We start from the raw sequence: 67,910 nt of genomic DNA on the forward strand, positions 1-67,910 counted from the left end.
ACGCCCGTGGACGGTTTTCTAGCCCAGCTCTAGAAGGGGAGTGGGGGCTAGTGGTTAGAGCAGGGGGGGCTGGGAGTCAGGACTCCTGGGTTCTATCTCCAGCTCTGGGAGGGAGTGCGGGGGCTAGTGGGTTAGAGCAGGGGATAGGTTAGAGCAGTGAGGGCTGGGAATCAGGACACCTGGGTTCTAGCCCTGGCTCAGGAGGGAAGTGGGAGCTAGCAGTTAGAGCAAAGAACTGCATATTAGGATACCAGAGTGCTGATTGTGCGTTAATACTTTGCATTTACACAGGGGAGGGCCCCTTCCCAGGAGGGGGTACAGGAGCAGCCCAACTTACAGGGTTTTGGCGTACTCTCCACAGGGGTCAGGCCCTGAGGTGGTTGGGAAGGGCACCCCCTGTGGCCCTGCCTGCTCCCACCCTGGGCCCGAGTGCTCCTGCAGACTTTGCTGGCTGCTGCCAGGCACCGCCCCGTGGTGGGACAGGAGCTCTGGTAGCAGCAGCCATGGCAGAGGAGAGGTTGTTCCCTGGCCGGGGGCTCCCAGGCGCAGAGCGGGGCCTTGGAAGGGCCCTTTGCTCCTGGGGGCTGAGCACGGGGATTGGTGGGCAGCCTGAGCCCCTCGTTCATGGCCTGCCCGATGCAGTTCATAGGGCAGGCGAGGCCTTGGTGGAGGCTGCCCCTTGGCTGTGTTCCCCATTAGTTTCCTGGCTGCACTCCTAGGCCTGACGTGGGGAAAGTCTCTTACCCTTGTCCCCCCTCCCCTGGGGACTTGGGGCCACTGCTCGGTGGCTGCTGCCCCAGCCCTTCCCAGGAAGCAGCTGCAGACAAGGCATCACTCTGCCCTGCTCTGGACTTGGTACTGTGCCGGGCTGGAAGGCTGAGTGGGGGGCTCCTGTGGGGCGAGGAAGCAGCTGCCCCCACCCTGGCTGTTCTGCCAGAGCGGTGAACAGACTGTGGGCTGGGGGTACTGAACACAGAGCCTCCTAAGGCTGGGTGCTGTTCAGCGCCCCAAAACCTGGTACCCTGGCCCCCCAACCCTCCCAGGGCAGACGTCTGCTGGGACCTTTGGGACCTTTTGCTGCTATGGGGCTGAGGCAGCCTCTCATGGGCGGAGACACGGGTGCATCTGGGAAGCATGCAGCAGTCTCTGACTTGCCAATGCCTGCCTGTCACCCAGGGTGGTTATATTCCTGAGCTGGCCCATTCCACTGTCTGGCCAGTTGAAGTGGTGCTAACGGCCTTGTCAGGACCTGAGCTGCGCTGGCTAAAACACTGGTGTGGGGCCCATAGCCAGAGCTTCTAGCTTTCCAGCCAGATGTGCTTCTCCCTGCTCTCAGCCTCCTTGGGGCTCACAGCACCCTGCCCTCAGGGGATCCCTGCTCCCACCAGTCCCATCTTCCCCCAAGGCCTATGAGAGCAGGGTGGGGGCAGCAGTGGCTCCGCCACAGACAGCGGCGGTCTCCAGGAAGAGGGAGTGTGAACGCAAGCCACGCAGAGACACTGCAGGGAGGCAACCTGGTTTGGCACCAGGGACTGAGCGACGGGGCCAGAGCTCAGGCAGGGCCAGAGCTCAGCACCAGTCCCATGGCAAAGCCAGTGCGATGGGGAACCACAGGACCATGGTCTCTACCTGTGCTGCTGAGATGCTCTAGCAAGAACGTCCCTGGCCAGTGCACAGGTCCCTTCCGGAGCCCTGCTCTGGGGCAGATTGGACCCGGGTATGGAATGATCCAGACCTAGAGCTGGGCTCCTGAGGCAGCAGATCCACTGGTCCACGCGCAGCAAAGCTGGGTGCTTTCTGTCATGCCCCACGGCAGCCCTTGTGCCACCCTGCAATGCCCGTCCTGGTGGGATGAGCGCACATGCTAGGCAGAGGGATCACTGGTGAATGGACGCTGCCAGTCTCTGGGCTGAGAACTCGGGGAGACAGGCCCAGCAGTCACTGAAGTGACAGCTGGAATCCAGCATGTGTCCACTGGATCTTAGTTATGCAGTGAGAGGCAATGTGCCTGAATGGGAGCAGTGTAGGCTGGGAATGCCAGGAAAGGCAGCTCGGCAGGGCATGGGACCATGTGGAATTTATCCTGTAACACATGCAGCTGGGCCCATGTTTCTCAGCAGCAATAACATAGCAAAGCAAATCCAGCTGCTCCTAACCCTGTTAGCCAGCCAGCCCAGAGGGCAGAACGAATCGGTGCATGAGAGAGGAATGTGGCTAGACGGAAAGGGGCCAGAGAGAAAGAGCAGCAGGTGTTGAGCCCCAACAGTTGGACAGACACCCGGACAGAACGGGTCTCTGCGAGGTGTGGGAGGAGCTGATGGGCGGGCGATGGAGGCTGGGGATGTTGGTGGGGTGGAGGCAGGTTGACGCTCCCATACACTGCTGGGGAGGTGATGAGCCATGTCAGAGGCAGAGGTGAATGGGGCGTGCAGGGCTCAAAAGGGGCAGAGCAGCGAGCTGAGAAGGTGACCGAGCTGCCTCCTCTGCATGGAGCCCAGGGGAGCGAGGTGCCAGAGCTGGCCAGGAGGAGGCAGCAGCACCAAGGAGTGAGATACTGAGCGTGGCAGAGGGTGGAGAGGAAACAGCAGGTTTTGGACGTGGCCTGAATACTGGGTCCAGTGGGCAGGTGGAGTCAGAGTCTGAATGATGGTGGGGGGGAGGTAGTAGCCAGGAGGGCAGAGAATGAGGAGGTGCTGATCTCTGACCCACACCATGCACAGGTTCCACTGCTCCCAAACTGTGAGCAGCTGCTGGCACTCAGCGCTATGTGACACTGGCAGGCACTGCTGGGGCTGTTCTCCCCTGTGGTCCGCGATCCCTCTGAACTCACCTGTGCCATCCTGTGCCCCGGGTGCTCTGCACTGCAGGTCACTCACTGCTCATCCCAGAGCTCGCACTAAACATGGTCCTGGCTGGATCTCAGGGCTGGGGACCAAGGGGGATTCAGGGCTTGAATCTATGCCCCTCAGCAGCCCTGCACACTGCCCACCTGCTCCTGCCAGCTCCTCCCTGCCCACAGTCAGGGCTGCAGACTAGCCGCTGTGGCTCCTCCCAGCTTGCTCCTCCCCAAGCTCTCTGGCTCTCTCCCTGCTCAGGAAAGTGGCCCCAGGGTCCCTTTGCCCTTCTTTTCCCCAGGTGCCTCCATGGTCACCCAGGGGTGACCCTCTGCCTGTGATCTGCTGCCGATGATCCATGTGGTAGTGGCACAGACCCACTCCCATTGCAGCTGCCACCTGTCTGGGCACAGCATCTGCCCTCTGCTCAGGTTCTGCATGGCCCCTTGCTGCAGCGTCAGGGCACCCACCGCTGCCAGGGGGCTGGGGAGGCACTGCAGTGTGGCTGGGCAGGCTGACCTCAGGGCCTCGCTCTCCTCCCGGAACCCAGCCCCGGCACAGCACAGGTGGGAACGCCACTGAGTGGCCTCCTGCATCCCAGTGCCCATGAAGTGCCAGTCACACCCCACGGGATGAGCGAAATATGCCACGTCCCCATCCCCATAGACCCCACCCACAGAGCCAGCCATGCCCCCTAACACTCGGACCCCACCCACAGAGCCAGCCACGCCCCCCTAACACTTCCGAACCTGCCCACCCCCCAGCACTGCCTGAGACCCCCTCCACATGGATCCCAGCCAATAGCCATACCCCTGCACCCTGACATTGTCTCCTGTGTCCTGCTGCCACACACTGCCCTTGGGAAGTGTCCCCTGGGCTTGTGACTCATTGCACCTTCTGCGCTGCCCCCTACAGCCTCTCCTGCCTGCCCACCCCAGGCAGCTTCCCAGGCAGAGCTGCTGCCAGACCCCACTGACGTGGGGAAGGGTGAGGGCGGGGTGTCAACCCCACTGTGCTCTCACTGGGCCCAGGTGACAGCACAGCTGGCTGGGGCCCACCTGCCCAGCCCCAGCGCCTGCCCTCAGCTGGGGACGAGAACCAGGCTCTGTGCTAACAGTGTTAGTGCCTGCTCCCCTCGGGGCTGCAGCCCTGGATGGCAGCTGAATGGAGCCATGTGCTCACGAGGGTCTGAGGCTGGCGCCAGGGCGTTCCCAGCCCTGTGACTGTAACACCCACACCAATGTGACCCCCACCATGCAGGGCGCTGAGCAGGGCAGACAGCCCAGCCACGGTGCCCCTTTGCTACCTGTCCTCCCCTCCTGGAGTTCTGCGGGCCTCTGCCCATGCCTGGGGGACACCAGCCTGTGCCACAGGCTCAGCTTTCCACACCAGGGCAGTGACAGCTGGGTGATGCCTGGCTGTCCAGACCCACCAGCAGCACCATCCTCTCCCACTCCTGCACTGCCCCCTGGCAGATTGTGAGCAGCAACTGCTGTCTCTCTCAGCTGCACAGTTAGTAATAAGCAGAATCCTAGTTTTCTGTGATAAAAAACAAAATTCTCTGATAAACAACCATAAAAATCCACATTTTTTCCATGATTAAAATGAAACACTGACCTTTAGTTTCCCTAGTCGCAACATATACAGGTCTCAGGTGAACACAATATTTTATTGATATACAGCAGAGCCCCGTTTATCCGAGCCTCCATTGCACAGCTCTCCGTGTTAACTGAACCACCAGCCACCTGGTGCTGACAGTGGTGGGGTCTGGGGCGCTCAGCCCCCCACCACCTGAGCCCCAGCCCCCTGAGCCCTAACCACTGTCAGCCCCAGGTTGCTGGTGGTTTGGTTAACACGGGGCTCTGGTTAACGGAGGCTCCGATAAATGGTTCTATTGTATGCCAATTCAAAGCACATTCAAAAATCAACCCCAAGAGGGGGAGGTTGTGCGCACTGAACAAGTGACACTGGTGCTGTCAGTGAAGTTTAGTTCATAGTTAATGGATGTTTTTATTTTTTCACAAAATGTAAAAACTAAAGATTCGCTGTAAAAATGCACATTCTGCATTTTTTCCGTGGCAAACAGATTTCTAGGCTCCCAGGTAATAAGTTCCACTGGGCCCTGGCATGGCTGCCTGCAGACTCAAGGGGTGAAGTCCAGTAGCTCTCCACTGGAGATCTGCAGCCCCTCTCATGTGAGCTAGCAGACCTCCCTCCCCAGGCACCTTCCCCTCACCAGCCCCCCGCCCCCCCCGGGAATCCCCCCTACATCCTGCCTGGCCAAATGCCCTCCCCAGCTGCACAGGGAATTGGGCCTTTCCCCTTTCCCTACTTCCTGCCCCCTCGCTGCACTGACTGGCACATGGGAGATCCCAGACATCACAGGGGGATGTTTCAAGTACAGAGGCAGGAGAATTTTTATTACTCCTGCAAGAGGTGAGTCAGGATTTGACCTGCTGCCGATTCCCATGTCAAAGAGGAGCCCTTCCCTACGCCTCTGCGGCTGCCCAGCTGGCCCTGGGAGGAAGTGCCTAATGGTCACAGTGAGATTTGAGATGCACAGCTCAGTGAGCTTTTCCCACTTCTGCCAGAATTTAGCCAGGAAATGAACCTGTGATCATTTGTAGACAAAGGCAGTACCTTGCCGCTGACCCACACAGGCCACCACATGGTTAACCAATTGGCCATATGGCATGAGTGTGTAAATAATTAATGGGTCATGTAAAATTATAGGTGATAGAACTTCCACCATGCCTGCAAGAGCTTCAAAGCTAAGATCACACAAGCAGCTAGTTAGGCCTCCATGACACTGCAGAGTTTTGTCAGCAAAAGTTTTGTCAACGATCAAAAAGTGCTGAAAGAAAATTGTTGTTTCATGTTCACACTGTCTTCCTCTGTTGGCAGAGCACATCCACACTTGGGCAGTAGCACTGACAGTGAGAACAGTGCACAGTGGGTAGCTATCCCACACTTCTGCCCCTAGGTCTTCTAGGAAGGTGGAGTGGATTGCAGCGCATCATGGGTCTGGGCTCAATGTCCCATGATGCTTTCCACCCCAGCATTCCATGAGCTTCCATCTTCGGTTTGTGGCATTTTTCAACAGCCCTTGTTTGCTGTTCACCTCGCCATCTCTGTGTGAAAGGATGGGTCCCACACTGCTTTCCACTGCTCTGCTAGCTGTCAGCACATCGCGAATGGCAGTGCAGTTAATCGTGAAGTTCCGAACTCAACAGGATTCACACTTGCCTGACATCGATAGGGGCAGTGTTCCCCCCAGGAATTTAAATTAGGGCGGGGGGGTTCAAAAATACAAGGTGGGGGGTGAGGACCGATGAGGGGTGAGACCGTTAAGGTGAAGGTGGGCTGTATGGCACCATAGTAAAAACTGAAAAATGTTTCACAACCATTTTATTAGCTTTAACTCATGTTTTTAAATCATCACACAAAGTAAAGTTGACTACAAAGCCTACTATGAAGCACTATATCTACATCCTTCTTGGTTTCTTGTAATTTTGCACAACTCTGTTAATGAACTTCTCGAATGCAGTGTGTTCATTTTTGGTGGCTTTTCATTTCCAGTACTTCCAGTCCTTCATGATATGCTCATGATCATGCAGAAGGTGACTTCTTTCAGAACACAAAATTCTATTCAATGAGGAAAAAGAATGCTCAACTGTAGCTATTGTGACTCGGAGTAGAAAGAGATGAATTCCTATTTTTTTTCATCCCATGAAACATAGCACAAAGATTGGGTCAAACCACTAGTGATGATAAAGAAGTTGAAGTCAAATCTTCATTCGTTCATCATATGATATTTACTGTGTTCAAATTCTCTATTCTGTCCTGATCACATGGCAGCCCCATTGCAGGTAGTGCCTCACTCCACTCAACTGTCAGTGTTTTATAAGACAGGCATCTGTAAAAGCTACGTAGAGGTTGTTCTAAAGCCCTGCTCGGAGCTGGGCTTGGGGAGGCAACTACCTGCAAAGCTAGAACAGCCTGATGCTGGCTTGTCCCTGGCCTTGGCATGGCTGATCAGAGCGTGTGCTGGGCCTGTGTTTCTACACTGCTCAGGCTGCAAGTGAGAGGCAGCCCCAGAGCCAGCCGCTACCTGTTCTTTCGGTGCTGCTCTCTTCTTTCCCCTCGGGGATGTTTTTGGCTTGATTTGTCTCCTATAAAAATATGGGTTAGACTTTATCCCCATCTCATCCCAGGTCACTGCTCCCTGTTCCCCAAAGCCCAGGTATGACCATCTGCGAGCTGGCCAGACAGTGGCTCTCCTAGGAAACACTCTCCAGCTAAAGGGCCCGGGAACAAGGGACTGTGTCATAGCAAAAGCCTGACTCAGCACTTTGCATGTCATAGAATATCAGAGTTGGAAGGGACCTCAGGAGGTCATCTAGTCCAACCCCCTGCTCAAAGCAGGACCAATCCCCAACTAAATCCCCAAATCTCTCCCTCAAGGATTGAACTCATAACCCTGGGTTTCAAAGGCTTTAGCTGTTTTTCTGACTCTGTAGTGCAAGTTCTACAGGTTGTGAATGGTGCATGTTGCCGTGGACCTGAGCAGGCTGAGATTGTGGTACGTCAGGCTCCAGATGGTGTGCATCAGTTGTTCAGTGTAAATGTGCTGCAGGGAGAGGTGCATGGAACTCTAGGCCCATTGACCCCAGCAACACTAGCCCAGTGGTTAGTCCCGGCCACGCACACATGGCCCCCAGGAGAGTCGGCGCCTGAATGACAATGATGCAGGGACAAAGCCCCTTGGAGATAGTTTAGGGACCTCACAGCCATACGGACATTTGCCCGCTGGGGATTAATGACAAAAACAGCCCTATATAGACACTGCCCCCCTGCGAGGTATTATCACAGTGCTGCAGGGACACTGCCTCCCTGTGTGGGTATCGCAGTGCTGCAGCAACATTTCCCCCCGTGGAGTATTATTGCAGTGCTGCAGAGACACTGCCTCCCTTTGGTGGGATGGAGGTCTAACCGATGTGCAGATACACGACCCACCGTGGGTATTACCGCAGTGTGGCAGAGACACTGCCCCCCTGTGGGGGTATCGCAGTGCTGCAGCAACACTGCCCCCTTGCGGTGGATTCTTGTCTCTACATTCCTGGGCTGTCTCTGACTTTGCTCTGGCGCAGACTGGCTGCTGACCTGGCTTGGTGCATGTTCACATTCACCCTGTGGGGCCGTGTGCGTCTCTTCCCTCTGGGCTCTGCTGCAGCCTTGGCTCACCCAGGGTGGCCAGAGGCTCTGCTAGCACTGCCCTGCTGCCCCCACCCCGCCTGCGGTGCCCGGCTCCTGGAGCTGTGAAAGGGCCCAGGGTCGGCTGCATGGGGCGTGGCTCCACCATGACAGGGCAGCTCTAGGAGTCATGTCAGTTATTGCAAAGGGAGGAGGGGATTATTGGCCGAGTCCTGCCGGAGATGGGCATAGAGCAGTTTCACAACCTGCCTCCTCTGGGTCGATATGGCCATGCAGGGGGTGACTGTTTATTGAAGCCCAGGAATTTTTGGTGGCAGGGAGCTGAAACCCCCATGAGCTGGGTGTGTGTTGGGGGCGAGGGCTGCTCCCCTGTGCCTTGCCTGGGATCCCTTGAATGGTGACGTTCACCCTCCCCAGAGCTGCATTATTGGCTTGTGGTCCAGAGGCAAATATTTGCCCAGTGGAGGGGATGGGGGATGGGGGCTCAGGGCACAGCCCTGCTTGGCCAGTCCAACCTCTGCCAGAGCGTTTCTGTACAGGCTCTGCGACAGTCCCTGAGGCTGACAGCACAGCAGGATGATGCAGGCCAGAGCAGTGCTGCTGCTTGCCCTGGCTTGTGCCCTCAGCACAGGTAGGAGTGCCTGCCTGGGGCAGCCAGGACCTGCTGTGAGCCTGCCCTCTCAGTGGAGCAGGGACTAGGGCAGAGGGGCCCCTCTCGGGCTGGCACAGGGCCCAACACTCGCCTCTCCCTCCTGCAGCTCAGTGCTGCTGGCAGCTGCCCTGCTGAGGAGGTCTGGGGGCAGGCAGCCGAGAGTAGGGCCCAGGGGAGACCCTGGGAAAAGCCCCATCAGGCAGGGCAGGAACAGCCGCTCTCCCCTTAGTGCTCAAGCCCCACAGAGCAAAGGACTCTGACCAGCATAGCTGGGTCATGGCCCCAGCCGAGAGGGAGGTGGACAGCAGCGAGCAGCGGTGCCCCTGAGTGGGGCCAGGCCATGGGCTCTGTGGGGCAGGGATGCTGGCAGAGCCAGTAGGGCAGTGGCCCAGCCACTGGCTGCAGTCTCAGATGTGCTCTGTCCTGGCTTGGCTGGCTGGGGCTCTGGCGCGGTTTTCCCTGTCTTTGGGCAAAGACGTGCTGAGACATCTGAGACAGCTTCTGGGGCAGGGTGTGGAGTGCGGGGGTCTGGAATCAGGGCCCCCTGGTGCTGAGGAGCTCCCATTGGCACCCCAAGCTTGGACCTGGCCTGGCACTTAACAGGCCAGTCAGACTATGGCTGGGAATTTTAGATGATACAAAACATAGCTTGAAACAGCCCCTTGCTGCAGCCATAGATGTGCCCCAGTCGCACTGCCAGCCCCACTGCTGGCCACTCTGCCGGCCCGCCAGACCCTCTGCCTGCCCATGGGCCCCACTGTTGGCCCCTCTGCTGACACTACTGCCGGCCCACCAGCCCCGCTGCCGGCCCACTGGCCCCTCTTCTGGACTGCTGGCCCCTCTGCCAGCCCACCAGCCCCACTGACGGCCCTGCTGCCTGTCCATAGCTCTGCTGCCTGCCCAGGCACCTCTGCCTCCCTGGCCCCACTGCTTCGCTGGACCCCTCTTGCTTCCATGCTCAGGGCAGGGAGAGAGGCCAAAGCTGGGCACCCCCAGCCACGTGGTTGCCAGGAGTGTGTCTCTCGCTGTGTCCCCCAGGGCAGTGGCGCTCCCCTCTGAATGACTTCCAGAGGCTCAAAGCTACCCAGCTGCTCTCCCTGAGCCAGCGAGGCCCTGGCCCAGAGCAGGAGGAGCCTGCAGACACCGAGGAGTGTGCCAGGCGCTGCACTGTGCTGCTGGACTGCAGGTGAGCGGGGGAGGGGCCCAGCTAGGGGTGCACACGAGTGTGTGTGGCTATATGTGTGTGAGCTCCCCATGTGATGCATGAGCGGGGCAACACTGCCTGCCTCAAGAGAGCCGCAGTCAGGAGTCGGATCCCAAAGTGCTAGCTCAGGAGCGCAGGCTGCCTCACATTTTGCACAGGCTGGCGATTATTGCCCCCCCTCCCGTGTGTGGGTGACAATCAGCATCACCCACTCTCCCAGATCTACTGGGGGAGGGGATTCTGTCCCTCCACTTCTGCCTGTCCCCAACCTCTAAATCAGTCCTTCCCCCCAACTCCCATCTGCTCCTCCTAGGGTTTCTCACCCCCCCTCTCCCAGGCCAAGGGCTCCAGAAGGACCCTTCTCCCCCTTCCCATGTGGTGGTGGGGAGTCCAGGGGCTGCTCACCCCCCCACCGCTGCCCAGGTGGGAGCAGGGTGGCAGAGTCACTGTCAATATTCCCTCTAATTTTTCCCACACATGTGCGGGATGAATTTTGTTATGTGCACCAACAGAGGGCACATAGGTCACTGTCCCATCCCCATTTCTCCTGGGGGGCCGTGAGCTGTTGGGCACACACACACACACACACACACACACACACACACACACACACACACACACACCCCTACCTTTGTGTTGCTGGGGTGAGGGAGAAGAACTCTGCCTGTAGCAGCTCTGATTGGCTGTTTGGGGCCAGGAGGCTAGTTTTTGTCTGTGTTTTGTTGTACTATGCCTAGCTGTGCTGCCACTTGCTTGTGTAAAGCAGCTATGGTCTCTACTAGGGTTTGTACCCATTCATCCGTTACCACCTTCCCAACCACCAACTTTCAGGCATGCTCATTTGCCTTCCAGTCATAACTTCAAAGGGAGTGTACCCATGTATCGCCTTAGAGCCGCTTAGAGTCATTAAAATGATTGGTAGCTTTTCATCCCAATCCCTCCCTGAGCTCTTTACTTGTTTTCTTAAAGCTTCCTTTAGCGCGCGATTAGTTCGTTCAACTTGTCCAGAGGACTCAGGGTGTCCAGCTATGTGGAAACGTTGCTTAATACCTAAAGCCTTACATAGCTCTCGCATAACATCTCCCACAAAATGGGATTCCAAATCTGAATCAATTACTCTGGGAATTCCCATTCTTGAGAAAACCATGTTAAAGAGCTTCTTAGCAGTGACCGAGGCAGTGTTGGTTTTAGTAGGGATGGCTTCCACCCATTTAGAGACGGGATCTACTATTACCAGGCAGTATTTATTCCCTCTACTGGTGGTGGGTAAAGGGCCTATGTAATCTGTCTGAATCCAGGACCAGGAACCCTATATTTTTTGGTGCCCCAGTGCATTTTTTTGAACCTGGTGATCAGCATTAACCATGGTGCACTGCAGACAATTATCACACCACTGATTTATATCCGCTTTCATGCCTCGCCACCACCCTGTATCTTTAACCCTATTTAAAGTATCCTGTTTTCCTCTATGCCCTTGCTCATGTACAAACAGAATCAGGTCCCCCTGTACCTGGCTTGGGACTATCCAGTGACTTTGACCATCTGCATCCACTGCCTACCAGACATCTCCAACCTGCTCAATCCTGTCTTGGCTAAGGACCGGATTTCTGTATTCCCCATCTTGAAGGGTACTTAAGCCCAAGGTATCTATTCCTTTCTCTGTTCAACCAAAGGGGGAGCCACACAGTGATTGCTCTGGCTGTCCAGTCAGAGTCAGTGTAAATAGTAACAGAAGTGTCCCGGGATTCATAAGCTAGGACAGCTCTAACTGCCTACACCTTGGCTGCTTGGGCAGAATGGAGGCAAGCTCGTCCTTGGCGCATCTCTCTCTCATTTACCCAGCTGGCTCCATACCCTGTTTGGGGATGACCCAAAGGTAGAAACTTGAGCCATCTGTAAACCACATTTCAAACCCCTTCTGTTTAGCGTCTGCAAGCCTAATGCCTCCCTTGACTGGCCACTCAAAAGTGTTTTACAAGGGGGCGGGAGCAGGTATGCTCCTCTCCTTCTAAAATTAGCCCATACGGGGCTGGTGAAACTGCATGTTCTTTTTTAAACTTGACTCCTCGGTTTACTAGGGTGAGGGTCCATTGAGAAATGCGGGGGTTAGAGACCTGGCTGTCCTGTAGTTTCCCTGATATAATGTACTTGAGTGGGGAATGTACACAGTCTGAACAATGACCTTTGACCTGCCAATAATAAATTCCCAATGCATGAGGCTCCAGACCAACGCAAGACACTCTTTTTCACAGGGGGTAAAGCCTGGCTCTATTTGATCCAGGAGCCTGGAGGCATATGCAATGACTCTGAGCTTGTCACATTGCCTTTCGTTGAGAGTAGCTCTGAGACTTGTCTCTGAGGAGGCCAACTGAATCACAAAGGACAGGGCAAGGGCAGGTTAAGCCAGGGCAGAAGCACTAGCTAAACCTTGTTTCAAGGTGACCAGGGCAGTCTGTTGGTCTGGTCCCCAAATCCAAATCCTGTTTTTCTTTAATAATTGGTACAGAGGCTTGGCTTTGTCAGAGAACATTTCAATGAACTCTCTGCAGAAATTAAAAGTTCCCAAGAGAGCTCATAGGGAGTGCATGTCGGTAGGATCAGGTTCCTTTCCTATCATTTCTACCCTTTGTTGATCGGGAGTCAAGCCATCCTCCCCAAGACACATACCCAGGTACAGTATTTCACTTGTTGCTGTACTAACTGAGCCTAGGGTGCTAAAGGAGTTGGCGGATGTGATTACAGAGCCATTGGCCATTATCTTTGAAAACTCACGTGATTTGGGGGAGGTCCCGGATGACTGGAAAAAGGCTAATGTAGTCCCCATCTTTAAAAAAGGGAAGAAGGAGGATCCGGGAACTACAGGCCAGTCAGCCTCACCTCAGTTCTTGGAAAAATCATGGAGCAGGAACTCAAGGAATCGATTCTGAAGCACTTGGAGGAGAGGAAAGTGATCAGGAACAGTCAGCCTGACTAACCTAATTGCCTTCTATGATGAGATAACTGGCTCTGTGGATGAGGGGAAAGCAGTGGATGTGTTATTCCTTGACTTTAGCAAAGCTTTTGATACGGTCTCCCACAATATTCTTGCTGGCAAGTTAAAGAAGTATGGGCTGGATAAATGGACTATAAGGTGGATAGAAAGCTAGCTAGATCGTCGAGCTCAATGGGTAGTGATCAATGGCTCCATGTCTAGGCAGCCGGTATCAAGCGGAGTGCCCCAAGGGTCGGTCCTGGGGCCGGTTTTGTTCACTATCTTCATTAATGATCTGGAAGATGGAGGATTGCACTCTCATCAAGTTTGCAGATGACACTAAAGTGGGAGGAGTGGTAGATACGCTGGCAGGTAGGGATAGGATACAGAGGGACCTAGACAAATTGGAGGATTGGGCCAAAAGAAATCCAATGAAGTCCCTTCCAACCCTGATATTCTATGATTCTATGAGCCTTTTCTCTATTTACCTTAAATCCGGTTTCCTGCACTATAATGAACACCTCCCTGATGATTTCCCTGTTCATTTCCAAAGTGGGTGTGTGTATTAAAATGTCATCCACATATGAAATTACATGTGAGTGGTGGTCAGGGCGCAAATGGTTCCACGTTTTAGTGACGTGGGCATGACAAATACTAGGGGAAGAATGGAAACCTTGGGGAGTCCGGCTGAAGGTATTTCCCCTTCTTCATTACCCATCTCTCTAACCTGTTGGTTTTCTCCTGTCTCAAGTGAGCAGCCAAGGTGTTTTTTTTTTTTTTGCCATCCCTATTTCCTTTATCTCACTAATGAGCCCTACCAAAAGCCTTTTCCTGCAGTCACAGTATTGCTCTAAAATCTTTACTTTTAAGGCAGAACTCTTAACTCCTTATTGCACGGTCCTACGGTTATTCTAAGCACGATTCTTAACTTAAAAGTTACAGGACATTATCAAATATTCTATGAGAGAGGGACCTTGCTAAAGGAGCTTAGTCTGAAAAAGGAAGTGACAGTTTGCTCAGGTCTGTGCCTCATTTTCCCCACTCCTCAGCAACTACTCAACAATTTCAAGTCTAAACTTCCTAATGTCCAGTTTATATCCATTTGTTCTTGTGTCCACATTGGTACTGAACTTAAATAATTCCTCTCCCTCCCTAGTATTTATCCCCCTGATATATTTATAGAGAACAATCATATCTACCCTAAGCCTTCTTTTGGTTAAGCTAAACAAGCCAAGCTCTTTGAGTCTCCTTTCATAAGACAGGTTATCCATTCCTCGGATCATCCTAGTAGCCCCTCCGCCGTCCTTTGTCATCTTTCCCGGGCAAAACACCTGGTGTCTCTCTTCAGCCCTTTGTTCCCACTGGCCAAAGCCAGCTGGCTCCCGAGTTTGGGTGGGCCTTCCAGAGACAGATTAAAGTTTCTTGGGGCCCTGGGCCAGAGAAAGTGTGTGGGAGCCCTCGTAAATTCCCTCTAAGCTCTGCGGCCATGCAACAGCATATTAATCGCTGCACAGGCGCTCAGGGCTGCGGTGGGGAGAGTCGCCTATTCCGCGGCCCCAACCCAGCCCAGCCCCAGACCTGCGGAGGCCAGGGGGAGGGATGCCCCTCCCCCGGCCCCAACCCAGCCAGGCCTGGACCTGCTGTGGCTGGGGGAGAGGTGCCTATCCTGTGACCAGAGCCCTGGAGCTGCCACGGTGGGGAGAGGTGCCTCTCCCCGCCCCCAAGTGCTGCTGCGGGGAGACAGAGCTGGGGGGAGGCCTCTCTCCCCGATGTAGCCCCGGGGAAGCCTGCACCACAAACCCCTCATCCCCGGCCCCACCCCAGAGCCCACACCCCCAGCCAGAGCCCTCACCCCCCCCCGCACCCCAACCCTCTGCCCTAGCCCTGAACCCCCTCCCATACTCCAAAACCCTCAGACTTACCCCCACCACATGAATTTTGTTATGTGCACCAATATGGAGGTGATGTGTCACACATCACCTCCATATTGGTGCACAGGGACTCATAGAATCATAGAATATCAGGGTTGGAAGGGACTTCAGGAGGTCATCTAGTCCAACCCCCCCCTGCTCAACTAAATCAGCCCAGCCAGGGCTTTGTAAAGCCTGGCCTTAAAAACCTCTAAGGAAGGAAATTCCACCACCTCCCTAGATAACCCATTCCTGTGCTTTACCACACTCCTAGTGAATAAAGTTTTTCCTAATATCCAAACTAAACCTCCCCCACTGCAACATGAGACCCTTACTCCTTGTTCTGCCATCTGGTACCACTGAGAACAGTCTAGATCCATCCTCTTTGGAACCCCCTTTCAGGTAGTTGAAAGAAGCTATCAAATACCCCCTCATTCTTCTCTTTGGCAGACTAAATAATCCCAGTTCCCGCAGCCTCTCCTCATAAATCTTGTGCTCCCAGCCTCCTAATCATTTTTGTTGCCCTCCACTGGACTCTTTCAATTTTTTCTACATCCTTCTTGTAGTGTGGGGCCCAAAACTGGACATAGTACTCCAGATGATCTGGATGTCCCTCTATCTGCTGGCAATGCTCCTACTTATACAGCCCAAAATCCTGTTAGCCTTTTTGGCAAGAAGGGCACACTGTTGACTCATATCCAGCTTCTCATCCACTGTAACCCCTAGGTCCTTTTCTGCAGAACTGCTGCCTAGCCACTCGGTCCCTAGTCTATAGCAAAGCATGGGATTCTTCCATCCTAAGTGCAGGACTCTGCACTTCTCCTTGTTGAACCTCATCAGATTTCTTTGGCCCAATCCTCTAATTTGTCTAGGTCCCTCTGTATCCTGTCCCTACTCTCCAGCGTATCTACAACTCCTTCCAGTTTAGTGTCATCTGCAAACTTGCTGAGGGTGCAATCCACACCATCCTCCAGATCATTAATGAAGATATTGAACAAAACCATCCCCAGGACCGACCCTTGGGGCACTCCGCTTGATACCAGCTGCCAACTAGACATGGAGCCATTTATCACTACCCATTGAGCCCGATGATCTAGCCAGCTTTCTATCCACCTTATAGTGCATTCATCCAGCCCATACTTCGTTAACTTGCTGGCAAGAATACTGTGGGAGACCGTATCAAATGCTTTGCTAAAGTCAAGGAATAACATGCCCACTGCTTTCCCCTCACCCACAGACCCAGTTATCTCCTCATAGAAGGCCATTAGGTTAGTCAGGCATGACTTGTCCTTGGTGAATCCATGCTGACTGTTCCTGATCACTTTCCTCTCCTCTAAGTGCTTCAAAATTGATTCCTTGAGGACCTGCTCCATGATTTTTCCAGGGACTGAGGTGAGGCTGACTGGCCGTAGTTTCCCCGAACCTCCTTCCCCTTTTAAAGATGGGCACTACATTAGCCTTTTTCCAGTCATCTGGGACCTCCCCCGATCGCCACGAGTTTTCAAAGATAATGGCCAATGCCTCTGCAATCACATCTGCCAACTCCTTTAGCACCCTCGGATGCAGTGCATCCGGCCCCATGGATTTGTGCTCGTCCAGCTTTTCTAAATAATCCCGAACCACTTCTCTCTCCACAGAGGGATGGTCGCCTCCTCCCCATACTGTGCTGTCCAGTGCAGTAGTCTGGGAACTGACGTTGTTCGTGAAGACAGAGGCAAAGAAAGCATTGAGTACATTAGCTTTTTCCATATCCTCTGTCACTAGGTTGCCTCCCCCATTCAGTAAGGGGCCCACACTTTCCCTGACCTTGTTGCTAACATACCTGTAGAAACCCTTCTTTTTATGCTTAAAATCCCTTGCTATCTGTAACTCCAGGTGTGATTTGTCCTTCTTGATTTCCTTCTTGCATGCCTGAGCAATATTTGTATACTCCTCCCTGGTCATCTGTCCAATCTTCCACTTCTTATTAGCTTCTTTTTTGTTTTTAAGATCAGCAAGGATTTCACTGTTAAGCCAAGCTGGTCACCTGCCATATTTACTATTCTTTCTGCACATCGGGATGGTTTGTTCCTGCAACCTCAGTAACGATACTTTAAAATACAGCCAGCTCTCCTTGACTCCTTTCCCCCTCATGTTATTCTCCCAGGGGATCATGAGGGAGTCAAAGTCTGCTTTTCTGATGTCCAGGGTCTGTATTCTGCTGCTCTCTTTTCTGCCTTTTGTCAGGATCCTGAACTCGACCATCTCATGGTCACTGACTCCCATGTTCCCATCGACTTTTGCTTCCACATAACAAAATTCATTCCGCACATGCGTGGGAAATAGAGGGAACACTGGGCCCGTCCCCACCCTTTCCGCCTGTAGTCCCGCCCCCATTCTGCCCCTTCCCCCCTTGGCCACACCCTATTCCACACAGTCTGCCCCATTCCAGCCCCGCCCCCACTGCAGCCCCAGGAGCTGGGGAATGGAGCCGGGGTGCTGGAGGAGCCGGGATCCGGTGCCGGGGATGGGGAGGAGCCAGAAGCCAGAGTTGGGGCGGGGGCGGAGCTGGGGTGGGGGAGAGCTGAGGGCTGGAGCCGGGGTGCAGGAGGACTCTGTCACCTTGCTCTGAACTCCCCCAGGTTCGCTAGCTGTAGCCAGGCATGGGTGGTGACTCCTACTCTGGGGATGGAAGGTGCTGGAGAGGGCACATGAGCTGAGGCACTGGCTCTGTCCCAGCCCCTGAGGATGAGGTGGGGGGGTCTGTCGGGGAATTGGGGACTTGTGGTCCAGTCCGAGCTTGGATGAGACTCTTGGGTTTGATCTTCAGGGCCTTTCACTACAACCACCAGCGCCATAGCTGCCAGCTGCTACCATGGACCCAGCACTCAGCACACACCCACATTCAGAGGAACGTCCACTATGACCTCTACCAGAAGAAAGGCAGGTGGGGGCAGGGGTGAGGGTGAGGGGTGGGGCAGGGATGAAGGCCAGGGAGTGGGAACGAGGGCAGGGATGAAGAGCAGGGGTGAGGGGCGGGGGTGGAGTGTAGGGCAGGGAGGTGGAGGAGGGCAGAGACGAGGGCAGGGGGTGAGAAGCGGGAGAGATGGGGCAGAGGTGTAGGGCAGGGGGTGGGGATGAGGGCAGGGGTATAGGGCAGGGGACGAGGGGTGGGGGACATCAACAGACGTGGAGATCAGGGCAGGAGGTGGAGACGTGGTCGGGGGCAGGGGTATATAGCAGGTGTTGGGGATGAGGGCAAGGAGGCTTGGGGCAGGGGTGTAGGGCAGAGGATGGGGACTATGGCAGGGTGTGGGGACAAGGGCAGGGGACAAGGTTAGTGGGGCCCAGGGGCAGGGGTGTAGGGCGAGGGTGGGGATGAGGGCAAGGGGTCCAGAGACAGAGGTGTAGGGTGGGGATGAGGGCAGGGGGTGAGAGCCAGAGGGGCAAGGGTGTAGGGCGGGGAGTGGGATGGGGGTGGCAGGGGCAGAGGTGGGGGGGGGTGGGGATGAGGGCAGGGGATGAGGCAGGACGGGAAGGTGTGTAGGGTGGGGGGTGGGGATGAGGGCAGGGGGTGAGGGCAGGCGGGAAAAGTGTGTAAGGCAGGGGGTGGGGACAAGTGTAGGGGGAGGCAGGGTGGCTGAGGCCAAGGGACAGGGCTGTAGGGGGGGTGGGGACAAGGGCAAGGGGTGAAGGGCAGGGGCAGCAGAGAGCAAGGGCAGGGGCAGCAATGTTTTCGCCCAGTTTGACCTCGGGCTGATCAAATCGAACTCCAGGATCCCGCTGCTGGCTCTGGCCAACCAGGTGCTTTCTACCATGAGCCAACCCTGGGCTGGCTTTGCCCTGGAGGCTGACACACCAGTGCCCGTCTGTTGCCTGTGTGTCCGGCTGCAGAGTAAGCCCAGCTGAGGGCAGCTCCCAGCCCAGCAGAGGGTTTGCAGTGAGCGAAGGGGAGCCTCAGGTGAGAGGGCAGAGTGAGGGCAGCAGCGTTTCCAGAGCAGGCACTCGGCGGCTCGCACGGCCTGGGAGAGGGCATGGCCGTCTGTGCTGTATGACAACACGCCCGGCCATGCTCACAGCTGCCAGGCTGCTGGGCTCCAACCTTATAGCCATTGACTCCTGCCACCCTGCCTACCCCATGCCAGCCTCTCCTAGGGCAGTGACCTCCTGGAGCCCCAAACTGGCCATCTCTGCACTCCACAGGAGCCAGCTTTCTCAAGCCACCAGTGCTCCGGTGTCTGGCTCTGTGCTCAGAGCGCCCCGGCCTGGGCTCCCAACTGCAGGGAAGCTGCCCAGTTCTGCCCCAGCTCTCTAGCTCCCCAGCACGCTTGCTACGGGGGTGATGGCTGCCTGCTCCGCACTGCTGGCTGGAGCTGCTGTAGAGCTGCAGGAGCCACTCATGCTGAGCGCTGGCTGCTCTCCCCACAAACATTCTCCACAAGGCAGCCATCCCTGGGCTCACAGGGGCACCCTTTTCACCCACAGATTACATGCAGAATTGCATTAGGGCAGATGGGAGGAGCTACCGGGGCATACGGTCCACGACGGAGAAGGGAAAGAACTGCCAGCAGTGGAGGCTGAAGTTTCCCCATGATCACAGGTGCTGTGAGGGTGATGCCCACCCCATGCTGGTGGGGCTCTCCCATGATGGATGGGGCTGTGCCACCTGGGGGCCCACTGGCATGGGCAATGAGTATGGAAGGCCAGGGGAGGCTAAGTCTCCCCTAACCAAGGCTGTGGCCTCGCCCATGCTTCCCCCTCTTCCCTGAAGCTGACGGAGACTCAGCTCCAGTCAGCGGCTTGGAGCTTGGGGCTCGGGCTGGTGACCAGGGGCTGGAGTATCCAAGGGCAGCTCAGGCCGGCCAGCAGCCGAGGGTGGCTGGGGTCAGCCCAGGGGTCGGGCCAGTCAGCCAGGCTGGGAAGCAGGGCCTCTGGTAGCAGGGGCTAACTTCCCCGCAGCCCTGCCCCCAGCATGCTCCTCTTCTCATTGGGCTGGTATTGCAGGAGCTAACAGCTCTGGGAGTCTAGAGTAAATGGCGCCTCTGTCTATGTGCCTCAGTGGGTCACAGCTGAGTATGTCAAATTCAGGACAGACTGTGGAGAAATAGGGCAGACTCACTCCAGATTGGTGGTTGTTTTCTCATTAGATATACCAAACCAGTAATCAAAGTAACTTCTGTCTCACCACACTGATAAACAGGAAGTGAAAGATGCAGTCTTCTTAGGCATCACTGCACTTGGCTCACCACCCAGGCACTGGACTCTATGATGAGTGGTTACTGAAAACCAATTTCATCGAACAAAGGGTCCTTTTAATCCCAAGCGATCAACCACACAGCCAGGTCAACATATAACCCAGATTTTACCCAGCAATCATGCTGGTGCCAATCCTGTAGTAACTCAAATCTAAAGGTTTAATTATAAAAGAAAAGAAGAGAATTAATAATGTTTAACAGATCATATACATAGAAGTGATTGCAAAGTCCTTTTATCAGGTTTCTAGCAGTGATGGAACAGACTGATGGCTTGTAAAGTCTCTCTGGTAACTTCCAAAAGATTGGAAGGTCCTCAGTCCATAATTCAAAATGCTCCTTTGAATTGTAAATCCACAGTCCAGAGAATCAGGGCAGGAAATGGAGGGCCAAATGGAGATATCGCAGGGATCTTTTATCTCCTCTGCCATGTGCCTAGAAATCTACTGTCTCAAACAAAGCTCACAGCCCAGGTGCATGGAAAGTTACTGGCCCAAGATGGAGTCCAGGGTCACATGAGCATATCCCATGTCCTTAGATGCTGGATGACCCACAGGGGCAGCCATTGCCCATGTTCTGGCTGAAGCCTCCCTCTGCAGGAAGCGCTATCAGGGCGGAAGAAGTTTCTTCTATGGCCCATTGTGAGAGCTAAGTGTCCTTGATGGGACATCAGCACAAAGAGGCCTGATCTCAGTTTAAATTTTATCTGGTGGCTGTTACCCGGACAACACACATGCATGAATAGCCAATATTCATAACTTCAGATACACAAATTGTGCATGCATACCCACAGGACAATCATACTTAGCAAATCATAACTTTTCCACTGACACCTTACGTGACATACGTTGTACAATATTTGTTGTAATTGTCTAACAGTGGCAATATCAATTATATAAATGGTCATAGTCAATCGCACAGCATCACAGCCTCTCACAGAGATAGGAATGCCTGCCATTAGTGCTACACAAAGGGCACTGGGGCCTCTCAAATGTGCTGGGGCCCTCCCAAAATGGGTGGAAGGTTCAGAGATTCCCAGGTCAGAAGGGACCATTGTGATCATCTAGTCTGACCCCCCGGTAGGACACAGGCCAGAGAATGTCCCCAAAACACTTTCTGGAGCAGAGCTTTTAGAAAAGCAGCCTATCTTGAGTTAAAAATCGTCACTGATGGAGAATCCACCATGATGAAATTTAATGTTGATAAATGCAAAGTAATGCATATTGGAAAGCATAATCCCAACTATACATATAAAATGATGGGGGTCTAAATTAGCTGTTACCACTCAAGAAAGAGATCTTGGAATCATTGTGGACAGTTCGCTGAAAACATCCACTCAATGTGCAGCGGCAGTCAAAAAAGCAAACAGAATGCTGAAATAATTAAGAAAGGGATAGCTAGATCCATGGTATGCCCACATCTTGAATACTGTGTGCAGATGTGGTTGCCACATCTCAAAAAAAAGATGTATTGGAATTGGAAAAGGTTCAGAAAAGGGCAACAAAAATGATTAGCGGTATGGAACGGTTTCCATATGAGGAGAGATTAATAAGACTGGGACTTTTCAGCTTGGAAAAGAGACGACTAATGGGAGATATGATAGAGGTCTATAAAATCATGACTGGTGTAGAGAAAGTAGATAAGGAAGTGTTGTTTACTACTACTCATAGAAGAAACAGGGGTCACCAAATGAAATTGATAGGCAGCAGGTTTAAATCAACTAAAAGAAAGTATTTCTTCACACAACGCACAGTCAATCTGTGGAACTCCTTGCCAGTGGATGTTGTGAAGGCCAAGACCATAACAGGGTTGAAAAAAGAACTAGATAAATTCATGGAGGCTAGGTCCATCAATGGCCATTAGCCAGAATGGACAGGAATGGTGTCCCTAGCCTCTGTTTGCCAGCCGCTGGGAATGAGTGACAGGGCATGGCTCACGTGATGATTACCTGTTCTGGTCATTCCCTCTGGGGCACCTGGCACTGGCCACTGTCGGAAGACAGGATACTGGGCTAGATGGACCTTTGGTCTGATCCAATAGGGCCATTCCTATGTTGTTACATGGTTCCAATGGCTAATTAGTCTCACCATTATAAATGTACACCTGATTTCCAGTCTGAATTAATCTAGCTTCCACTCCAGGCATTGGCCGTGTTGGACCTTTCTCTGCTAGACTGAAGAGCCCTATGTTACCAAATGTTTGTTCCCCCACTGGTGCTTATAGATTGTTAAACTAAAGAGATTGAGCTCTGTGACTCAGTTACTAATCTTTGAATCACTCTCATGGCAGGGGGCTGCATAAGCTCTGCGGGTGCAGCTTTCTGAAGCTCGGTTCCCAGTTGGGTTACTGTGCTGCACAGAGACCCCGCAGCTGTGCCAGAGCACCTGGGGAGGCAGCAGGGGCTCTCAGAAGTCCCTTGCTGTGACCGGAATTCCAGGGAAGCCAGCGGAAGTCACTCAATTAGGGTGAACTGCAAAGAATGGGGCAGGCAATCCCCAGAGCTGGTGGATATTCCAATACTTAGATTTACCAAGCCATCACAAAACAGCTTCTGTTATACCACACAGGTTACTCAGAAGTCAACAACACAATTCCCTTAAAGTAACCCAGCCTCAGGCCTCCCCCTGTCATCCAAGTCAAATATGATGAGAATTAATGAAAATCTTATTCATCATTATGAAGAAGATGGCTGCCAGGCATAGCAGGGGTTAAAGAAAACCTGTGGGTTCAGCAAGCCCCTCCTCGTTATACCTGCAGCCAATGCCAGGCCTGGAGGAGGGAGAAAAGAAGGGAGCCCCGCTCAGCCAGTGGCTGACTGGCGAAGAGGCAGGATCTCTCTGTGTGTCTGCCTGAAGGCACAGACACAACTTGCCTGCCAACGCAGCCACTGGAAGCAAGTAAGTCTTCCCCTGCCAAGGGGAACTAACCGCCAAGCCCCAACTGTGGTGAAACTGGACTAGCAAGGCCACGCCCCAAACTAAAGAACTTACATAGGGAGCAGCTCAGACAACAGGTTCTGAGCCCTCTCCCACCCCCACAGCTGGGAGCAAGTTCCATCTCCCCTGTCTAGGGGTGTGAGTGTCCCAGGACTCTCTGAGCCAAAACCTGAGGGAAAGGATGGCAGGTTTCCCCCCTCCAGCCCTTAACCAACAGTCTAGCCACTAGGCTGCCCGTCACTGAAGGCGCTATCACACATGGAGAATGCGGGCCTAATCCTAACCCTAGTCCCTGCTGAAGGGAGTTAAAATAAAACAAACAAAAAAGAGGTTGTCATGGAGTTTGGGGGAGACAAGGCCCTGCACCCCCAGCTTCCTGCGATTCACCATGACTATCAGCCAGACAGCAGAACAGAAGGTTTATTAGACGACAGGAACACAGTCCAAACCAGAGCTTGTAGGCATAAACAGGACCCCTTAGTCATGTCCTTCTGGGGGGTAGGGCATTTAGACCCCCCAACCTTGGAGTTCCCGCCGATTCCCCAGCCAGCCCGTCTGAAGAACCCCCTCCAGCAGTCACTCCCCCTCCCCCCGACTCCTCCTCCAGCCTATGTCCAGTTTCCCGGGCAAAGGTGTCACCTGGCCCAACCCCCCTCCCGGCTTGGGTTACAGGCTCAGGTATCTCCCCTCAAGAAAAGTCATCCCCTGCTATCCCATCCCCAATGCAGACAGTCTAGTAAAACTAGACATCATTACCAGGTCAGTCTGCCCCGCTCCTTACTGCGCCACAGAGAGAAAGGGAGAAAAAGCCCCGGGCCAAGCTCTTGAATGGAGATGGACCAGCTGTTGAAATGGATGGCTGTGAAAAGCACCCATCATCAAGAGCAACTCCTGCAGCAGATGGCCATGCAGCAGCTAATTCGTGAGTTGGCAGCCCAGCAGCAGCAGCAGCAGCAAGAACAGGTGGCCTCCATTTTGCCATCACTGCCCACCAGAGCTGCCTAACCCCGCCTCTAGCCGGCTTGCCACAATGGGACCTGATAATGATCCTGAGACTTTCTTAGAGACTTTTGAGTGGGCGGCCATGGTAGCCCGGTGGCCCCAAGACCAATGGGCTGCAGTGCTGGCCCTGTACTTAACCAGAGTAGCACAGACCGCATACCGTGCTTTAGACCTCACCGCTGCCCAGGACTATGCCCAGATCAAGGCAGTGATCCTCGACGGCCTAGATATCTCAGAGAAAATGTTCCGGCAATGCTTCCAAGAGGAGTGGTACCCGCCGGGAGCCCAACCCCACCTGGTCACCCAGAAGCTGCGTGACTCATGCTGGAGATGGCTCAAACCAGAAGCAAAGATGGGGGTGCAGGTCACTGAACGGGTCCTACTAGAACAGTTTGTCCAGATCCTGCCCCCTGGGGGAAGAGAGTGGGTGTTGCAGCATCACCCTAATGCCATGATGGAGGCCATTCAGCTCATGGAGAACTACCTAGGTGCCAAGTCCCCTGGGATGACAATCCCTTCGGGGTTGGCTGGAACCAAGAGTCCCGTGCCCCTGAAGGATTAAACCATCCAGGGACCCCTGGATCATGAGGAACATCTGGATATAGGTCCCACAATGTCCACAGATACTCTGGCAAAGTATATAATGGGTAAAGGCTGCAGTGGTACCTTGCTAGACCCCTTAAGTCACAGCTCCTGCAGTAATTTTTCTGAGTCATACTTAAACGGCCAAAAGAAGTTCCGCTTCTACCTGTCACATGTTCTTTCGAGCCCTAAATGACCTCCAAATGGCCCATCATGAGCTAATTGAAGCAGCTCTCCCCATACTTCTCTGGAACAACTATTTGCTGATACAGGTCTCTGGATAACCTCTTCCCTGCGGGGGCTTCCCTAAACAATATTCCATCTCTTACCAAAAAACTTCCCCTTCCTTCTTCAGTTGGGCCATTACTCTGAGCACTGGCCCTGGCCTGTTCTAATGAAACATCACTCTGCTGGGCCGCAATAAATTCCTTCTGAGTTTCACTTAAATTCAGAACCATCTCTGGCACATCAGGAAGATTTTCACCTGATCCCCCTGCATGGAGGCTGCTAGAGGCTATAGTCAGAGGGCTGGAGGCATTTTCCTCCCTTTCACAGCTCTTTTCATTGTCATCAGGCAAGCTAGAGGCGTCAGCATCATACGTCCCTTGAGACCTTGTTATGACATTAACCATATTAAACTTAGTCATAATGTCATTCCCTGTCAGAATGTCTGCCGGAAGTTTATCTTGAATGCCTACTGTCAGTTCACCACTAAAATCCCCCACTTCAGGTGGATCTTAGCTAAAGGAACAGTTACAGGAAACTCAGCTAGACCCAGAGCAGTTATGTTCTTGCCTGTCAGTTTGTCCTCCTCTCAGACATAACACTCCTTAACAATCCACACTATTCACCTTTGCGCTCCTAGTAAATTTATCACTACTGCTCCAAGACTCATTTCTGACATAATTCACAAGACGCTGTCCTTCCCCTACATTCTTCTTGGGGCTAGGGAGACAATGTTAACATTTACAGGGTTAGCATCTGCACTCACAGTTAAGGCATTGGCACTCACAGGAGTATCAGGTCATGGGGTGGTTTGGAATTTTGGACAATTTGGCTTTATGTACCCAGGCATTTCACATTGGTGTCAGATAACTGGCTTTCCTTTAGGGTAAGAGGTTTTGAACTCTTGGTTCCCATGAGCTCTTTTATCCATTTGGGGTTAGGTTTACTCTGAAACCCTCCCTTTATTTTAAACTGGGGTGAATAGTGATTATTATTTCCCAGGGGCTTATTTCTTTCATGACTTCGATTCTGCAGAAATTCATCTGCAATTTCAGCAGCATGCAAACAGATCTGGGCTTTTTATCACATATAGCAGCCCAGACCTCATCTGGCACCAAATTTAACATTTGTTCAAGTGTAATTAATTGCATTAATTGTTCAAAATTACTGTAACGGGGTGCCCATAGAGCCCCTCTGGATTCAGCCCCTTGGCCCCTCTCCTCCGTGAATCAGGGACACTTCAGTCTGCAGCAACACCCATGGTCTTTATTCGTGATCAGTTTCCCACCACCAGTTTCCAACTATATACAGGCTTTACAACTGCTTGGCCTACTGCAGGCCTGGTCAGCAACAGAATAGGAGGAGCCTACTTCCTCTGAGCCTGACCTCCTGCTCGTAGTCTCCACCCCCATTTCCCTCACTTCCTTCCAGCCTTATAGCGCCTGCTAATGAGGTGTGGTCAGTTACCAGGCAAACATAGGGCGGTTCACCCAGCCTCAATCCATTCTTCCTGATTGGGGAGGGAGTAGCAGGAGCTGCTTAAGGGCTTCTCCAGCAGTGCCCTACCACAATTACTTCATGCTTTCTCACTAGTAAGCCACTTCCTGACTAAATTTAACAGTTTATGAGCACATTCCACATAAGAAATACCATTAGACATTTTAAAATTTCTAAATTTCAACCTGCAAGTTTCAGAGGTAACCTTAAAACGTTTAACACACTGTCTTTATAGTTTACATAATTCAAAGCTTCATCCGTATCCATTTCATTGAACAGTTCCCTGGCTTTCCCAGTCAATCTGGTTAGCAGGACAGTCATGCACAATACCTCTGGGCTATTGTGAATTTCACACAAATGCTCAAAGGTAGATAGAAATTTCTCTATGTCCTCAGTATCTTTGTAAATGGGACAAATTCTTTCCCAGTTTTTATTGTCATAAGGGGATGGATCTCCAGGTTGTGGTAGCCTTTTCTGCTCTTCCAAGACTTGGAGCTGAAGTCTGGCACATTCCTGTTGCATCTGGTGAGGCTTCTCCTCAGCAGCCAGCAATTCCATAAGCTTTAAATGGGCTTCTTTTTCCATATCAGCTATCTTTTGCAATTGAAGATCTATTAGCTTTTGTTCATGTTCCAGCTGCTGCTGGTGTCTTATTGCAGGCATTTTTGCTGGGTCTGCTTCCTTATCACTGGCCATTAACAGATTTTTCAGATCCTGCTCTGGAGCCTTTGTTTTAAACAACCCCCTCTGTAAGCACAATTTTTCAAGGGTTTTTCTGTCAAGATCTTCATATGAGCGTGGGTCACTCATTGTAACTGATTTTTAATCCTTAAACTCTCCAATATCAAATTACTTTTTGACAAGCATGTGGTTCTGATCAAAAAACCCAATTAACCTGTGGTAATGTATATACGAGCATAAGTATGCCACTGTGACCGGAATCCCAGGGGAGCCGCCTGAGGTAACTCAATTAGGGTGAACTACAAAGAATGGGGCTGGCACTCCCCAAAGCTGGTGAATAGTCCAATTTACCAAGCCACCACAAAACAGCTTCTGTTATACCTCTCTGGTTACTCAGACGTCAACTACACAGATCCCTTAAAGTATTCCAGCCTCAGGCCTCCACCTAGTCACCCAAGTCAAATATGATGAAGATTACTGAAAATCTTATACATCATATAAAATAAAAGATTCTACCAGTCCCAAAGGATCGGACGCATTACCGCCCAGGTTAATGAATATTCCAGCTCTTACCCAAATACACGCTTACAGCCAATTCTTATTAATTAGACTAAAATTTATTAAAGAAAAGGGAGAGCGAATTGGTTAAAAGATCCGTGTACAAGATGGTGAGCTTTGTAGATGCAAATAGTTCTTTTAGAAATAGGTTATAGTTATAGTCCAATGTTATAGGTTATAGTCGAATGTTTGTATTCAGAGCGGTCCAGTCAGAGCTGGGATCTCAGTTCTTGAGGCTTAGGCTTCTCCTGCATGAAGCCGCAAGCAGATCTGAGATGACAGGATCAGGACCCAATCCATTTTTTTATACAGTATCAGGCCTTCTTTGACAGCTCGGAGTACCTCAGTGAACAATAGACCCTCATTTCCTAAGTGTCAGGGGTAATTATCCACATGGATCAACATCAGGCAATTGCCTGCTTTTCCACCATTCACAGATGATTTGCTATACATTTCAAAGAAAGATGAATACAGCGATATCCTAGGTTTACAGTTCATTTATGTCCCTTTGATCTCTGAATTAATAGAATATGGCATAGACAGCGACTGTTTGATCACATTGTTGATCACCATCAATATATATGTAAATACACAAAAACACAAACATTATCTTCCCATATGTCTTTAAGGGTTGAATTTGTGTGAATGACATCCTACAGGATGCTTAATCATTTCCCATCATGCGTCACACTTGGCATGTGGGTTTACTGGCTCTATGGTTGCACTACAATGTGGTTGACACAAGTTACATCAGCGTACAGCTGCCAATGGTTGTATATCACGCAGGCACATTCATGCTCGGCAGTGTGCATCAGCACTGCACATGCTCACCAGGAGGGCTGTGCCAGTGCCGCACAGGTAGGCATCCCAGCGCAATGCCTTCTGGGAAATTTTTGCAATGTGTTTTGGGATATAAATCACCAGGAATCTCTGGAATCTAGGGGTCACATTCCCAGCATGCAACTTTCTCCCGCCCATAATGTCATCCATATCCCATAATTTTCCTACTATTTTAAAAAATCCCACAAACCCACATGGCACTTCCCAGTCTTTGCCATATCTGACAGAAGCATGGAGCCCACAGAAGTATGCACTGATCTCATGAATGTGGCAAATACAGGATGCACCATGCTCCAGGATTTGCAGGGCTACAGGAAGAACGGCAACAACGGGGGACGTGACCATTTCTCCGAAGACAGTTTGCTAAGGGACATAGCAAAAAGCACCTTAGGGTTATTGGTGGCATCCACGGAGCAGCAACAGATGGTGGAGCGCTGATTCGGGGCCTGAGAATGAGCACTGATTGCTGGGATTGCACCGTCATGCAGGTTTGGAAAGATGAGCAGTAGCTGCAAAACGTTTGGATGCCCAAGGCCACATTCCTGGTTCTGTCTGCTGAGCTCACCCCAGCTCTTCCGCACAGGGACACCAGAATGAAAGCTTCACTGACCATGTAGCAATGAGTGGCAATTGCACTCTGGAAGTTTGCAATGCTGGATTGCTACCAATCATTGAAAAATCATTTTGAATCTGAAAATGCACAGTGGGGCCGTTGTCATGCAAGTGTGTAGGGCTATTAATCACCTCCTGCTCTGTAGGACTGTGACTGGATGGATTTGCAGGTGTCTGTTCCTTATCTGCAGTGAGGCAACAGAAAGGGCTGCTTTTCTATGGTTATGCAAATATTGGTGGCTCACCACAACACCTCACCGATATCAGTGTGTGCTGGTCGAGGAAGGTGCCTGACACTTGCATCCTTAAGAACTCAGGACTGTTCAGAAAGCTGCAAGCAGGGACATTTTTTTCCTGACCTGGATATTACCATTATTGTCACTATTAAAATGCCAATAGTGATTCGGGGGAACCAGCCTACTGCCCTGGTTCATGAAGCCGTACACTGGCCACCAAGACAGCACCAAGGAAAGAGTCAACCACCAGCTCTACAGGTGCAGAACAACAGTGGAATGTACTCTTGGTAGACTGAAATGGTGTTTACTCACCAGATTGGCTCTCAGTAAGAAAATGATCCCCATGGTTATAGCTGAGTAGTATCTTGAGGCAAAGGGGGAAAAGCTGACACTCAGGTGGAGGGCAGAGGTGGAGTCTGCTGACTTTGAACAGTCAGACATAAGAGCCATGGAACTGTGCAGTTGACTGTTCTCTGGGCCTTGTGCTGCTGAGAACTGTGCAGTGCTTGCTGCACATTTATAAATATGATTGGGTGTGTTGACGCTATTGTGACGGTGCTGCCCGTGGGAGCCAGCTGAGGTCAGTCAATTAGAGTGAACTGCAAACAAAACGGGGCAGACAAACCCCAAACGCTGGTGGATATTCCAATACTTAGATTTACCAAGCCAGCACAGAACAGCTAGTACCTCACTGGTTAGTACCTCACTGGTTAGTTAGAAATTCAAACAACACAGTTCCCTTAAAGTACCCAGCCTCCGTCCAGACACACATGTCAGATATGATGATTACAGAAAATCTTATCTCATCATATAACAGAAAAGGTTCTTCCAACCCCAAAGGATCAGCCACATACCCAGGTCTAATTATAACTTAATTCTTACCCAAAATCCACGCTTATAATCAATTCTTATTAACTAAAATAAAATTTATTAAAAAAGAAAAGAGAGTGTTGGTTAAAAGATCAATATACATACAGACTTGAATTCAATTCTTGAGGTTCAGATACATAGCAGAGATGAGCTCGTATTTGCCAAAAGTCCTTTTAGAAATAATTCATAGATTATAGTCCAATATCCATATTCAGGGTGACGCCAGTCAGTGACTGGGGATCTCAATCCCTTGTGGTTTAAGGTTTCCTCCTCTTGAAACCCAAAGCAGATCTGAGATGCAGAAGGATCGTGTCCCAGGGTTCTTATACATTTCCAGCAGCCTTTTGGCCTGAGAAAACAATAGGCTTAACGCTCCTTCTTCCAAACATCCTGGCAATTAGCACAGGGTAATTTATCCATTAAAAAGTTCAGATACAGATTACCACAACCTTCAAAGAGACATATAGACACTAATACTATTTCACTCAAGTATCTTCCTAAATGTTAATATTCCCTTTTTGATCTTTGAATCAAAGCTATAGCAATAGACAAGACTTCTTTGCTTACGTCACAAGACCTGAGCAAACACCTACCCGTCTACCTCTAACAATGCAGACTTGCATTTCAAGGCTCTATTCATTTACATATCTTCCTAACCAGTTTCTAAAATTCGGATATGGGTGAGGTCAGTCTGTGAGTTAACTAACTCTTTCTGGTCCTGTCACCTTCCCGTGAAATATTATATTACACTCATAACGTCACAGCTATGAATTCTATGCTGTTTGCTGTACATTTCCAAGCACTGTGTGCTTTGAGTGCTGCTCTGCACGCTGCACTATGTGCCGTGAAGTATTCTCCAAAAATAGAACTTTATGAGAGGGGAAAACAATGGGTTAGGGTTAGTCCAGAGCCTTCCCCGTACATCCCTCTGTCCCACAGGCTACAAACTGGCTTCCTCTCTGCAGACAGCCTCTCCTTAACTCTCCCGTGCCTCTTCTTCATGTGTGTGATGGCAAAGTAGACTCACTGGATGAGCCAGTGACTACCATGCACTGGACACCAGAATTACTTTAATTCCAGAATTAAAGTATTTCACCTTTCCAAATATTCTTCAAGAAGTGCAATATTGCTTTTTTCATAGGGCCCCATTCTCTAGACACTCTCACTAGGTGCTGCAGCAAAAAATGTGATACTTTAAGGCCTCTATGTTTTTCATATAAATATCTTCTTTCATGTCCCACTCTGCACTTCCAAAGCTTTATACAGAGTAAAACGGATTAATTTGGGGTTTGGATCCTGTTGAAAGCTGGGTGTCTGGGAGCTGGTGTCAGGTAACCAGCAGAGCTGTTTTCACTTAAACCATGCAGCTTTGGGGGCATGGCCAGGACCCTGGGTCTGTGTTGCAGCAGGCTAGTGTGTCTGGTTCAACAAGGCAGGGTTCTGGAAGTCCCAAGCTGGCAGGAAAAACAGGCTCCAAGGTAATTTCAGCGTATCAGATGACAATCCCAAGGGGATCTCTGTGACCGAACCCGTCACAACCAGTTTCTGGCAAAAAGAGGCTCGGGATTTTGAAGCACTTCAAGGAGATGAAGATGATCAGGAACAGTCAACATGGATTCACCAAGGGCAAGTTATGCCTGACCAATCTGGTTGCCTTCTATGATGAGCTAACTGGTTAGGTGGACAAGGGGAAAGCAGTAGACCTGATATAGCTTGACTTTAGCATCGCTTTTGATATGGTCTCCCATAGCAGGTTAAAAAAGTATGGATTGGATGAATGGACTATAAGGTGCTAGAAAGCTGGCTAGATTGTCGGAGTCAATGGGTAGTGATCAACAGTTCGATGTCTAGTTGGCAGCCGGTATCAAGCGGTGTACCACAGGGTTTGGTCCTGGGGCCGATTTTCTTCAACAGCTTTATTAATGATCCGGATGATGGTATGGATTGCACCCTCAGCAAGTTTGGAGATGACACTAAGCTGCGGGGAGCGGTAGATATGCTGGAGGGTATGGACAGGATCCAGAGTGATCTAGACAAATTGGAGGATTGGGCCAAAAGAAATCTGATGGGGTTCAGGTTGGAAGAATCCACACCACTCTGGTGTAAGTTAGTCGACGTAGTTAGGAGTCGACGTAACTTAGGTGAATTTACTGTGGTGTCTACACTGCACTGGGTTGATGGGAGACACTCTCCCCTTGACTTACCTTACTCTTTTCGTTCGGGCTTGAATATGGGGGTCGACCAGAGAGCGATCTGCGGTCGATTTGGTGGGTCTTCACTAGACCTGCTAAATCGACCCCGGTGCATTGATCGTCAGAGCGTCAATCTGGCTGTAGTGTAGACATATCCTAAGTCTCTGCCAGGCCACTTGCATTGACCTACTTTGTCATGTAGCCCTGGCCTGAGGGCTGAGAGCCCCCCCTTTGGGCTGTGCCCCCTGGGCCCCAGTCACTGAAACCATCCCAGCCCCCTGCGCGCTCTGTGTCCCAGCAGGTTTTCTCCCTCTCTGCGGAACGGCCTTGAGGAGAACTACTGCCGGAACCCAGACAGAGATGAGCGGGGTCCCTGGTGCTACACCATGGACCCAGCCGTCCGGCACCAGAGCTGTGGTATCAAGAAGTGTGAAGATGGTGAGTAAACCGCCTTCCCCCAAGCACAGGTGCCGACTTTTCCTTTTCCCAGGAGGTGCTCAACCCCCACTTCACCTGAGGCCCCAACCCCGCTCAGCCACTTCCCCCAAGGCCCCGTCTTTGCTCCGTCTCTTCCCGCCTCCACTCTGCCCCCCTCCCCGAGGCTCCCACACACCCACCACTCTCCACCCTCCCCAAGTCCCCCCAACCGCCAAACAGCTGTTTGACAGTGGCACCACCCCCATCAGCTGTTGGGCAGTGGTGTTCCCCCATCACCTGATGAGCAGGGGCGGGGAACAGCTGTGGCCGGTCGGTGCTGAGCACCCACTATTTTTTTTTCCATTCATGCTCCAACTCCAGAGCACCCATGGACTCGGCATCTATGGAGTAGCTATCTCCCACGTGCAACGGCCGGACATCTCACCCGCTCCGTGTGATGGCTGGATGCCCCCTCCCTCCCCACATGACAGCTGTTGCCTGTGCACCAGCATTCAGGCAACACATGCCCTATCACCCCTGCGCACCGCCATGCACAGATGTGGTGGATCCAGGGTTCTACCCACAAATCCTTGCCTGGCACTAGTCTGCTGGGTGATGGTCTGTGATGTGGGGGGCTCTCCTGGGGGCAGAGCTGGGAGGATTGGGGATGCAATGGATTCTCTGGGTTCAGTGCCAGCGATGTCCATCTGCATAGCTGGCAAAGGCCCTCAGAGCTGCCAGCCTGCGCATGTCCTGCCTCGCTCCATGCCTGAAGCATGATTCTCTCTTGCAGACGTGTGCGTGTTGTGCAACGGGGAAGATTACCGGGGCCTGGTGGACCACACGGAGTCAGGGCGGGAGTGCCAGCGCTGGGACCTGCAGCACCCCCACAAGCACCCATACCATCCCCACAAGTACCAGCCCTCCCTGCTTGGGGCAGGGATTACTCATCCCCCGCGGGATGGTCTCAGCGTGGGATGGGAACAGTCTGGCCTTCGCGGGGCGGGCTCAGGAGGGAGCAGGTCTGGGTGGTGGCGGGGCATCTCAGCACTCTGTCCAGAGCAGAGAGTTCCCCGGGGTCACATGTTACGGCCCATGGATTCCTAGGGGCTGGGAAGCCTGAGCCCCCAGCGCTACGGAGGCACTGCAGTGAATGCAGACCAGCCGGGGGACATGGCACTCTGGGATGGGCATTAGCAGAGACCCTCTCAGCTGCCAGTGCTGAGCCCCCAGGCTGGCAGTGCAACCTGCAGAGGAGCATTCTTGGCACTGCCCAGACCCACCACCATGTACAGGCAAGGCCCAGCACCGAGATTCTGTGGGTAACATGGATCCTGGCCATGTTCCCCCAAACAGGGCTGGTCACTGCCGAGGGTCAGGCTGGGGCTGCGCTGCAAACCCACTTCCTGGGGGTCCGAGCAGGGGAAGAGCACATCCCAGAGGCTCTTGGACCAGGAAAGGATCAGAATGTGGCTTTGTAAATATCAAGGTTTCCCTCACCTCTCTCCCCCCGCCTTCTCCCTATCCCATCCAGATACCCTGAGAAGGATCTGGATGACAATTACTGCCGCAACCCTGACAACTCCATGGGCCCCTGGTGCTACACCACAGATCCTGCCCGGGAGCGGGAGTACTGCCACCTCCGCAAATGCAGTAAGTGCTGTGCTGTGGGTGCCAATGGGCGTGACTGGGATGTGTTGCCCACACTGCTATGTCCGTATCATTGTTAACCTCACTGACGTGCCCAATCCAGCTCTGGCCCCTGATGGTGTGAGGTCTAGCCACCTAGCAGGGCCAACCAGTGCTGCAGTGGTCGGTTTGCTGCTCCCATGCCTCAGCGGAGTCAAGACATGTAGCCATGACAGACCTTTCCCTGCCAACACCCCCCTACTGCCACTGCCCAGCACTGCTCTCTGCTCTGCTCCAGTGCAGGGGATGAGTAGTACCCCAACCCCTCGCACAGCGCCCACCCACTGGCACTCAGGAACATGCTCCATGCCCTTAGGGGTATTTCATAGAGCCCATGAGGTCCAACCTCTGGCTCACAGTCCTGAGTGCATGGCAGGGCCCTGCCAGCGAAGAGTCTGCAGCGTGACCAGTCCCCTGGTCAGCGGGCTGGTGCTAGGGTGGAAGGTGTCCCAGCTCCCACAACATACACCACTCCTCCCTGCTCCCTGGTGCTCCCAAGCCAGCCCCCAGTGACGCTTGGCCTTTCCTGCTGCCCACATCCACGGAAGCAGAGAAACACCCACGCCTCGCAGACACCACCACCAGCTGCTTCAAGCACAAAGGCGAAGGCTACCAGGGCAAGGTGAACGTCACCACATCAGGAATCCCCTGCCAGCGCTGGGACGCCCAGACCCCCCACCGGCACCATTTCCGGCCCGAGGCATACGAGTGCAAGTAGGCGATGGAACACTTGGGTGGGGGAGGGAGGAGCTCCTAGAGGTCTATATGCTGGAAGTTCAGGGCGGGGGGCGTCCTTGTGCACCGGAAGAATTCAGTGCGCATCTGTGTAGAGATTGCTGGATGGTCCCTGGGGGCTAGCTGGGGGATGGGTAGCTGGGGGACAGGTAACTGGGGTCCTGGGGGAACTATCTGGAGGAGGGGGTTGCTGGGGGTCCCTGGGGGAAGCTAGTTGGGCAGGGTCGCTGGGGTAACTGGAGGGGGGAGCTAGCTGGGGGAGGGGTCCCTGGGATCCCTATGAGGGGGGAGCTAGCTGGAGAAGGGGTCTCTGGGGGGGCCTAGCTGGGGGGGAAGGGTTGCCAGGGGGTTCCTGGAGAGGTACCTGGGGGGGGTTACCTGTTCCCCCCAAGATGAGGCCCGGCACCAGTGCACACTGCGCTAGCTGCCTGAATAAACACCCAGGGTCCTGGACCGCATGAATATCTGTGCTGCTCGCTTGAGATGGCTGGGTCCAGACTTCCTGGCTCAGGTCCTGGGTGCTGCAGGCTCCTTCTGTGGCCATGTAGCCATCGGTCTGGCGGCTGCAGCATTGCCCCAGCCAGAGCTGGGCAGGAGGGGCTGGCTCTGCAGCTGGGCATCACAGAGTGGGAGCCAGCCTGAGGACCCAGCCAGTGCTGGGAGTGTGGTATGAGGCCAAGGCGGGATCGCTGGTTCTCGGGCTGCAGGGCCTGAGACTCCAGCACAGGTGTGGCCCTGGCCCAGATGGGGTGGCGCCAAACTTGCAGGGGGCCTGCCAGCGAATGCCCATACCTGATGCCACAGCTCGGGTGGAGGTGCTCCTGGCGTGTCTGTGGGGGGCGATCTGGGCATCCAGATCCTTGGAAATTCCAGCCCACTACCCACAGGAACACCTCCACGGCTGGGCGTGGCTCCCATGTTGGGGGCTGGCAGCTGCTGGACGCTGTATCATTGGCTGGGACATTCCCAAGCTGAGCTGGTGTGTCTGCCAGGGACCTGCGGGAGAATTACTGCCGGAACCCTGATGGCTCAGAGGCCCCCTGGTGCTTCACCAGTCTGCCCAGCATGCGCGTCGCCTTCTGCTTCCAGATCAAACGCTGCACTGACGAGGTGGAGGTGGAGGGTGAGGACTGCCCTGGCGGGGAGGAGACACTGGGCTGCCCTGCGACTCTTCAATAACAAACCAATTCTCACAGCGCAGTGCCCCAGAGCAACCCTACAATAACTAGTGCCCACAGCCCAGTGCCCAGGAGCGACCCTACAATAAGAAATCATCTAGTTATCTTAGGTGCCTGAATGCAAAAAGCCTGGGGAACAAGCAGGAAGAATTGGAAGTCCTGGCACAGTCAGGGAACTATCATAGAAACATAGATTAGGCTTGGAAGAGACCTCAGGAGGTCATCTAGTCCAACCCCTGCTCAAAGCAGGACCAACACCAACTAAATCATCCCAGCCAGGGCTTTGTCAAGCCGGGCCTTAAAAACCTCTAAGGATAGACATTCCACCACCTTCCTAGGTAATCCAATCCAGTGCTTCACCACCTTCCTAGTGAAACAGTCTTTCCTAATATCCAACCTAGACCTCCCCCACTGCAACTTGAGACCATTGCTCCTTGTTCTGTCATCTTCCACCACTGAGGACAACCGAGCTCCATCCTCTTTGGAACCCCTCTTCAGTTGAAGGCTCCGATCAAATCCCCCCTCACTCTTCTCTTCTACAGACTAAATAAGCCCAGTTCCCTCAGCCTCTCCTCGTAAGTCATGTGCCGCAGCCCCCTAATCATTTTTGTTGCTCTCTGCTGGACTCTCTCCAATTTATCCACAGCTTTTCTGTAGTGAGGGGCCCAAAACTGGATGCAATACTCTAGATGTGGCCTCACCAGTGCAGAATAGAGGAGAATAATCACTTTCCTCCATCTGCTGGCAATGCACCTACTAATGCTATGATGTGATTGGAGCACTGTCATGGATGGGTATAAACTGTTCAGCAAGGACACACGGGGGGAGAAAAGGTAGAGGAGTTGCACTATATGTAAGAGAGTAGTATGATTACTCGGAGCTCCAGTATGAACTGGAGAAAAGCCTGTTGAGATTCTTTCGGTTAAGTTTAGAGGTGAGAGCAACAAGGGTGATGTCGTGGTGGGCATCTGCTATAGACCACCAGACCAGGAGGATGAGGTAGACGAGGCTTTCTTCAGACAACTTACAGAATCTTCTATGATTCTATGATCAGTGCACACAGCCCAGTGCCCAGTAGCGACCCTACAATAACAAACCAGTGCACACAGCCCAGTGCCACGGAAGGACCCTACAATAACAAACTAGTGTGGACAGCCCATTGCCCAGGAGCAACCCTACAATAACAGAACACAGTGTGTGTGTTACCTCCTGGGCAGTCTCTGGGGTCTGGGTGCAGAGCAGGGGAGGGAGCACTAGGCTGGCAGTATCAGGATGATCCCTGAGTGGTGTCATGGTGGGGACTGGGGCCAGGGAGTTTTGGGCGGGGGAGCCGAGCACATCCGGTAATAGCTGTCATTTCCATTTCCTCACCCCAGACTGTTACCATGGAAATGGTGAGCTGTACAGGGGCAAGATCAGCAAGACCCGGAAGGGCATCACTTGCCAGAAGTGGTCAGCAGTATCGCCCCACACACCCCAGTGAGTGCGAGGGTCTCCCTTCCTCCATCAATGTCCCCCACAGCCACTGGGAGAGGTCCCTGACGGGGAGGTCCCTGCACTGGGCCCAGGAACCTAGGCGTGTGACCCTGCCATGGAGCCCGGGTCAAGGCGAGCAGCAGGGCCAGGGGCAGTGGGAATGGCACCGCCTCGGGGGGAGGGTTGTGGGGAGTGTTGGGATGAGGGATGAGAGGTGTGCGAAGGTTGAAGGGTTGGGGGGCTTGAGGGAAACCAGGGTAGCAGGGGGGGTTGAGGAGGCGGCAGGGGAGAGGGGTGAGGGGTGAGGAGCTGAGGGGCAGAGGCAGGAGGGTAGCTGAGGTGTGGGAGTTTGAGGGACAGGGCAGGAGTGTGGCTGGGGGGCAAGGGGTGACAGAGGGACGATGGGCAGGAGAATGGCTGAGGGGCAGGGGGCTGGGGGGAAGGGGCAGGAGGGTGGCTGAGGGGTCTGGGTATCTGAGGGCTGAGGAGCAAGAGAGTGGCTGGAGGGGTCTGAGGGTTGGGGGGGCTGAGGCGCAGCAGATGGGGGAGGGGTCGTGGTTGAGGGACACAGGGCTGATTCCCCCACCTTCCCCCAGGATCTCTCCTGCCATGTTCCCCGCCATGCACCTCGAGGAGAATTATTGCCGCAACCCCGACAATGACAGCCACGGGCCCTGGTGCTACACCATGGACCCCAGCACCCAGTTTGATTACTGCGCCATCAAGTCCTGCGGTGGGTGCCTGGCATGCAGAGGAGACGGCTCAGTCTCATGGCCGCTGCCCCACGCCATGTTCTCTGGGCAGGGCCGGCTCCAGGCACCAGCTGAGCAAGCAGGTGCTTGGGGCGGCCAAGGGGAAGGGGCAGCACGTCGGGCTCTTCGGCGGCAATTCGGCGGAGGGTCCCTGTCCCTCTCGGAGGGAAGGACCTGCCACCAAATTGCCGCCGAAGAAGAAAGCGGCGCGGTGGAGCTGCCGCTGATCGCGATCGCGGCTTTTTTTTTCCCCGCCGCTTGGGGCGGCAAAAACCCTGGAGCCGGTCCTGTCTCTGAGGACTGGCGTCATGCTGCTGAGTTGAGAAAATGCAGTGAGCTCGTGGCCTGGCTTCCCTCTGCCGAGCTGGCCCGTGGCCCAGCCTCCTGTTGACCCTGTGCACCACACTGGTGAGTGGCAGGGCCACTGCCACGGCCACCTCTCCAAGCCCACAGGCTGGGCTGTCCCCTCCAGGGGCCGTCTCCACAGCAGAGCCAGCCCTGGCCACCCGGTGTTCGGCACATGGATCTGAGCCTACTCAGGGCAGACCTGGGCTCTGGCCTAGGTAGAGAGATGGGCGAATTAGTCGCCCCAACCTTGCTCCCTTAAACTGCCTTGTGAGTTCCAGGTACCGAGCCGTACCTGTGTCAGGCAGGTGGTGCTCTGGGGCCGCGGACAGGCCAGGGACAGAAGGTGCTCGGGGGGGTGTGTGCGCTGGAGGAGGGGATGAAGAGGTGCGAGTAAGGACTCAATCACCCCATTCCAATGATGCAATTATGGGCTGGTTCAGTACCAGTGTGGTGCTGCTGGGCACACCCCAGAATGGCGGCTCCTTGGTGTCCGCTGCTCTGGAAACCCGGAGGCATTTTCAAAAGATTTAATCAGCAGTAAAAGGCACTTGGTCTCTGTAAAGTGGGGGTGGGGAGCTGGGTTGAGGGCTGAGGGAATGAAGCCCCAGGACTGTGCCATTGTCCAGCACAACCCCAGGCTGTGCTTTGGCCATTCCCCAGGCCTGGACCATCCATGCTCGGCTCACCTACTCTGACCCACGTCTTGGGGCAACTGACCTTCACCACCTCTGGTTTGTTTCCCCAGCAGGTGACAAGACGCCATCCATCCTGGAGACTGCAGGTAAAGCCCGCCAGCTGTGGCCAGAGTCTGGGTGCTGGGACCAGTTGGGGGCAGCTTAGCCTGGGGGGAGTGCTCAGGAGCAGAGGCCACAGAGCCCCTAGTTGACCCCACCTCCATCTCAGGACTGGGGCAGGTGGAGGCAGCTCAGCCTGGGGGAATGCTCAGGAGCAGAGGCCACAGAGCCCCCAGGTGACCCCACCTCCGCCTCAGGACTGGGGCACAATCCAGATCACCAGGTGCACAATGGGCATCTGGATCTGGCTGGGGAGTCTTTGGGGAGCTCCTGCTGAGCCTGCTGCTGGCCCCGGCTCCCGAGTGCTGCCCTCATCCTCCCCGTGCCTGCAGATAACGTGGTCTTTGCCGAGTGCGGCAAGAGGGACGAGCGCCTCCAGCTGAAGGGCCGTATCGTCGGGGGTCGCCCCGGGAACTCACCCTGGACTGTCAGCATCCGCAACCGGTGAGCAGTGTCCCCAGGGATTGGGAGCCCAGCCAGGGTGGGGCTGGGGCAGGAGATCTGGAGTGTGGAACCCTGCTGGGTCATGGGGAAGCAGCTGCAGCAGCCATGTGCCATTGGTGCCTGACCAATGCTCTGCTGACTCGAAGTGGAGACTCAGCCGGGAGCTATTTGAACTCCATTCAGTGGGGCAAGAGTTTAATATGTGCGAAGCAGCAATGTGTGCATCTTCCAGAGCAGCTAGAGCCTGGCTAGCTGGCATTGCCTTTAATAGCCCCAGCCTACTCTGAGCAGCCTCCCCCCCATGGCTCACCAGGCATAGGCTGGGGGTCAGCAAGCCACCAACGTTGGTGCCTGCTCCCGGGCCTAACAATGCACACTGCAGTTCCCCAGCATCCAGACCCCGCAGGCACTCGATAGCTGCAATAGCGGGGGCCTGGGGACTGGCACTTGCAGAACAACCAGTGGTGGTCACACCTCCTGCCATGGGTTCCCCACAGAGGAGAGAGGGGACAGGATGAGCTGCACGGAGCTGAGCCCCACGGTACGATCTCACAGTGGGCCGAAGTGCCATGCAGACCAGTTACCTCTCTCTCACTGTGGCCAATGTCACAGAGGCAGAGACTCCCCATGGGCCTCACTGTCCCATATCTGATCTGTTGGAGGTCTAGCGCACCCAGTGCTCAGTGAGGCATGGAGATCCGGAGGTTCATGAGTTAAAAATTGTCAGTAGTGGAGAATCCACAAGGACCCTGGGTAAATTGTTCCAGTGGTTAATTATTATCACCAGTAAAAATGTAAGCCTGATTTCCAGGATGAATGTGTCTAGCTTCAACATCCCGCCTATGGACAGTGCCATAGTCCCTTCCTCTGCCAGCCTGAAGAGACCAGGATGAAAGCTTCAGTTCCTGTGCCGATAGTCTGCACATTGATCGAGTCACCCTTTCACCTTCTCTTTGTTACTGCTGCCAGCTGGTGCTAACTAGATTGCCAGGCCCTGTGAGGCAGGCGGGCCGCCGCCTGGACCCTGCCTCTCCCATGTGCTAAGTGCTTTCTGCCCCGCAGGAAAGGAGTGCATTTCTGCGGAGGATCCCTGGTGAAGGAGCAATGGGTCATCAGCACGCGCCAGTGCTTCTCCTCCTGGTAAGGTGTCAGCTGTGCCCTGGAGCCCCTTAGAGCAGTGGGTCTCAAACTTTTTTACTGGCGACCCCTTTCACATCACAAGCCTCTGAATGCGACCCCCACTTATAAATTATAAACACTTTTTTATATATTTAACACCATTATAAATGCTGGAGGGAAGCGGGGTTTGGGGTGGAGGTTGACAGCTCGCGACCCCCCCATGTAATGACCTCGCGACCCCCTGAGGGGTCCCGACCCCCAGTTTGAGAACCCCTGCCTTAGGGGGAGGAAGTCCAGTGTCCTGTGCACGAGCCATTCTGGCTGAGCACATGGCACTGTGAGGGAGGGGCTGGAGCAGGGGACAGTCTACAGATCGTTCTGGACCCGTTGGACTCTGACTAGGGTTACCATATTTCAGCAAGCAAAAAAGAGGACGGGAGGAGCCCCGCCCCAGTCCTGCCCTAGCCCCGCCCCTGCCCCTTCCACTCCCTCCCACTTCCCGCCCCCCTCAGGACCCCCAACCCTCCCCCTGCTCCTTGTCCCCTGACTGCCCCCTCCTGGGACCCCTGCCCCTAACTGCCCCCCAGGACTCCACCCCCTACCTAAGCCTCCCTGCTCCTTGTTCCCTGACTGCCCCCTCCTGAGACCCTCCCCCCATCCTAACTGGCCCCCTAGGACCCTAACCCCTACCTGTCCCCTGACTGCCCCAACCCTTATCCCCACCCCCAGACAGACCCCCGGGACTCCCACGCCCCATCCAACCACTCCCCACCCCCTGACAGCCCCCCCCAGAACTCCCGACCCATCTAAACCCCTCTGCTCCCTGTCCCCTGACTGCTCTGATCCCTCTCCCCACCCCTGCCCCCTGACAGCCCCCCCGCTCCTTGTCCCCTGACTACCCCTCCTGGGACCCCTGCTCCTAACTGCCCTCCAGAACCCCACCCCCTATTTATGTACAGGCGTGACTACCTGCCCTTTCCTGGTTATTATACGCGGCCAGTCCGCATCCACATCCAGTAATTAAATAAACTAATAATTTAAATTGGAATTTCATCCATTAATAAGTATTTATTATATAATTAAAACCATTCTATTGAAGGACAGATATTAAATAACACTAAATAAATTAATGTTCAAAACAATATTAAAAATTTGAAAATTTAGAGCATGGAAACCAAAATAGCTAAAATTTAGTTTTGGCAAGATACACGGAATGGAAACTCCGGGATCTTTACCTGTCACTGAATATAGCCATCATACCAATAGTGGAATATAAAACAAGTCTACATATACTCTCCTTAAAATTTTTACTTCTGTCCATTCCCAATAATTGTAACAAATCATTATTACCTTCACTCCACTTGCCACGCGCCCCAAGCACAAAACCAAAGAAGTGAATATTTTTACCTCCCGTTAAGTTTTTAATTTCTTCCTCTAACTCAAGATAATAAGCCACCTTCTCACTGTGGGCTTGTTCCAAACTTCCGGCATTATCCTCCCATCGCACTGTAACATCAACCACCACTGCTGTATCTCCTTTTATAAATATAATATCCGGCTTTCTTAACTCAACCTTACTATTTCTCAAATGGGGCTCTATCATTACCTTCCACCCTAATTTACCAACCTTATCTACAACTGCAGACACTACTCTATTATGCCTTTTTATCCTAGCATTCTTAGTCTTATAACATTGTCCTGAGATATGGGGAACAGTCTCCCGCACTTTACCGCACCATCTACAAAGAGCATTCATACCTCCTCTTCCTCTTGCTAATGTCTCCCTAGTAGGATAAATATTTGCCCTAAGCTGCAATGCTGCGATATACGCTGACGATTTAACTTTACTAGAGTTTCTAAAAATCGAATTACTAATTAAATCATTTAAAAAATATTTTATCCCTATTCCCTGACATCTCAGTTCCGACCATCTTAAAAATTCCTCTTCCCTCCATTTCTTGGGATGAGATGTTACTGCACTAAATGACAATATTTTATCCACAAGATTTTCTCCTGCATATAGATAAGATAGGTCCATCCAATCATCTCTCGAGACAATATGTCTCCTCCATTTACGAATTAATATATTTGGGATTTGCACACTAAACTTAGTGAGAGCTAAACCACCATCCCTACCTCTAGAATAAAATATCCCATCTGTGGTACACTGAGGTAAATGTAAAATCTCTTTAACTATTTTTCTAACTAACACATCAAGATCGTCTAAAAGATTAAAAGGGGGTTCTATTAAAAGAAGATTATAAAATAGCTTCGGTAAAATATATGTCTGTAAAATTAATATTTTTTGGGCCGGTTTTAATGGGGCCTTAATTAAATTCTCACTCCAATCTTTCAATTTTTCTTTAAGTACCGGTCCCCCTACACCTATCCAGGGATCTATTCTAGCTCCTAAATATTTTTCAAAATCCCCTGGTTGAACATATTCAATCTCCTCTGACCCTATCTGCCAATTATCCTTAGGATTAACTACATAGGTTTTATGTTTAGTTAAAATATGAAAGCCTTTCGTTTTCTTCACATTAACAGAGAGATTAGTATTTTTACAAAACTCCTCTAAGATACCCAAATTTTTAATCATTCCTTTATATGAGCTACTTAAAATTGCCACATCATCGGCAAAAGCCAATGACGTGACACCATTGCCCTTAACATAAAAACCACTTCCTTCTACTTCTAATCTAGTTAAAAGGGGATCCATAGCAATATTAAACAAAATTGGGGACAACGGGTCACCCTGCTTGACCCCCCTCCTAATTAAAATAGACTCAGTAACTTCATCACCCACCCATACCCTAGTTGTGCAATTATCATAAAGGTCCCTAATAATATCTATAAAATGTTCATCTATACCAAATCTTCTCAACCCGGCTATTATATGTCCGTGTCCCACAGAATCAAAAGCTTTAGCCAGATCTACGAACACTATTGCAATTTCATTCCCATTTCGTTTAGCCCCTTTAATCAAATTATCTAATATAGCAATATTTTCCTCACACCCAGGGGCGGATATAAACCCTTTTTGTCTACTACATATCTTAACTGTTTCCACCAGTCTTTTTGCTAATATTTTGGTATAGATTCTAATCCAAACTGACCCAATTGTCAATGGTCTCCAAGATGTTAACTTCTTCATTTCCTCCTCATCTTGTGTCTTTGGTATTAAAATCGTTCTATTTTTCTTAAATTCATCTGGTACCTGTCTATTTAGAAACCATATATTAAAAATTTTTGTAAGTATTAAGGAGTCTAAATTAAAAATATCCCACAAATTGCTCACTTTTACTTTATCTGGGCCAGGAGCACTATCTTTTCTTATTTCTCTTAAAGCTATTCTAATCTCATCCACAGAGATCGGACTCATTAATATATCATTATCCGCATTCTCTGTGGATGATGGCCACCTTATCATACTACCATGTCCAATTGTTCCCAAAATATTCACATAGTATTCCTCAATTTCTTTCATAGGGATAGCACACTTAGCCTTATCTGGCTCTCCCATTATAATGCGAGTCAATCTTCTTCTATCCTTATCAAATAATTGTTGATAGAATTTATACTTAGCTTTCTTTGTAGCATATCTCCTAATTGCATTAAATTGCTTCCTTCTCCCCTCCTTTCTCATCTTCCCTTTTCCTTTATTCCTCAACTCTATTTGACTTTCATTTCTAGGGTCCTTTCCCTCTACTAATGAATAACATAATTTTTCCAACATTGCCCATCCGAGAGCTTTTGTTAAATCCTCCTTTAATAATCCTTCAGTTTCCCCTAAACTATTTATTATTTCTCTTCCCTCCCTACTTTGTTTTCCCCGTTTACATATTTTCTCCACTAAATCCACTTCTGGATGTCCTTTTAGTGGGAAAATCCTCTCTCTTGGGGGCGGAATTTCTAATATATTTACTCTAATGTCCTCTACCTCAGTCACTTCCTCCCTATCTCCTGTTACCACTAACTTCTTCTTTGCTAATTCTCGTCTTTTATCTGATATTTGTTTATTCGTTTTGGTCCTCATCTCGCTCTCAATACATTTATTTATATTCCTTTTCCCAATATATTTCCTTTCCAACTGTATAAGCTGCGCAACCTCATCTTTGGTCCATATACGAGATCTAGTCGATCCCTCTTTGATCTTACTTTTAGCAGCCATATCTTCTTTTCTTTGCTCATTCCTCACAGCAGGGTGTCTATGTCTACAGTGTTGGCTCAATCCAGATCTAGTATGAAAACCAAGCCCACAGACCGAGCACGTATGGCTCTTCATTGGGGTATCCTCCTTCTTGGGTATGCACTTGGGGTAGTGGCAAGCTATATTATGATATTGAGAAGATTTTCCACATTTACTACATACAACTCGTATGGCTTTACTTTTATGAACCACATTAATGTGTTTGGCCCATTTACCAAATGTTGGTAATATCTGGGGACATATTGGACAATTAAAACTATCAACGGGATACTCTAAATAAAAAACCCCATCCTTCCACGAACTACTTTCTAATATATTTATATTACTACCAGTACTGTTAAGATCCTTATTACGATCCCTATTAAAATCAGTACTTGGTCTAAAACTATTTAATAAACTAGACCCATTAACTAAATGAGCATTAAGATATCCCGATTCACTAACATATGGATCATCAAATGTACTTAAATACTTAAAATCTGGATTAAAACTTTCCATAGTTAAATCATTAAAAGTGTCCCTTGTAAAAACCATCGGTAAGATAGATAAAATCTCCTCACCATGATCATCACAAACAGTCTCCTCTACCTCCTCTCCATGCTCCACTGGGAGGACTTGATTCTCACTCTCATGCTCATGAGACTTCATTATAGTCCACACCATTTTATCCATTGGTCCAGCGACCCTAATCACACCCCTAATATATTTAACACTGTCAGCCGGGGCATCAAAGCCAACAGCGGGGGCGTTATTAACCCGGTCCAGCGCCAATCCGGTATAAAAATATAAATTACTTTTTTCCATAGCTAAAAGATTTACCCTTCTCAGGGGGAAACTAACCCTTTCCAGGGGGAAACTAACCCGTACCTGGGGGAAACTTACCCTTTCCAGGGGGAAACTAACCCGTGCCTGGGGGAGACTACCCTTACCAGGGGGAATCTAACCCTTACCAGGGGGAGTCAGCCCGTACCTGGGGGAGGCTACCCTTACCAGGGGGGCATCCATGTGGCACCATATGGGGCTGCCCAACCCCGTCCCACACCCCACTGAATGTGGGATGTGGGTTCGTCCTCCGCAATCCGCCTGGCTATCCAAGCCAGTTACCGACTCTCACCACGAGGAGGTAGCGGTTGGACTTGCAATCCAGAGGCTTTCCTCGAAGAGGGGTCCCAAACAGCATAATGTCGAGCTCTAACGGGCGTGTGAGAAAAGGCTCAGATCTTGGTAGGGGTTGCCCCTATTGACCGGGCTCACGCCCACCCCCACCTCACCGATAACCCATTCTCTCACTACCCTCAGGCAATGTTTCCGTCCAAGCCCGACAGCTGAGAGGGTCCAGAGACGCCTCCCTGTTCCTTGTCCCCTAACTGCCCCCTCCTGAGACGCCCCCCCCACCCTAACTGCCCCCCCCAGGATCCTACCCCCTACCTGTACCCTGACTGCCCAAAACCTTATCCACACCCCCACCCCCAGAAAGCCCCCCCGAACGCCCGACCCCCCCCCCGTCTCTTGACTGCTCCCTCCAGAACCTCCCTGCCCCTTCTCCGACCCCCTGGCCCCCTTACTCTGCTGCTCAGACCAGCGTGCCGGGGAGGAGGAGCAGGGGGAGGAGCTCCAGACTGCCGGTGCGAACGGCCGGCTGGTGATCTGCTAATGCAGGGAGGGAGGGAGTGCTCTCAGCTGCAGGGGAGAGGAGGGGGAAGTGGAGGAGGGGCTCTCTCTGGCTGTCGGAGCCCCATGTAAGTGGCACCATCCGGCCGGCTGGCCTGTCAGCAGCGCGTGCTCTGCGGGGGGGGGAAGTCCGGACATTTACAAATTCCCCCCGGACGCTATTTTTAACTCTAAAAGCCGGACATGTCCGGGGGAATCCGGACGAATGGTAACCCTAACTCTGACTGGTCCAGAGATCAGCTAGCTGGTGCCTTTGCGGTGCTCAGCGCCAGTCCAAGGGTTGTTACCATCCAGTCCTCCACGGTGCCGCAGCCAGCGGGGCCGGGCTCAGTGAGGGGCCGGGGAGCAGAAAAGGGAGGTCAGATGGGCCCTATTCATTGGCACCATTGCAGCAGCTGCAGACATCATATAGTGGGTGCTGCAGTGCCTAGGTGGGCAGCGGGCAATAGGAGCCTGTGGTTTGTCCCTTCAACCCCTACCCTCCCTACCTGCAGGCTACACAGGTGTCTGGGCAGCACAGTATTCAGCCGCTGTCGGCCTGGCCTTCCGCCCCGTGCCGCATGGCATATATCAGCCCCAGTGCTAGCCCTTCGGCATGGGCACGAGGGGGCTGCCGTAGTGATGGTCATACACAAACTGTCTGGGAGCACCTTCCTGGGCTGTGCAGCCCTTGTCCTGCAGGGAAGGGCCAGTCCTTGCTCGACCACTCCTAATGGTACGAAAGGCAGGGCCCCAGATATGGGGGACTGTGAGAGAGCCCCTGCACAGCCATAGGGTTGCCAACAGTCAAATCAAGCAAATCCAAGCGCCCTTGCCCCGCCCCTGCCCCGCCCCATCTCCGAGGCCCCACCCTGCTCACTCCATTCCCCCCTCCCGCCGTCACTCACTCTCCCACTCACTTTCACTGAGCTGAGGCAGGGGGTTGGGGTGCGGGCTCTGGGATGGAGTTCGGGTACTGGAGGGGGCTCCGGGCTGGGGGAGGAGGTTGAGATGCGGGAGGGCATGTAAGGTTCGGGCTCCAGGAGGGCGCTCAGGGCTAGGGCAGGTGATTGGGGTGTAGGAGGGGGTGAGGTGTGCGGGCTCTGGGAAGGAGTTTGGGTGCAGGAGGGGGCTCCGTGCTGGGGCAGGGGGTTGGGGTGAGGAGGGGGTGCGGAATCTGGGAGGCAGTTTGGGTCAGGGCCAGGGCGGGGGAGCAGAGTGAGGGCTGGGGGCACTGTGCTGGAGTGATGTGCTGCAGCTTGGATCGTGCCTCCTCTGGCAGTGACACTGACCTGTCTAGCTACGAGGTCCAACTTGGGACCCTCTTCAAGGACCCCAGCCCCAGCGACCCCGACAAACAGGCCCTCCCCATCCTGAAACTTGTCTGCGGGCCCTCCACGTCTGACCTGGTCCTGCTGAAACTGGCCAGGTGAGCAGGCTAAGGGTGGCGGCTTGGTGGGCCCGGGACCTCGTGCGAAGGCGTACGCTGGACCCCCACCCCCACCATGCAGCTCTTGCTGTGACAGCCTTTCCCTCCAACTGGGGTGCCCCCTTTCTTTGTAAGGTCCAGCTGGCTCCAGAGATTTCCTGTGCTCCCACAGAGAACCCCCAGGAGCCAGCCGGGGGCGCTGGGGACAGCCAGGGCATGCCCTGCCCAGGCATGCCGGGTGCCACGATGGGAAGGGTGGTCCAAGGCGGTGGTGGTGCAGGGGGCCGGCCCATGGGGCAGGTGTCTGCCTGTGACAGGGAGGCAGGTGGGGTAGTATATGGCCCTGGCTCTGGTTCTGCTTCCCTGACTCCCATGGCCTGGTGCAATGGCTCCGTGCAGGGGCATGCACTAGAGCCCAGCTGGCACACCCTGGGGAGCAAGAGTCAGCTGCAGGCAGGACAGGAAACCTGGGGCAGCGTGGGGGAATCCACCAGCAACCATCAAATTCGGGGATGAGGATTCAGCACCCCCAGGGCTGGACAGACCTGAATAAGGCAGTTCAAACCTCTGCGAGTCATTGGCCTGGGCTCCCTGCAGCCATCCTGTTGTGCTCGGGTCACATATGGAGGCTGCTCCAGTTCCGTCTGCGCTGAAGGCCTGTTCCTGCAATGGCTGTAGTGAGGGCAGAGCCTCGCGGTGCCATGCTGGGAGTTGGTTGGTAATGGACACTGGGGGTTGGCACGCAGGGAGTGGGCGGGCATCTGTATGGCACTGCTCTGTCTTGGCAGGCCAGCGACTCTGAACGATCGGGTGGCTCTGATCTGCCTCCCACCAGAGCGGTACATCGTGCCCGAGAACACAGAGTGCGAGATCGCTGGATGGGGTGAAACCGGAGGTACAGACCCAGGACCAGGAAGGGGGCAGCCAGGAGAAGAGGACTAGAGAATGCCATGTGGCACAGACACCCCCAAAGCCGTCCAGACTCCTTTACAGGCTGGGGCTGTCTGCAATGACACCCCACCTTTCCCAGCTTCCTCCCGCCCTGCCTCTCTACACTACAGGAACCCCAGCCGGATCCGTGCCCCATGGGGCCTCCCCTCTGCTCCACACTTCGGCCCCATCCCCGTTACCACTGCCACATGAGAGCCCAGCCAACGACCCCCTCATGGCTAGCCAGCCTCCCCTCCAGCCAGCCCTGTACAGGCCGGGGGGAAGGGAGATGGGGCCACCAGTCCCTGTGCTCTAGCCCCCAGGCCCCTCACCTGCTCGCCCTCTTCCTCCAGGTACCGGCAACAAGACTCTGCTCAACATAGCCAAGCTGCCCGTGTTGAGCAACAAGGAGTGCAACATGGCGCTCCGAGACCAGGTGAAGGAGAGTGAGCTGTGTACTGCGCCCCTGCGAGCCGGGGTGGGGGCCTGTGAGGTGAGCTGTGGGGCACGCTGGGAGGTGCCTGCTGGGGGGAGGGGAGTGCTGTGGGAGAGGGGAGGGGAGTGTCTAGGGGGGCAGGCTGGGAGGGCGTGTTGTAGGGGAGGGGAGTGCCATGAGAGAGGGGAGTACTGTGGGAGAGGGGTGGGGAAAGGTGGGAGAGTGCCTTGGAGGAGGGGAGGAAGTGTCGTAGGGGACAGGTTGGGAGGCAGTGTTATGGGGAGGCAAGTGCTGTGGGGGGCGGGAGAGGAGGAGTGCCGTGGGGGGGGGGCAGGCTGGGAAGAAGTGCTATTGGGGAAGGGAGGGGAGTGCTGTGAGAGCTGGAAGTGGATCCTGGGGGAGGAGGCCATGCAAGGTGAGCACGGGGAGGAGCTGTGAGGGGGCAGGGCAGGACGGGAGCACAGGAGTGGGGCCAGGGGCCCTGGGCCCTGGACCCTGCACAGTGGCACAGTGGCCTGGCACGCCTAGTCCCTGCCCATGCTGAGGGGCCAGCGCAGGGCGCAGGAGTTGATATGTTCTCTCGGCCCCTGCAGGGTGACTATGGGGGGCCGCTGGCCTGCCTGACCCATGACTGCTGGGTGCTGGAGGGCGTCATCACCCCTATCCGTGTGTGCGCCCGCAAGGACCAGCCAGCTGTCTTCACTCGTGTCTCTCTCTACGTCGATTGGATCAACAAAGTGATGAGGATGCTCTGAGCTGGTGGGGGCCCAGCTCAGGACCCAGATGGGCAGGGACGGCCCCCAGGGAGCTAAGCCCTGCTTTCCCCTCCGCCTGGTGATGGCCGTGGGCTCTAAGATGTACATTCACCCATGCCAAACTGTGCCAAGCCCTCGCAGCGTCCCCGGGCAGGGCTCTGAGTCCAGACTGTCTGTCCCATGTGCTGAGACCAAGCCAGCCAGCCCGTCCCTGGGCTGTGGGCACCGGCATTGGGTGATTGCAATAAACATGCTCAAGGTGTCGGTGGCTGTCTCTGTCAGGTGGGCTGGGGAGGGGGGATCCCCAAGGGTTCTGGGGTACAGGACCAGCCCCAAGGACTGGTGGGAGCCTGGGCAGGGCCTGGCAGGCTCCAAGTCCGCCTGGGGGAGATGGCAGCTCTGGCCCTGCCCATTTCAAGGAGCCTCTCCCCCAGGATCGGGAGGGGGGGTCTGACTCCTGAGTTGTGACCCACAGGAGCCCAGCGCCTGGCTTGGTCATGTCTTGCTGCACAGGCTGGGAGCCCCTTGTACGCGGCAGCCATGCGCACCACCAGGAGAGGGCAGCGATGGGCTGGAGTTAATGGTGGGGGGCAAAAGGAGGAGGGGAAAGGTCCTTGAGTGCTTGGGGGTGGGGCAGGAGGCAGTCCCCGGGGGGGGGCAGGGAAGCATGTGGCCCCTGGGGACCCTGGCGAGGCCAATCAACACATGGCTCCTGGGGGACATGGTGGGAGTAGAGGTGCTGGTTCATGTTTCTAGGTTTGTCAATAGAACATGAGCTGTGACACCTTCACCCAGAAGCAGGGCAGGGGGCTCTGGGCTGTATCCAACTGCAGGGAAGCCAGAGCTGGGTCACGGCGTGCATGTAGGAGGAGGGCAGGGGCTGGCTCTGGGCCTGTGACTGCCCCACTCTGGGCACAGCCCTGGTTCATCTGGCCAAGCCATAACCGGCACAAGGAGACAGGTGTAGTGTGCTTCAGGGATGCCAGACTCCAGCCATTTACTGGCACTCCCAGTGTCCCGTTCCTCCCACCTGTCCAGCCACCTTCTCGCCGAGCCCCCCGCTTACTCCACCCATCGCGCTCTGGGGCTGCAGCCTGGGACACTTTTTGGGGTACCCGAGATGTCTGGGACAAATCCCTGCCCACAGCAGGAGGGAGTGGATCTGTGTCCACCAAGGGAGACTCCCAACCCCGCCGGCTGCTGGCAGACAGGTGCACCCCCTGAGCTCCACAAGCCCTGCTCTTTCCCCAGGCAGGCTGGCAATGTATACCCCGTCACCATGGGACACACCAGTGCCCTTCCCTTTTCTGGACTCCGCCGAGTTACGGCTTGCAGGGAGTCGGGCCACCCGGCCATGGGACTCTCCTCAGTTCACCCCTCTCCTTAGCACCCACCTCTCAGCTGCATCTAGGAAAACCAGACAGAGGTTTGTTTAGCAGAGCTGGAGCCAGACCCATGGGGTGTGGAAACCCACAGGCACAAATCAAAGAAAAGCTGTACAAATCTGGAATCTGACTCCTGACCATGAGACTTGGCTCTCCCCGAGTAGCCTGGTCTTCCAGCCTGTGGCCAGTTCTGACCACCTCTGTGATGGGTGACTTTGGCCGGTTCCTCTGCTATTCTACAGATCCAGGCTGTTTCCTAGCCCAGGGTGCTATCCGTGGGCTCGTTTGTGTGTGTCAGCACTCACGTCTCCACCTGGTCCAGACAGGGATCCAAGCCTGATCTCCTTGGTGCAGCTGCAGCCACCCCACAATTCACCTCGCCGCCATGGACGAGTCTCTGGGCAGCAGTTTTGAACCCCACTATCTGCCATGTCACGCAGCTCCACAGCCACTGCCTCTGTGCACCGCTCCCACCAGCCACGCCAGTCGATTCCTGCTTAGCTTTCAGCAGAGCTCCCCATGGCCCACGTGGTGCCATACCTGCCTGGGCATATCTGTGGCACAGAGCCCTATTAGCGCCACCGTCCCTGGCCACATGGGCTGCCCCAGTCCCCTCCTCTTGCCCAATCCTTTGCACCACTGGACCCTCGGCAGTGCCTCCTGCTGGCCTGGACTTACCCGCAACACTACTGGCCCCCTTCACCATGATAGTAAAGTTCCCGCAGTCTGTTACCCCTGCTCTTGACCCCACAGCTAGGTTTGGTCCAGGCCCGTTGCCATGGCATACCGTTAAAGTGACTGTGCCAACCTTGGATCCCAGCAGCAGCTGCACTGGACAATCCATTGGGCAGTTCATCCTTATGCCCGCGTTGGTCTCCATGCCAGCTGGAACGTGAATCACCTCCTGGGACGGGGGCTCACCCGTTATCAGGGAGTCACAGGCCTGGTGCTCTGGAACTGCTCTGTATGAAGCCAGCCAGGACTCTGGGGTGGCGTGACTCCCGTCAGGGCACACTGTCCAGGGCAAGGAGCCTCTTTGTCTATGGCCTTCTAAGTGTCTGACCTTGGAGCATTCAGCATCCTTGTTCACACCGTAAATTTCCCCTGGGCGTATCCACCTGGACGGGATCCCTGGCGAAGCCAGCGGGCCCTGCACCCCAACTCCACAGTCAACAGTGACTCAGCCAGTGTATAAAACAGAAAGTTTATTAGTCTAAGGAACCTGGAGTAGAACAGAGCTTGTTAACCCAGAAATCAGTGATTTTCAGAAAAGTCCATCTTGGGAGGACCCCGGGCCGGACGCCCTGGACTCCCTCATTTTCAAGTCCCCAACAGCAGACTGCCCAGCCAACCTCCGACATGCCCGGTGCCCCTCCTCCTGGTCTTTGTCTAACTTCCTGCACAAAGTGTCATCTGGTCGCATTCCCCTCCTGGGTCTCAGGTTACAAATGGCACCATCCATCGCTTATGTGCAGGTAGCTGGAGCTGCCTCACCTGGCCCAGAGGGTCTCAGCAAAAGTCACACACCCTGAGTCCCACGACCTAGGCATTGGTGCAATACACAGGGAAACTGAAGCACATAGTAGCTTAGTCTGGAAAGTAGGCCAACCGTTGATTGCCTCCACCTTGCTGGTTCTGGCTTTAGGCAGCCGCTCCCCACCTTGTGGCTCAGGTACGACATCCCTGCCATCCCCACCTTACGCTTCCCAGGCATTATTGTCCATCCTGCATCCTGGAGGTGACCCAGCACCCTCTTCACCTGAGACACATCGTCCTCTCAGATCTGGCTAAAGAAACAGATATCATCAATGTACGTTAGGGCAAAGTCCTCCACCCCTCTCAGTAACTGATCCACCAGGTCCTGGGGTGTTGCAAGGGCCCCCTTCAGGCTGAGAGGTAGGACCAGGAACCCAGGTGATGGGAGCAGATTCCAACCCAGCATCTGGGTCCAAAGGGTCCCCAGTAGCCCTTGGGGAGATCCCTGGTAATGTTTCCCCCCAACACTTGTTTAGGATCTTGTCAGGCCTAGGCATGGGGCAATCTATGCAGCGTCTGATCGATCCATCCTTCCTGGGGACCAGCACGACTGGCTATGCGCAGGGGCTGCAGGCTGGTTGGATCACCCCTAAAGTCAGCATGTCTCTGATCTCTCTCGCCAGGTCCTGGGCTAGTTTCCCAGTGACTGTGAACTGGGAACACCACCCCTTCCCCGGTGGACAGTTAGCTTAGGGCACCCAGGCCTGCTGGGGAGCAGCTCCTGCTAGGGACACAGCCCCTCTGCTCCCTGCCGGCCGACAGGAGTTAGCTGGTCAGAAAGGGTAATTGATTCCAGCAGGAGGCCCTCTCCTGTCTCAGGGAAGACATCCACCAGTGCATTTCCCCTATCTTCTCTTCCTGCACACACACGTCTCCCTGTATTGGCAGGTAGCAATTGATTTATCCGGGATCGATATATCGTGTCTCGTTAAGACGCGATATATCGATCCCCGAACGCGCTCACCGTCGACTCCGGAACTCCACCAGAGCGAGCGGCGGTAGCGCAGTCGACAGGGGAGCCGCGGCCGTCGATCCCGCGCTGTCTGGACCCCAGGTAATTCGATCCAAGATACTACGCTATTCGCGTAGCTGAAGTTGCGTATCTTGGATCGATCCCCCTCCCCCCCCCAGTGTAGACCAGCCCATAGTATGGCTTCATTGTGTCGACATGGTACACTTGCCCGATTGGGCTGCACCAGCACATGACTCACATTTTTCAGTAAGTTGACGGTTCCACGGGACCTGTCCTAGGCGCCCTTCACACTGAGCTAAGATAGGGTCACCATACGTCCGGTTTTTCCCGGACATGTCCGGCTCTTCGGCAATCAAACCCCCGTCTGGGGGGAATTGCCAAAAAGCCGAACATGTCCGGGAAAAATACCGTCCGGGCACTTCCCCTCCCGCGGCTGCTCTGCTCCTCCCCTCTCAGACTTCAGCTCTGTTTAAGAGCCAAGCTGCCCGAGCCAGCGCTACCGGCTTTGGGCAGCCCCCCTTGCCTCCGGACCCCAGCCGCCGGCCGGGCACTTCTCCTCCCCGGCTCCAGTTGCCTCTGCTCCTCCCCTCTCAGACTTCGGCTCTGTTTAAGAGCCAAGCTGCCCGAGCCAGCGCTACAGACTTCGGGCAGCCCCCCTTGCCTCCGGACCCTGCGCCGCCGGAGCAGAGCATCTGGAGCCGGGGAGGAGAAGTGCCCGACCGGCGGTTGGGGTCCGGAGGCAAGGGGGGCTGCCCGAAGTCTGTAGCGCTGGCTCGGGCAGCTTGGCTCTTAAACAGAGCCGAAGTCTGAGAGGGGAGGAGCAGAGGCAACTGGAGCCGGGGAGGAGAAGTGCCCGGCCGGCGGCTGGGGTCCGGAGGCAAGGGGGGCTGCCCGAAGCCGGTAGCGCTGGCTCGGGCAGCTTGGCTCTTAAACAGAGCCGAAGTCTGAGAGGGGAGGAGCAGAGCAGCTGGAGCCAGGGAGGAGAAGTGCCCGGCCGACGGCTGGGGTCCGGAGGCAAGGGGGGCTGCCCAAAGCCGGAGCGCTTGGGCAGCTGGGCTCTTAAACAGAGCCGAAGAGTCAGGGAGCAGCAGCAGTCGCCGGAGCCCGCTCTAAGGTAAGCCAGGGATGCCAGCAAAGCTGGGAGTACCATGCGCCGCTGATTGCACAGGTGGGGGGCAGCGATGGGGGAGCTGCTCCGGGGAGTCGCCAAGAAGCACTGACTGTGGTGGGGGAGAAGGGGAGGGCAGTGTAAAAAAGGCAGTAGCGTGCAGAGGGATCGGAGCTCTGGCTGCGATGGGCATCGCGCTGCCTTGCCTGCAAGTGGATCAGAGCTGCTGGGGCGTGCTGTATGGCGCTCAGCTCCCCATTTGTGATGAGACACAGCAGTGTGGTGGATCACTGTGAAATACCTGCCCAATCAGAGCTGTGGGGGCAGGACTTGCAGGGGCTGGCTCCGACAGCTCCCATTGGAGCTTTTCCCAGCCAATGGGAGCCACTGAGCTTGGCTTGTGGCGGGCCCAGCACGTGGAGACCCTGGCTGCCCCTGATCCTAGGAGCAAACACAATGCCAAAACGAAAGTGTAAATTCACTGCAGAACTAAAGACGAAGTTCCCATGTTTTCAAAGTGGTAGAGACGAATGGGAAGCTGAGTGCATGGTATGTAGACCTGGTACTTACATCTCTGTGAAAAATAAAGGTGCTAATGATTTACAAACTCATGTGGACTCAGACAAGCACAAAAAAGCAGTTCAAGGAGAGAGCTCATCAACAAAATTGACAGATTATTTTGTAAAACCAGGCAGCGAATCAGAGGATGCTGTTACTGCAGCAGAGGGTGCGTTTGCATTTCACACTGTTAAGCATCATAATAGCTTTAAGTCAATGGATTGCACATCTGTCTTGTTGAAGAAGACATTCCCTGATTCTGAAGTGGCACGGAAATTTTCAAGTGCTAGAACCAAGACAGAAGCAATTGTTATCTCTGTGCTTGCACCGCATTCTGTTGATGTTGTTCTGAAAACGTTTGAAGAAAATGACCTAGCTTACTGTGGAGTTGCTACAGATGGAAGCAATCACGGTTCAGTGAAAATATTTCCAGTAATTATTCAGTATTTCAACTGGAAGAATGGCGGTTTGCAGTCAAATTTGATTGAGGTCCAGAACACACCTAATGAGACTGCCGACACAATTGCTCATTACGTAAAAGAAACGCTTGAAAAAAATGGTTTGTTCGAGAAGTGTATTGCATTTACAGGTGACAACTGCAATACAATGTTTGGAGGACTCCGGCGTGATGAAGATGGAAAGAACGTGTTTGCAAACTTAAAGAAGTTGTTGCAGAAGAGAACATTAATTGGTGTGGGTTGCCCAGCACACATTTTGAACAACTGTGTTCACCATGCAGCAGAAAGAATGAACATTGACATTGAGAACATTATTTTTAAAATTTTCCAGTACTTTCATATCTACACTGTCCGAACTGAGCGACTGAAGGAGTACTGTGAGTTTGTTGATGTTGAATACAGAAAGCTGCTTTCTCATAGCAAGACACGATGGCTGTCATTATTTCCAGGCATTACACGGCTGATACAGATGTTTCCGGCCTTGAAGTCATTCTTTCTGTCACAGGACAAACCACCCATAGTGCTTAAGACATTTTTTGAGTATGAATTAAGTGAGATTTACCTCTGGCACATGCATTCACTCATGAGTGTATTCCAAACTTACATCCAAGAAATCGAAAGGGAAAGCAATTCTGTTGTGGAAGTGCTGAACAGTTTGAACTCGGTTCAGACTATCCTTCTTGAACGCAAGACTCACAACTTTATGTCCCTGAAAGTTAAGGGACTACTGGCACAAAAGCGCATGGAAGGAATTGATGAAGAGTGTGACAAATTCTGTGCTGAAGTAAATAATATGTACAGCAGATGCTTAGAATATTTGGAGATGTGGATTAGACCCCTGGAAGACTTCTCTTGTTTCAGGTGGATTACCCTGAGTGAGACACCGAATTGGAGTGATGTGGAACCTTGTATCAAGTACCTGACCGATAAGGGGATGCAAATTGATGACGTGAAGTGTTTTGATCAGTTCAGCAACCTGAAGAAGTTTACAGAAAGTTGCAACAGTGATGAAGAGTTCAGTAATTTGCTAGCACACCAGAAGTGGACCAAATATTTTGAGAAATCCAAAAACATTGAGTGTCATTCAGAACTGTTAAAGATTGCACAGTTCTTCTTTGCTATTCCTTCTCACAATGCAAATGTAGAGCGAATTTTTTCACTGATGCAAAGCCAGTGGACAAAGGAAAGGACCAACTTGAATGTTGAGTCGTTGAAAGGAATTCTACTTGTACAAATATAACAGGAGTACTTGTGGCACCTTAGAGACTAACAAATTTATTTCATGAAGTTGATGGATTTCCACTCCATACGGCTAAATGCAGTACAACTTCAGACAAACTTCTTGTAAAGACTTTCATGCCTTCTTAAAGAGCAATCAACCACTGCTGAGAAAAATGCGATCTGCAGAGAAGTATGCCTGGGCACATGAGGAGAAAGAAAACTGAAGAACTGGTGAAAGGAAAGGACTCACTACATATAAAGAATTACGTCCGGGAGGAATTTTTAAATAGCTCAAAATGTCCGGGATTTTACCGGGCAGGGAGGAGAACTGGGTGCTCCAAGGCATCTGGGGAGCTGGGAAACAGAACAGTGTGAGCTGCGTGTCCTGACCGCTCCCAAAAACTGAGCGCCGGGGCAGATCCTCCACTGGTGTAAACTGAGCAGCTTCATTAAAGTCATGGGAGTCTACACTAGTGGAGTGCCTGATTCTAGAATTGGTGCAGCTGTTTCGTGTGGTTGGGAGGGAGGAGGGGGAATGCGGGGCGCTCAGGGGAGGGGGCGGAGACTTTGGGGAAGGGGTTGGAATGGGGGCAGGGAAGGGGCGGAGTTGGGCGGGGGGGCGGGGGCGGGGGCGGGGCCGGGGCCCCGTGGAGTGTCCTCTTTTTTCAATGTTCAAATATGGTAACCCTAAGCTAAGACCCCCTCTTCTGATCCCCTAGGAGCCAGCACGCTGTCGCACCAACACTTCTCCTCCCCTTGGGTCCTGGCTAGGTTCTTCCTGGCCAAGCCCAGGGGCTCAGTGAGCTTTCCTGGTAAAGTTCATTCTCCACCACCGATTTCCCATTCAGCTTCCCCTCCCATTTGTCTTTTATCAAGTCCAGGGGGTCCTATCCCTTTCCTTCCCTACAACTTGAAAGGGTGGACCCCAGTGAATTTCTGGGGCAGTGACCATGCTGCAGCCCCCTCGCCTGGTGCGCTGGCTCCCCTGATGTTTGGAGAGCTGGACATAGTACTTCTGAGGAACCACCAGCTGCCCCTGATTCCACAAGGTTCGGTTTTCCCAGTACTGGGTCTCTTTTCTTACAGTGATCTTTCTCTGCAGTCCTTCTCCGGCATCTTGCAAACACTGGGGCTTCCAAGAGCCCTCAGCTTCTGCAAGGAGGGATCCTTCCGCTGCTCAGTCTGGTGTTTAGCCACAAAGTCTCTTTGGATATGGCCTTCCTGGTCTGATCTCAAAGCCTTCAGCATCCCTGTTCTCACCATGCACTTCCCGCAGTGGGTCCACCTGGATGGGACCCCTGAGGAAGCCAGAGGACTCTGCACTCCAATTCCACAATCAGCAGTGAATCTCAGCCAGCGTGTAAAACAGAAGGGTTTATTAGTTGACAGGAACACAGAGTAAAGCAGAGTTTGTTAGCACAGAAATCAGGAACGTTCAGCAAAGTCCATCTTGGGGGGACCCAGGGCATGGAGCTCCTTGACTCCCTCCTCCGGGTCCCAAATAGTCGACTGCCCCTTCCAGCTGCCTGACTTCCGACACACCCATTGCCCTCCTCCCGGTTTTTGTCTTGCTTCCCAGGCAAAGTATCACCTAGTTGCCTTCCCCTCCTGGTTCTCAGGTTATGAAGGGCACCGTCCATCGCTTATGTGCAGGCAGCTGGGTAGCCTCACCTCCCCACCCCCCGAAGGGTCTCAGCAAAAGTCACACGACTTTTTTCCCACCACTTAGACATTGCTGCAATAGACATGGAAACATACAAAATAATAAGACTCACTGTGATGAAGTTGGGAATTTTTATAGTGCCCACCCCAGGTTGGCAATCAGCTGTTCCTGGCCAGTGGTAAGGCAAAGGGCTGTGGAGAGACGACCCTGGTGACGTGATCAACCAGTTCCAGCCAGAGGGGAACAAAGGATGGAAGAGAGCTGGCCCCAGCGACCTGTTTTACCTGGGATAGAAGACAAAGGATGGGGGAGAAGCTGTTGGGGCCGATGATATCGGATGCCCAGCTGGAAAGTGCAGGGTCTCGGGACTGGAGAGTGAGAGAAAGAGCAGGCAGAGCCCACCTGGATGCAGGGGAGACTTGGATGTACTGTGCTGAGGGAGGCCAGGCCCGAGGGCCCTGAGAGTTTCCTATGCTGTATTCAGATGCTCAATATACCCTCCTGTTTTATGCTGGCTGAGAGTCGCTCCGGTCTAGAGAACAGGGTTGCATCATTCCCTCTGGGAGTGGAGGCCTCCAGACCCCCTGAAGGGCACCACGGCGAGAGACAGGTGTTCTAAGGCTCAGAGAGGTGCGGTTCCAGGAGGTGGAGGGACTTAACCCCCGAGAGAGAGAGTGGTCACCCGAGAAGGGCTGTCACACTGAAGGGAGTTCCACCCAGACACCGTATGGGACCAAGAAGTAGGCACGACCTGTGAGTCCGTGACTACATGGTAGCAGAGGATGATTGGTGGATACAACCTGTAGATAGTTGGCTGCGAACGCAGACGCTTTGGAGTGAGTGGCTGCCAACGATAAAATGAGGGAATTGAAGGAACCAGTATGGAAATAGCCTATCACATAATCATAGAATATTAGGGTTGAAAGAGACCTCAGGATCTTTGAGCAGGGGATTGGGATCTAGTCCAATCCCCTGCTCAAAGCAGGACCAACACCAACTAAATCATCCCAGCCAGGGCTTTGTCAAGCCGGGCTTTAAAAACCTCTAAGGATGGAAATTCCACCACTCCCTAGTGAAATAGTGTTTCTCTAATATCAAACCTAGACCTCCCCCACTGCAACTTGAGACCATTGCTTCTTGTTCTGTCATCTGCCACCACTAAGAGCAGCCTAGCTCCATCCTCTTTGGAAACCCCCTTCAGGTAGTTGAAGCCGCCTATCGAATCCCCCCTCACTCTTCTCTTCTGCAGACTAAATATGCCCAGGTCCCTCAGCCTCTCCTCATAAGTCATGTGCCCCAGCCCCCTAATCATTTTTTTTTGCCCTCCGCTGGACTCTCTCCAATTTGTCCACATCCCTTCTGTAGTGGGGCGGGGGACCAAAACTGGATGCAATACTCCAGGTTTGGCCTCACCAGTGCCGCACAGAAGGGAATAATCACTTCCCTCGATCTGCTGGCCATGCTCTTACTAATACAGCCAAATATGTCGTTAGTCTTCTTGGCAAGAAAGGCATGCTGCTGTCACATGTCCACTGTAATCCCCAGGTCCTATTCTGCAGAACTGCTGCTTAGCCAGTTGGTCCCCAGCCTGTAGTGGTGCATGGGATTCTTCTTTCCTAAGTGCAGGACTCTGCTCTTGTCCTTGTTGAACCTCATCAGATTTTTTTGGCCCAATCGTCCAATTTGTCTAGGTCAGTCTGAACCCTATCCTTACCCTCCAGTGTATCTACCTCTTCCCCCAGGTTAGTGTCATCTGCGAACTTTCTGAGGGTGCAATTCATCCCATCCTCCAGATCATTAATGAAGATGTTGAAAAAAACAGGGCCAAGGACCGACCCCTGGGGCACTCTGCTTTATACCAGCCACCAACTAGACATCGGGCCGTTGATCACTACCCATTGAGCCCAACGATCTAGCCAGCTTTCTATCCACCTTATAGTCCATTCATCCAGCCTATACTTCTTTAACTTGCTGGCAAGAATACTGTGGGAGACAATATCAAAAGCTTTGCTAAAGTCAAGATATATCACATCCACCGCTTTTCCCCTCATCCATAGAGCCAGTGATCTCATCATAGAAGGGAACCAAATTGATCAGGCATGACGCCCTTGGTGAATCCATGCTGACTGTTCCTGATCACCTTCCTCAACTCCAAGTGCTTCAAAATGGATTCCTTGAGGACCTGCTCCATGATTTTTCCAGGGACTGAAGTGAGGCTGACCGATCTGTAGGTCTCCGGGTTCTCTTTCTTCCCCTATATTTGCCTTTTTCCAATCATCCGAGACCAGCTCCGTAAGATGCACCAGGAATGTCAGAGAGAGGGCTGAGCGTGGGGAGGCTCACCCAGCAGCAGCTGATTGCCCGGGTAGCAGAGAGTGACTAGTCTGAGCACCAAATTCCAGAACCCAGTGGGATTTCCGGGATGCCCGGAGAGCCTGGGAGTAGCAGGGGCGCAGTTAGGGGTAGTGGCGGTGTGTGTGTGTGTGTGTGTGTGTGTGTGTGTGTGTGTCCATCGGACCCAGTTCCCCAGGCAGAAGGGTGTGAACAGTTCCCCCGTTCCTGGAGAGTTTTTCCTGGGCTTTGTTCTAAGCCATGAGGACACATCTTCAGCCTTATAATTATATACAGGAAATTACAACCTATAACATTACTATAACAACAATGTTCAACATCATGAGCCTTCTGAAGACACCCTCCATGACAAACTTTGCATTGGATACCACACAATCATATTATAAGGATGAACATGGGGATGCAGGATGTTCCCTTGAGATACAGAGTGTCACAGATTCTTCCAGGATGCAGGACGGATGATAGAGGCCGGAAACACACTGCTTCAGGTAGAATAACCTTCAGGGTTAGATGAGGATGTCAGAGGTGTTGTGCCTGGGCCACAAGGTGGGAAGCGGCTGCCCAAAGCCAGAGTCAGGCAAGGTGAAGATAACCAGAGATTGGCCCATTCCTCAAACCAAGACACAGGCCCGGGCCTCTAAAACCTGAGGCAGGGTACTACTGAAGGTTTGTACCCCACTTTATCTCCCATTATGAAGATTGGTAAGTTGGACAAGCCAAACAAGGTGGTATAGACTGAGCAGGGCCAGGGGGCGCTCTGAGTGCTGAAGCAGGCTCTAACCCAGGGGCTGGGGCTGGTAAACCCAGACTTGGACAAACCCTTTAGGGTGTTCACCATCACACCTCTGACGCAGGGGAAGAGACACTCCATTGTGTACCTGAGCAAGAAGCTGCTCCTCTGGGAGCAGAACTACTCGGCCATAGAGAAAGGAATGCCTGGCCTCAGGTGGGCTCTTAAAAAGCTGCAGCCGTATCTATTTGCGTGGCGCTTTATAGTGTACACTGACCACTCACCCTGATGTGGCTGCACTGGATGAAAAGGGCCAATTCCAAACTCCTAGGGTGGAGTCTGATCTGTCAAGAATATCATATGGGGGTGGTCCATGTTAAGAGGAGCACGAATGTTATAGGTGATGCTGTGTCCCAGAGAGGTGGGCCTGAACTTAAGAACATAAGAATGGCCATACTGGGTCAGACCAAAGGTCCATCAAGCCCAGCATCCTGTCCTCTGACAGTGGCCAATGGCAGGTACCCCAGAGGTTGACAGTGCGTTGCGTGCTAAAATACTTTCTTGTTGTTTTCAACCTGCTAATAATTATATTGAGTGGGAACAGCTAATTTAGACCCCATCATTTTATATGTATAGTTAGTATTATGTTTTCCAATGTGCTTTACTTTGCATTTATCAACATTGAATTTCATCTGACATTTTGTACCAGGTGGTTTTGATTTGCTATCAAGTGGCAAGGCTCCTGGAAAAGATGGCATCCCAGCAGAAATCCTCAAGTGCGGGAAAGACAGCCTATTACCATATCTTCATGAGCTGCTACTTAAATGCTAGAAAGAGAGTGAGGGTACAAGAGATGCGGACTTAGCTGGGCTGGATAATTAAAAATGGCCAAAGCTGACCCATATCAATGGAGGCTCTGAGAAGACACTGGCAAACCCAGTCCCCAGGACACGGACACCTAACGACCAATGCCCCGGAGGTAGCCGGTCCCCCCCCCCCCCCCCCCCAGACCCTAGCTTGAGAATAGTGGCCGGGTGTGAGGTGGGGAGATAGTGGAGGGATAGGAGCTGGCTGCTGGAAGGAGTCGGGGCATTTGCCTGGGAACTGATCAGAGACACAGAGCCTGAACCATGGGGTTCACGACAGCTTGGCTGGGCCCTGGCTAACTAGCATGGCCGATGTTTTACCCTGCTCTCTCTGTGCTAACCGAAGGCTGGCCTGTGCTCTGTGTCCAGTGACTAATAAACCCGGCTGGTTGGACAGCACACTGGGAGCGTCACTGCACATGCTGGGTGAGATGCACTGATCTCTGCAGAGTGTGAACATCTCTCTGAGGTCTCGGGCTCAGCTGGCCAACACTCAAGGGGGGAGGTGGGGGGGGGGGGGGCTGCAGCCCCAGACATTCAGCCTCAGGAGATAGCCCTGAAGGGTGAGTGAGGCCCTAGGGAGTCTGGCCCACAGAAGGGGTTCATCCCAAAGCTGAGTGGGGGAATAGCACTGATACTGTGGGTCCGCAACAGGGAGCTCCCAGCTATTGCAGCCCCAGCCTGACCCAGCAGCTGTAAGAGCTAGCCACCCAACTGTACCTGCTGTGATGGCGCTCACTATTCCTGACCCCCATGGCCATGAGAAGACATCCAGGCTGTCAGGGCACAGCCAGAGCCAGACACCCTGGCGAGGCAGCTCCCCCCACACTCACGGCTCCGTGGGCAGCAGGACCCCACCCTGGTTGGGAGAGAGTTCCGGGAAGGGCCCACTACCTGCTCCACCCAGCACTTCCCTGGGTAGTGCCAGGGTCCCCATGTTTCAGAGAGGGGCAGGGTCACAACAGATCAGGGCAGAGCTGGAGTCCCACACCCTGCCCCGCCCCCATTTCCCTGCCCCCATCCCCATGGGCTGCCATTCCTAGCCAGGCCATGTTCCTGGCACCTTGGGTCAGATGCTGCCCCAAGTCCCAGCCTGACATACCATCCTGCTCCTCTGGGTGGGGCGTGCTGATGGGCCCCCTGCAGCCGTCAGCCACCCAGCACCCCACGGACAGCAGAGCCTGGTGCCCCCACTGGGCCCCCCCCAACCTGGAAGACTGGTTTTGATTCTTTGAAACCATTTCAGATGTTAGGTATATATAAATGTTTGGCTTGCACGCAAAAGACCTTATAAAAATGTAGTTGTAGGTAAAAGCACTCTTGTTTGTGCCAATCATTTATCAGACAGGAGCTGTGGCCCCTGATTTATTCCTGACACCACCTGGAGAGAAACAGTTAAGTTACGACTGCTTATTTTTCTGAAAACCCTGGGTACCAGGCCTGCCCCAGGATGGTAGAGTCACAAGACAGCCAGGGGCTGCAGAGGGTGCCGGGGAGGCAGCAGGAGGGAAACGAGATCAAGAGCTTTGGAGACTTGGGGGAAGGGTCTCCCCATTCTTGGCAAGGACCCCCCCCCCAAGTTACAGACACCATGGAAAGGCCCCTGCCAGTGCTCAGCAATGAAGGGCCAGGCCAGAAGCTAGTGCTGCCCTCCCCTGCCCCCCCCCCCCCAGATGGTGCAAGCTGGGCTCACAGCACCCTGCTCAGGGCAGTGCAGTGTGGAGCTGTGGGGGGTACTGGGGCAGCACAGCTGGGAGAAGGTGCCAAGTTCGTGGGCAGTGCTCTGCAGAGGAGTGACACGCTGGCTGTACATGGCTCAGGGATGCTCCTTGTGGGGCTAAGAAACAGGGGAGCCACCACCCAGCAGGACACCTGGCAGGTGGGACGTGGGTGCCCTGCTGGAGACCACCAGGGACAAGTGGCTGGACTCCGAGCTGCCCTGTGGGGGACTCAGCCCTGAGATAAGGACAAGGACCCGGAGCCAGGAGGGGCGTCGACACCAGCTGTCATGGCCCTGGTGTGGCCACATTGGCCTATGGCTTTGCCTCTCAGTGCTGAGCCTCGGGACCTTCCGAGGCTGCAGCCAGAGGACAGGCCGCTAGTGTTGCAGCTGCACCCTGGAGGGGGCAGTCCAGCCTTGCACAGGGGTCTGGCTGGGCTGCACTTGCTGCAAGGAGCCCCACAGAGACAGGGATCGCTACGTTGAAGGCCCAGTAGTGGAGTCCAGAGGCCTGCCCCACTGGAGCTGGGGTAAGGGGCTGGGGGCATTGCCAAGGGACTGGTGACAGGCTGGGAACAGCCCCCGTGCCAGGGCCCATGGTGAGCTGTCACTCACACTCCCCTTCCCACCGCTCAGGCTTTCTGAGCCATGCTGGGCCCAGAGCCCCTCGTAGACAGGGACTGAGACCTTGAGCGTGGCACTCCAGCCTGTGGGAAGGTAAGCCGTGAGCAGGGAACCCTGGTCGCCAGAGCCCTGGTTCCTGCTGCGCCCTGGCCCAGCCGGAGCTCAGAGCTTCCCTAGCTGGAAGGGCCCATTGCAATCAGCTAGGCTGAGCCCTGCAAGGCTAGGCCAGAGACAGCAATTCCTGGCAGAGTGGTTAGACATAGCCCTTCTGGAGCTAGAAACTGTCAGTGATGGAGACTCCACCACAGCACTGGCTCCAGTGACTAATTCCCCTCAACGTGAAACAGTTACACCTGATCTGTCTGTCTGCAGCTTCCAGCCCTCGGCTCATGTCAGACCTTCCTGTGCCAGAGCAATGACCATAGGTACCATCAGACTGGGATCCCCATGCCCCCTTTCCTGCCCATGGCCCAGCCCACTGGCTCCTCCACCACAGCGTCTGACACTGGCTGGTGCCCAGGCCTCTTGGCTCCATCCACTCCTGGTTCTCCATCTCCCATCACTCACCCAGGGTGGGGGACCCCCCAGACTTTGTCCTTAACCCTTCTCTTTGCTCTGGCAGTGATTCTGGCTCCACTTGCCAGTCCTGCTGCCTGTTCATAGTGCCACCTCTCTGCTATGCCAACGTCGGGGTAGGCCTGCTGCTCTTTCTGTAGGGCCGGGCGGTGGCTGAAGGTCACGCTGGCCAGGAGCAAGCTGCTCTCTTCTCCCCATGGACCACCCCCCATGATACACAGAGGCCCTGTAGTGCTACTGCCTGTCCCCACTCTCCTCCCTGCCCAAGCAGCTCCAGCTGACTCGGCCCTGGGACATGTACCCAGCTGTGGTCCAAGTACCAAGTGTCCTGCCCCCAGGGCAGCAGTAGCTGCTGGCAGCAGCTGCTGGCAGCAGGGATGGGGAAATCTTGCTTCCTGCTGCCACAAAGTGGAAGTTTTCTGCCGTTTTTATGATGCTTGTGCATGCCTCAGTTTCCCTCTGTACTTTGTATTGCCGCCCTGTGGATGCTGTGGCGAACTGGGACTGTTCTTGGTGTGGTCTTTGAATGCTGAGTGAGGAGTGTTGGCTGGGAAGGCAGGGGAGTGTGGCTAGGATGGTCTGCATTGGGGGATGGGAGACTGGCCGTGAGGGAGAATACCTGAGCATGTAACATGAGAACCCAGGAAGGGGTTAGAGGCCAGGTGAAACCTTTGCCGGGGAAACTGAACAAAGGCTGGGGGAGGGGACGCTGGAGGGAGTTTCAGAGCTGGCTGGTGGAATGGCTGGGAGGCAGATGGGGCTCTGACCCCCAAGGGGGCTGTGGTGCCCTGGGACCCCAAGATGCACCTAATTGGGGGGGGGGGATCCTGTTGTCTGTGCCTGCAAGACCTGTCTTAGACTGTGTTCCTGTCGTCTAAATAAACCTTCTGCTTTACTGGGTGGCTGAGAGTCATGGTGAATTGCAGGAAGCCGGGGGTGCAGGGCGTTGTGTCCCCCCACACTCCGTGACAATGCGAAGGGGATGAAATGCCGCTCTTGGGACAGAGAAGGAGCCATGAGGGGCAGGGGCAGTGAACCACCTGGAGGACCTGGAAAGATAATGGGCGCCCCAGGGATGTCACAATTAACTCCCAGCCCTGGAGGTGGGGCATCTGAAGTCAGCCTGACCCTGAGTTCGCTGGCCCAAGATGTCAGCAGTAAGAGCCAACTGCGCAGCGCTCACCTGGGGCAGAGCACCACCTGCCTGCAGGACACCGTGTCTGGGTGAAGCTGTCTCAGCCTTGGCTGTTCCTGATGACTCAGAAATCCTGCTCTGACTGGACAAGGCTGCCGTGTGTCACTGCCAACACTGGCTGGGTGCTGGGAGGGTGAAAGTCTCTCCCAGGCTTCTGGCTCAGCAGGCCAGGGTAGGTAGGAGGCGGTGAGAATGTGTGGCCTGCCCTGACAGAGGGGGGCCCCTTGGGGGCTGGCCCTGAAGGGGTTCCTCCAGGGCCTGATCCTGGAGCTTTGAGACACCTGCCCATGCCCTGGCCGGGCTGTGAGACACCCCATGGAGGGGGCAGGCTCACAG

General features: G+C 53.6%; 1 protein-coding gene across 1 annotated transcript; it reads left to right on the forward strand.

Moving 5' to 3' along the window:
- The first annotated feature begins 8,624 nt into the window (after positions 1 to 8,624).
- MST1 (macrophage stimulating 1) lies at positions 8,625 to 50,609 on the forward strand. The gene is made up of 18 exons (XM_065407754.1): positions 8,625 to 8,679; positions 9,739 to 9,886; positions 17,595 to 17,707; positions 19,250 to 19,364; positions 32,549 to 32,685; positions 33,458 to 33,578; positions 34,199 to 34,317; positions 34,902 to 35,067; positions 36,081 to 36,211; positions 37,643 to 37,745; positions 38,339 to 38,475; positions 39,588 to 39,623; positions 39,969 to 40,080; positions 41,143 to 41,220; positions 48,342 to 48,488; positions 49,277 to 49,383; positions 49,772 to 49,911; positions 50,448 to 50,609. Exons 1-18 carry the CDS (start codon positions 8,625 to 8,627, stop codon positions 50,607 to 50,609), a joined length of 2,127 nt encoding a protein of 708 aa, XP_065263826.1.
- The last annotated feature ends 17,301 nt before the right edge of the window (positions 50,610 to 67,910 follow it).

Source organism: Emys orbicularis, chromosome 7 (assembly GCF_028017835.1).
Source record: "Emys orbicularis isolate rEmyOrb1 chromosome 7, rEmyOrb1.hap1, whole genome shotgun sequence".
NCBI lineage: Eukaryota > Metazoa > Chordata > Testudines > Emydidae > Emys > Emys orbicularis.

Excerpts from the sequence above, each read along its gene's own strand:
- MST1 (XM_065407754.1), top strand. The coding sequence starts at position 8,625 with ATGATGCAGGCCAGAGCAGTGCTGCTGCTTGCCCTGGCTTGTGCCCTC. Across the intron at positions 17,708-19,249 it reads TGACCTCTACCAGAAGAAAG|ATTACATGCAGAATTGCATT; the intron begins GCAGGTGGGGGC and ends TTTCACCCACAG. Across the intron at positions 38,476-39,587 it reads CTGCGCCATCAAGTCCTGCG|CAGGTGACAAGACGCCATCC; the intron begins GTGGGTGCCTGG and ends TTGTTTCCCCAG.